The following is a 67,847-nucleotide window of genomic DNA, read 5'->3' on the forward strand; positions in this document are numbered from 1 at the left end:
GTGGGTTCTTGATTTTGTGTTGGAAAGATTTCACAAGTCCCGGTGGGTTTGAGAGTGTGTTTATTAATGCCGGGGACAGCGAAACAAAGGAAGAAATCAGAGTAGAAGAAACAACAGGCGAGAGCCTCGGCGGTGATCTACTTGGCTGTCTAGAAATGTTATAGGAAAGAAGTGAGCCAGGGCGGGGCTGCTGGTAGCTCAGTGGGAGGGAAGGTCACAGTGATAGAAGTGAGCGAAGGTGGGTCTGCTGGCTCACTGGGGAGTCAGAGAAAAAGGAGGCTTTAGAGACAGGATCAGGGGGTGAGTCCGGTTGGTGCTGCCCATTGCTCCCCTGGTTGTAAGTCTCATGGGGACCCTTAGAAATAAAAAGTTCATGCCCAGAAGGGGCATGGGTGTGCTCCAGAGCAAGCCACATTGAGACTGTGTGTGTGTGTGTGTGTTTTGCAGGTGAGAATCTGTGCATTTTTAATACGCTGATGCATTAAGATGAGTGTATAGGGGAGTTTCTTCATAATTCTTTGGTCTGTTTACTGTCCTACTTTTATCTCAGGTCTGGCTGGCTTTAATGAGGTTTTTGTTATTTGTTCCCCAACTTCATCTGTTTAGCTGGCACACATGGCATTAATTTAGTCTTTGTTCTCTATTTTCCCAGGCCAGGGTGATTTAAGCTATGCATTTTCTGGTTAGGGAGGAGGGTGAGAATCATTTGCTCTCCAGTATCCTTGGTTAGGAAAGATAGGATCTTGAGGTTGACAAGTTGGCTGTAAATTGCCCAAACTGTTTGGCCTTGCCTAATTTTCTTGTCTCAATTTCCCCATCCTACTTGCCCAGTAATTTTCCTAGTTTTTTACTATCCTGCCATATTCCCTCCTCAAATACTTCTATCCCTAAAATCTTTTAGGGTTGATGAGGGAGGATGATCTATTTTCAGTAACTGTTTCCTGCTGACATAGCCCTGCCTATGTAGGATATGGAAATCTCCTCCTGCCTGATCTAAGGGAGACAAGGGAATGGGATCTGAGACTGGAACAGAGAGACCATTATTTTATTTTAAAGTAGGGATGGGATGGAATTCCAAGTTAAAGAAGTTTTCAGTCATTATTTCTTCAAATAGTTTCTCAGTCCTTTGCTCTTTCTCTTTCCCTTCAATACCCCTATGAGGTGGATATTGTTATGGTTAATGTTGTCCCACAGATGCCTTAAACTAATTCTAATTTTTTTTTTTCTATTTGCTGTTCTGAATGAATGTTTTGTGCTACCTTGTCTTCCAAATTGCTGATTTGGTCCTCTGCTTTATCTAACCTGCTTTTGATTCCTTCTAGTGTACTCATCATTTCAAATATTATATTCTTCATTTCTGACTGCTTCTTTTTTATAGTTTGTGAGATTTTATGCTTACTCTCTTATTTTTAAGTTCTCAGTGAGTTTATCTACTCTTCCCCTAAGTTCCTTCAACATTCTTATAACGGTTGCTTTGGACTCTGTATTTGGTGGATTGCTTGCCCCAGTTTTATTTTGTTACTAGAAGCCCAGTGCATGATTTAATCATGCACGTGTAAGCTGTCTGTCCGCTGGTCGGCAGCTCCGAAGTCCCTGGGCCCCTAGGGCGAGGCGGGGCTGGGGCGTGGTCCTCCTGTGGCCGGAGCCCAGGCCAGGGTCTTGCCTTTGCCTCCCGCCCAGGAAGGCTGGGGCCGCCGCCAAGTGCTCCTGCGGCCCAACTGCCGCCAGACTCCTCCCCGGGGAGCCGCGCCGCCCGCCCACCGTCCGCCGCCTCCAAACCTCCAAAACGCCGGCTGGGCTCACTGCCCCAGAGGCCTGTCTGTGCCGCAGCACAGCCATGGCGCAGACGCTGAGCTCGCGTCGCCACTGGCAACGCGAGCTCAGCGTCCTGCCGGCCCAATCACCACCCCAGCCACCCCAAGTCCCGCCCCCTGTGTCACCCGCTGGCCCAATCATGGGCGTAGTGGAGTGATGGTAATTTAAATATTACCTTTTTATTATGTAAGATTTTTCCTGGAGATTTCTCTTGTTCTTCCATTTGGGTCATGTGTCTTTTTCTTCCCATTTTGGCTGCTTCTCTGTGTTTGTTTCTGTGTGTTAGGTAGAGCTGCTATGTTCCCATTCTTGGCAGAGTGGCCTTATGCTGTAGATGTGCAATGGTGCCCAGTGGCACAGTCTCCATGATTCCCTGAGCTGGGTGCTCCAGGATTATTCCTTGTGTGGGTTATGTAAGCCCTTTTATTATAGTTAAGTCTTGATTGCTGTTGGCACATCTGTGGGTGGAATTGACCCTCAGACTGGCTGACTGTGAGGATTGGCCCTGATCACAAGCTGCTGTGTGGAGGCTGATCCCAGGAGGCAGAATTTGCCCCAGCTGGGTCTGATCCTCGATGAGACCTCCCTTTGGGTTTACTGCTTTTGGAGCTAATCAGGCCATGCTCTGTTGTGGTCTGAAATCAGCCACCAAGTGTATTGTTTCTGAAATTTTTTTAATGGACTCTGGTGCTTGTTAATGTCGGACTGCCTGTGATCAGCCCTGGCTCCCTGTTAGGAGCTACAAAGCAATCCATGGTTGGTAGCTGCCTATGCTGCACCCACCTAGGTGAATGTGGGAGGGGCCATGCTACACTCCAAAGCTGGCTGCCATAAACGCCAGGCCGGGGACAAGTCAGTAAAAGGCCCAAGTCTACCTGAGACCCACCACAACCTGCTGGCTGCCCATTAGGCTCAGCCACTGAAAGCGCCTCGGGTGGTATGTGAGTTGTATGAGGCAGGGTCTCGGTGAGTCACCAGATAGGGGTGAGTGGTGTTCAACAGGGTAATATGGATTGAACTCAGCACCAGTCCTGGGTTTGGGGCTACTTAGCAAAAGTCTCAGGGTACACCAAGGAGAGCCACCACCTTCATGGGACCTGTGGACTTCTGCAGTGGGGCAGGATCTCAGGGAGTCATCAGGTGGAGCCAGTAGAGTTCATCAGGCTAAAGCAGATTAAGATTTGACTGTGTGTAAAGAAGGCTCTGCACAAGAACGCTGGCTCCTGTTGGGTGCATGAGAAAACGTCCCTCACCCTAAAGCCACACAACTCAGTCTGTTCCTGTCTGACCCCAGCACTCTCCGTAGCTGCCATCGCTCTGCCGGAGCCCAAGGTGAGCGCCTTCGAGCGAGATTTTGTGCGTGACCCTTTAAGAAGGTGCCTAAGTTTTCTGCGACCTACCATCTCACCCGGTTGGACCGAATCCCCGCTGATTTTCACAGTTAGATGTTTGGTGGGCTCCCTTTTCTAGCACTGGTACTGGGGGTTGGGGAGTCTGGCACCTAGCTGGGACCTCTTGCTCCTCATGAGGGACCTCTGCAGCTGAGATATCCCTCCAGATTCTCAACTGCTGCATGTGGGTGTGAGGCCAGCCCATTTCTGCCATCTCTGCCTTCCAATGGGTCTAGGCATGGATTCTTTGTGTCTTTCAGCTAGTCCCCAGATGGTTATCCAGTTTATTGTTCTATAAGTTGGTTGTAATTTTGATGTGGTCATGGGAAGAGGTTAATGTAACTTTCACCTCAGCTGCCATCTTGAATCTTCTACCCTTATTTCATCTTTGTTCATCAGTTGTTACGGTACCAACTGTTAAAAATAAGAGACATAGCACTTTTGAATGCACACAGATGCTCAAAGAAAATGTAGCTTTTTAACTTTTCATAAATGTGATTGTCATCCCCATGAGTCCCTACCTGGGGTAAAATTGGGGTGGAAGAATTTTTTTTGTTTCCATAAAACAACTTATTGGTTTCATTTGGGTAATAAACTTATCTAAGTTTGGCCTTGCAAACTCCCTCTTTCCCTGCTCCTCTCAGAATGAAATTGGGATATTTGGGGATATGAACTGTGGGAATGGGAAAGTGGGCCTCAGACCATCACCCCATGCACCCAACAGGAGCCAGCGTTCTTGTGCAGAGCCTTTACACACAGTCAAATCTTAATCTGCTTTAACCTGATGAACCCTACTGGCTCCACCTGATGACTCCCTGAGACCCTCCCCCACTGGGTCTTGCAGGCAATGTATTTTCCTTGCCTGGCTCTGCAGAGGGTCTTCAAGGGTCTGCTGTTGCATTCATGGTTCTATCAGGCCTGAGAGTTTCCCTTGCTAACCTGGGGCTTTCTAACTGGTATTGTGGGCTCTGGCCCACCCTCCACCCAACCTTGATGAGAGTGCATGTTCCCCTTAGCCCTCCTGTGCCATCCATGTGCAGGCTCAGAGGCTCCCCTCAGATCCTGTTATAGGCTGCATTGTGTCCCCCAACCCCCAAAATTTATATGTGGAAATTCTAACCTCCAGCACTTCAAAACATGCCTGTAATTGGAAACCAGGCTTCTAAAGTGCTAATTAACTTTAAATGAGAGCATATGGGTGAGTCCCAATTTAATATGACTGGTTTCCTTATGAGAAAAGGAGATTCAGACAGACAGGTACAGGGGGAAGACCATGTGAAGACACAGGGAGAACATGGCCATCTGGCAGCCAAGGAGAGAGGCCTCAGTAGGAACCAACCCTGCTGACACTTTGATCTTGGACTTCCAGCCTCCATATCTGTGAGAAAATTAATTTCTGCTGTTTAAGCCACCAGTCTATTGTACTTTGCTACAGCAGCCCTAGCAGACTAATACAGATCTAGTCTCCTTCCCCCGTAGGCCAGAAAAAGGGTGTTTGGGGGCTCAATTATAGTACAATAATTATGTTTCTGTCTCTACAATTAAATTATGAAATCATCTTGGGTAGAAACCATGATTTATTCACTTCTATACTCCTGGGGCCTAAGAGTTCTATACCTGGCATGGAGGTTTTGAATGAGTATCTGAACAAATAAATCATCTCCGCTTTGTACAACCACCCTCAAATTTAATAAGATGGAGAGTGCAGAGGTAATATCACTCTGTAAATAGTCCAATTAATTAATCAGTACCAGTTTCTTATGGCATAACAGGAAGGTCATGTGCACAATGATGTAAACTATTTGCAAGTCACTGAAATAGGGAAGGTCGAGCTTTCAGCAAATGTGGCCAGGACCATGGGACCACTGAAACCTCGCACAGCTGGCTGTAAGCCCAGTGCCTGCTTTTGGCACTTTACCTAAAGTCAATTCAACAAAACCAGAATACATTAAGACCTAGAATGTTCTGTTACTGCCATAAGTCCACGAAAATAGAGAAAACAGTAAAATATGTTTAAGGGATAGTCCACCAATACACCAATGTGTCCATAGAATGGGGACATCAGGGTGGGCCAAAGAAAGAGACAATGCAGGTAATAGGACAGATATCAGAAAGGTCGTAAGTCCAGGAAAAAAAATAGTAAAGTGTGCTTACAGAAAATCCACCTCTTCACATCATAGTGCAGCATCCATGACCAAGGTGGGGAAGAAATGAAACTTCAGAAAGTATCTCTTGGAATCCAATGACTGAGTCATTCAACAAATTAGCTCTTCTGCAATTGATCTGTGGCAAATCAGGCTGCTTCCATGACCTCTGCAGCTCAGAGAGCGCTGTTCTAAAAGTATGACTCTTAACAACATTGGCCAGCACAGTTGTTGGTTCATCATGTGCTTGGAATCATTCTCAGAGTCTCATCTGTATTTATTTCTGTAATCCTCGCAATTACCCCATGAAGTAGGTCAGGGGTGGGGAGCCTTTTTCCTGCCAAGGGCCATTTGGATATTTATAACATCATTCATGGGCCATACAAAAGTATCAACTTAAAAATTAGCCTGCTCACAATTTACAATAGCTAAGATCTGGAAACAGCCTAGGTGCCCATCAGCAGATGACTGGATCAGAAAACTATGGTACATCTACACAATGGAATATTATGCTGCCATAAAAAAGAAGGAATTCTTACCATTTGCAGCAACCTGGATGGAATTGGAGAACATTATGTTAAGTGAAATAAGCCAGTCAATGAAAGAAAAATACCACATGATCTCACTCATTTATTGCTAATAAAGAACATTATAAACTTGAACAAAAAGATACAGAGGCAGTAAAGCATCAAACAGTCTGTCAAATTACAGCAGGAAGGTTAGGGAGAGGTGGGGAAGATAAGAGATCAATCAAAGGACTTGTATGCATGCATATAAGCATAACCAATGGACGCAAAACTCTGGGGGGTGAGGGCATATATGGGAGTGGGTGGGGGGGCAATGGTAAGATATGTACACATATAATACCTTAATAAAAAAATTTAAAAAAATTAGCCTGCTATTGTCATAATGGCTATTATCAACAAATCAGTGAACAACAAGTTCGCTGGCAGGATGTGGAGGAAAAGGAACCCTCATGCACTGCTGGTGAGAATGCAGACTGGTACAGCCAATGTGGAAAAACAGTGTGGAGTTTCCTCAAAAAATTAAAAATGGAACTCCCATCTGACCCAGTAATTTCACTTCTAGGAATATATCCCAAGAAATCAGAATATATGCAACCCTATGTTCACAGCAGCACAATTTACAATAGCTAAGATTTGGAAACAGCCTAAGTGTCCATCAGCAGATGAATGGATTAAAAAACTGTGGTACATCTACACAATGGAATACTACGCTACTGTAAAAAGAAAGAAATCTTACCAAATGGATGGAACTGGAGAGCATTATGCTAAGAGAAATAAGTCATATGGAGAAAGATAAATATCACATGACCTCACTCATTTGTGAAATATAATGAACAATGTAAACTGATGAACAAAAATAGATCCAGAGACATAGAAGCATTGAATAGACTGTCAAACCTCAGAGGGAAGGCGGGGGAGGGGAGGGTGGGTAAGAGATCAACCAAAGGACTTGAATTCATGCATATGAAAAGGACCAATGGACACAGACAATAGTGGGGTAGGGGCATGTGCTGGCGGGCAGGGGCGGGCAGGGAGAGGTCAATGTGGGAAAAAGGAGACATATGTAAAACTTTCAACAATAAAAAAAATTTAAAAAATCAAAATGAACAGAATAGAGAACCCATAAATAAATAAAAAAATAGCCTGCTATATTTGGTCAAATATTTAAGTAACTCTCCCCTAATGCCTTGGCAGGCCCAGACCAAATGATTTTGCAGGCCTCATAGTGCCTGTGGGCCAGACGTGCCCCATCCCTGAGGTAGGTGCTATTATCATCCCTGCTTCACAGATGAGGATTCTGAGGTTCGTCAAGATTAAATAACTGGGTCACCCCACTTATAAGTGGCAGATCAGGTTAATGAATTCAGAAAGAGCCTTCCATCGCCACCATCACATACTACTGGCAGTGGTCATCTTCACCCTCCCATCAGGATAGCTGCTGGGACACTACCCCTTTACACGTGTGTGTATACAGTCACGTACATACACAAACATCTACCTACCTAGCCATCATCTATCTATATAGAAAAGCATGAATTTGCCCAGTACATTCCATTCCAATCTCTGTGTCCACTGGGCTCATTCTGGTTTTCTCTTTCAAAATCAGTGACAATCCTTCTTCGATAGTGAGAAACCTGATTTCCTTTTTTTAAACATATTTTTATTGATTTCAGAGAGGAAAGGAGAGGGAGAGAGAAATAGAAACATCAGTGATGAGAGAGAATCATTGATTGGCTGCCTCCTGCACGCCCCACACCACGGATCAAGCCCACAACCTGGGCATGTGCCCTGACTGGCAATGGAACCGTGAACCTCCTGGTTCATAGGTCAACACTCAACCACTGAGACATGCTGGCCACAGCTGGCTTTCATTATCCATAATACATTTACTTATTTGATCCATCTTCCTTTATGTAGCCAAACCTGTGCCATCCCTCTCCACTCACTTATCTTAATACATCAAATTGGAGTTTCAAAAAAGGTCCCATCCAACCAGTGATCGTGATGGTTAAAAACATTTAGTAGATGGCTCCCACTAATTTGGTTCTATATATTCCTCCTACTGTGCATGAAAGTATTAGATAATCCATTGTGAAAAGATGTTTATTGAGTTGCTCAATATAACATACAATAAATAATATTCAAAATAAAGTGTGATATTAATATCTCTACTGCCATTACCAAAATAATTCTTGTTTTCATTAATGTTTATTGATAAAATTATAGAGAAATTTGTATTCTTTTTTTAAAATAAATCTTTATTGTTCAGATTATTACAATTGTTCCCTCCCCCCCGTTGTCCTTATCCATAGGTGTATGATTTTTGTCCAGTCTCTTCCCATACCCCCCACAAAGACACCCCTTTCCTCCTGAGAATTATCAATCCACTCCCATTCTATGCCTCTGATTCTATTATGTACACCAGTTTATTCTGTTCCTCAGATTTTGAATTCACTTGATTTTTAAAATCACTTGTTGATAGATATTTGTTGTTCATAATTTTTATCTTTACTTTTTTCTTCTTTTTCCTCTTTTTAAAGCATTTCATATAATACTGGTTTGGTGGTGATGAACTCCTTTAGCTTTTTTTTATCTGTGAAGCTCTTTATCTGCCAAAGTTATTCTGAATGATAACTTTGCTGGGTAGAGTAGTCTTGGTTGTAGGTTCTTCTATTCATCACTTTGAATATTTCTTGCCATTCCCATCTGGCCTGCATAGTTTCTGTTGAGAAATCAGCTGACAGTCGTATGGGTGCTCCCTTGTAGGTAACTAACTGTTTTTCTCTTGCTGCTTTTAAGATTCTCTCTTTGTCTTTTGCCCTTGGCATTTTAATTATGATGTGTCTTGGTGTGGTCCTCTTTGGATTCCTCTTGTTTGGGGTTCTGTGCGCTTCCTGAACTTGTAAGTCTATTTCTTTCACCAGGTGGGGGAAGTTTTCTGTCATTATTTCTTCAAATAGGTTTTCAGTATCTTGCTCTCTCTCTTCTGGCACCCCAAAAATTCGGATATTTGTACACTTAAAGCCATCCCGGAGGCTCATTATGCTAGCCTCACACTTTTGGATTCTTCTTTCTTTCCGCCTCTCTGGTTGGGTGTTTTTTTTCTTCCTCATATTCCAGATCTTTGGTTTGACTCTTCGGGTGCGGTGGTCTACTCTGTATAGTCTTTATTTCAGACAGTGTATGCATAATTTCTGACTGGTCCTTTTCCATTTTTTTGGTATTCTCATTAAGGTCCTTGAAGGTCTCTTCAAGTTTCTCAGCGGTTTTTAGAAGATTCTTGAGTAACCTTATAAATATGGTTCTCAACACTGTGTCGTCCATTAGTTTGCTTTCATCTATCTCTCCTACTTGTGACATACTTCGATGTCTCCACATTTTGGCTGCCTCCCTGTGTTGATGGAGTGGCTTTGTGTGGTCGGTGACCTATAGGGGCTGGTAGCTCAGCTTCCCCAATCACCCTAGGTGGTCGCTCTTGGTACTCCCCTTTGTGGGCTGAGTGGAAAGTCTTGGTGTAGTTAAAAGCCCTGATTGCTGTTGGTACACTGGGAGGAATTGACCTCCGCTCCAATTGGTTGTGAGGGCCTGCTGTGTCTATAATGGAAGAATTGCTGTGCTGGAGACACAGTAGGGCTTTGGTGCTCACTGAGTCTGCCTCTTGAATGTGTCCCTTATGAGAGTGGTTGAAATCTGGTGTCGTCCACACCGACAGAAAAGTCACTCTCACTCTCCGACCGATGGCCTAGAGTCCCGTAGGCGTCTGGGTCCCCCGCGTGTCCCCAGAAACTGGAGTTCAGAGTGGTTGGGATTGTTGGTATCACTGGAGGGAATTGATCTCCAAGCCAGTTGGCTGTGAGGATCAGCAGTGTCTCCGCTGGGAGAGCTTCTGTGCTCAGCTTGGATGGGGCGGAGTCTCAGGGTGGTGCAGACAAGCTTTGGTTTCCCGTCTGCTCCGCCCTAAGAGGGGCAGTTTCTCCGTGCCTGAATTAATGGCTGCGCGCCTCTGAGAGAAGGCAGCTTTCGAGCCTCTCCCGCTGCCTAACAGACCAGTTTCTCCCCAGCTGGGGCTGGATTTCAGTACAGACTGGAGGTTTTGTTTTTCTCCCGAACGAGAAATCCAGTCACTGGGAGGGCTGTGCTCAGCTTGGATGGGGCAGAGTCTCAGGGTGGCATAGACAAGCTTTGGTTTCCCGTCTGCTCCGCCCTAAGAGGGTCGGTTTCTCCGTGCCCTAATCAATGGCTGCGTGCCTCTGAGAGAAGGCAGCTTTCGAGCCTCGTCCGCTGCCAAACAGACCAGTTTCTCCCCGACCGCAGCTGGATTTCAGTGCAGTCGGGAGGTTTTATTTTTCTCCCAAACGAGAAAGCTAGCCACACAGCGTCTGCTGCCCTCCCTCTCCGCGCGCTGCGAGCAAGCCTGCCGTGTATTCAGCCGCCTGCCCTTTCTGCGCTCACGGATCTCCCCACCTCCACAGCTCCTGAGGCTCAGCGTCCCCCTCTCTTTTTTTCTCTAGTTGTAGGTTTTCCACTCTGCCAGCTTTCCGGTGGTTCTGGACGGTGTGCGCTCTGTTTTCCAGTTGTAGTTTCAAAATTGTTGTGGTAGGCAACAGTTAGGTGTTTACCTTATGCCGCCATCTTGGTTTCTCCCTTGAGAAATTTGTATTCTTGATTAGTGTTAAGGAACAGCAGACAGTACCAAGTGGGAATGGATGGAGCCAGTATTATAAGAACCCAATAAACTGGGTCTACATATTTGGCACTTTAGTCACCTCCCTTATATTACACAATATATAATACTCTGTATAGACACTGAGAAAGCTAAATGAATGTACAGAATTGCTAGTCATTTATCAAGTGCAATAGGTTAAGTTCATCTTCATTTTTGGGTTTTATTCACAAAGTACATAGAGATCTCTGGGGTTGGGGGATACAACTTCCTTGAAGAACAATGTATAAGTCCTTAAGGAATGTCAGGCTCCACTTACAGTCCCATCTCTCAACTCCGCCATTAGAACAATGGGTTTTTGTGGTTGAGTAAGTCCTTGAGACTCTATTTTCAGAGGGATCTGCAAATGTTAAACAGCATATGAGAACCAGTTCATGAAACACTGTTAACAACAGAAGCAAAGTAGATGAGATACATTAAGGACAATAAAGTTTTACAAACATATAAAAATTACTTTTAGCATAATATATCTTTACTTCTTTATAATTATTTAGTAATCTGTCTCATCCTGATCAGTTAAAGCATTCATCAATACATTCATTCAAGAAAAAAAATTTTTTTTAAATGTATGTGTGTGTGTGTGTCTGTGTATATATATATATATATATATATATATATATATATATATATATATATATATATATACATACTAGAGGCCCAGTGCATGATTGAATCATGCACGTGTAGGGTCCCCTACACGCTTTTGCTTTTCGTGGTGGGGCTGGGTGCCTGTCCGCTGGTGCACCAGGCCTTTCAGAAGTCTCCAGCTCGGCGGAGGCTTCTGAAAGGCCTGGTGCCGGAGCAGACAGGCACCCAGCTCCCACGCTTTTGATGGTCCGCAGCCGCTGAGGGGGGCTACCCTGCTGTTGAGAGGCGCAGGGGGCGGGACTCCCGCCCCCTGCGCCTCTCAACGGCTGCTGAGGGGGGCTGCCGCGGACACCTGGTTACCCTGCCGTTGAGAGGCACAGGGGGCGGGAGTCCCGCCCCCTGCGCCTCTCAACAGCAGGGTAGCCCCCCTCAGTGGCAGCGGATCCGGATCCGTGCCTCTCAATGGCCGGATAGGCCACCCCGAATCCCGCCCCCCAGCCTCCCGCCGCGCAATCGTGGGCGTAGCGGAGTGATGGTAATTTCCATGTTACTCTATTATTAGATAGGATATATATATCACCTATTCTGTACCAGGCCAAAGACAAAACTATGTTTGTTTGGTTTTGGTTTAAATTTTAAATAAAAAGGATGTGTTTTTTAAATTTAAACCAGATTGTTAGGCATTATGGGAAAATATTTGGAAAAGCCAGGTAGAGTTCATTTCGTGCATGTTGAAACTTGCAAATTAATCCTGAGTACATATTACATGTTTTAATTATATGGACCATCCTCGACTTCCAAAGCCCAGCCACCTCTACCAGTGGAAACCTTCCAGTTTCATGATGGAAGAAATCTTTGTGAAGTATTGTGCCTGTTTTCTAACACCTCCTAGGTCCCATGTGTAGTGTAAATAGTGAACATCTGAAGACCTATACATTCCTTTGACAAATTTTTTAGCTCAGTTTTCACCCAGTCACTTCTTCAGTATTGGGGGAGCCTCCAACACAGTAACCTTCTGATCTCAGTTCACTGAAGGGCAAGAAAATTGTCATGGAGGGTGAGAAGCACCAGCAATAGAAGACTGGAAGTTTTCGGGGAGTGTCTGCCCCACCCCAGGTGTGCCAGAGACCCATTTCCTCTCAGGGCTGAGTCCCTCATGTGTATATACTTACAGGACTCCTACACAGCTGCCTAAAGCCACAAATAAGGTGGAAATTATCTCTATCTTCCTCTTCCCTGAGAAAAAAAAGCTTACTTAAAGAAAGGAGCTGCATAATAAACACACGAGTCCTAGAAATAAGCCTTATTATAGGGCCTTGCTTGATATGAATCAATGGCAACTATTCTGCATGTTCTTCAAAGAAGAGACTCCAGATCTACCTATTAATGTAAAACCTTCCTATTTTGTAATTTCACCTCAAGGCATGTGTATGTAATGCTCATTGTTAAATTTTTCAAATTAAATTGATTAAAATTTGTATCCAAGAGCTCCAAATCAACTGCAAATCACTCTTTAAGCATTTTCTGCATGACTACAAGGCACCATTGTGAATTTATGAAAAGAATAAAATGAGGTGCTAGAGTTAAAGACATTCTTATGTACATAAAGAACCAAACTGGATAGTTTAATGAAAAAGTATTAGGTTAGGTGGTACGAGTGATGATACCAGCCTGCAGTAACAATAACATGGCAGAGGAAAAATGGGCTCTGGACTAGATGGGGAAGACTTCTGGAAGGGTTTTGGGAATGAACTCAGACTTGAAGGATGAGAGGAGAATGAGAAAAACATCATAGAGTTCTTATTAGATGTAAAAGGAGCCCAGTTTGATCACAGCAGGGCTGCCAGAAGGAGGGGTCAAGTAGCCAGGATGGCCCTGGAAATCAGGCAGAAATGCTTTCATCAGTGATTCTCAACCTTGACTGCACATGAGAGTCAAAGGTGGAGCTTTTAAAGCCACAAAAAATTAATTATTTTAGTATCTGAGATGACTTAGGCATCAAGATTTTTCATAACTCTCCACTTATTTTGTTGTATAGCCAGTGGTTGAGAACCACAACTAACACAAGAAATTCTGTAAGTTCTAGTGGAAAAGAACAGTGTTCAAAAGTCATTATTCAGTTATCACTATACTTCAGGACTGTGCACAGCACTTTCTCTTCCTTCTGGTGGACTTGAAACCAAATTTAAACTTTTCTCAAAGGACTCTACATCATCATGTCACACTAACTATGTTGACTCTAGATTGCCTTTATAGTTGGATATTTATAAAAACACAGGCTTAGCACTCCAGACTAATGGGATCATAAAGGTCACAGATGACTCCAAATAAAACCTCTAGCTTAGAGAATAAATTATTAAACAATAAGTGAGCACATTCATACATACACATGCATATAGTATACACACACACACACATATATATTTTTACAAATTTCCCAATAAAACATTATTTTGGCAGAGTGGTAACATGCTAAGTATCTGACCTGTGTTTCTTTGCAAGGTTTGAAGGAGAAGTTCTGTAAAACTCTGACGATAGCAAGTTTCATGTTCATGATAGCGAACCTCATTCCAATGCAGTTTCGGGGTCCACTTCCAAAAGGCATATATGTGTACGGCTTTATACTGTCCTGGTTCTTCTTACTGAACCTGGTTCCACAACAGTAGATTAAAACAATTAGTAAAACATATACACCATAATAGCCACATGTTTGGGGTTGTAGTATACAGGATACTCCAGTGGGCTAGTCAGTGAGATCCTGCTCTGGTTATTTTGCTGTGAGAAATATAAGCTAGAGATCATTTCCACTCCCCTTACTCTTTAGGAGCTTTCAGTTTCATTGAAGAAAAAAGATGAATGCTGTTTAAAAGAAAATTTGTTTTTAAACACTAAATTACATTCAGGATGTTGAAATATTCACACTCTAAAGGCAAGAAAGAAATGAAGGAAAAGAAGGTTTCTCCCTCCATCAAACTCAAGCTTGTCACATGTTCATGGAGGAAGGAAGCAGGAATAATATAGTATATTTTTCCTTCCCTTCCCTTTTTCCCCCTCCCCTCCTCTGACCTCTCCCCTTCTGTCTCTGTCTCTGTCTCTCTCTCTCTCTCTCTCTCTCTTTCTCTCTCTCATTGAACAGCTTAAATCAGATGACTCACATTGGCATATGATGCTCCTCTACTCTAGTATGATCACTGGTTTCCTTAGTATCTGTTTCACTAGCCTATAAATCTCTGAATGGTAGATCTATAATTTATTCAAATTTGACTCCTCAATATTTTATTATTTTAAGGAAAAATATGTATTTGGGAAAAGTGATCATGGCATCGTGGTTATATATTTTTTAAGAGTTCTTATATTTTGGGAAACATTGAAAATATTTACAGATGCTGTGCCTTAAGATAATGTGGAAATTAGGAGGGGGATATCGATGGCATATGGATAGGGCAGTGGATATGGGTTGATGGCTGTAAGGCAGGTGATGAACACATATAGAGGCGTTATAAGTATTTCATAGATGTGTATGTAGGAAATGCTTCTATATATACATATACTTTTGTATATGTTAAAAAAAATTTAAAACATGGATTTTTCATGGACTGGCCCACTTTCTGACACATGGTCAGCACTTACTCTTTGATGACTGATGAAGCAAAGTACAAGATGACTAACGGATATGTGAAAAAATACTCACCACCACTATAAGGGAAATGCAAATAAAAATTACAGTGAGATACCAGCTCACTCCAGTTAGGACAAGAAATAAATATTGTAGAGGATGTGGAAAAAGAAAGCTCTCATACACTGCTGGTGCAAATATAAACTGGTGTAGCCACTATGGAAAACAGTATGGAAGTTCCACAAAAACATTAAGAAAAGAGTTACCATAAGACCCAACAATCTCTCTTCTGGATATATGCGTGAAAATTTTGAAATTTGAACATACTTATTCATAAAGATACACATACCCCTGTATTCATTAACATATTATTTATAATAGTCAAGACATGAAAACAAAACAAGTGTTTTGCAACAGATAATTAGATAAAGAAGATATGGTACATATATACAATGGAATAATACTCAGCCATAAAAAAATGAATTATTGCCAATTGTAACAACATGGATGGATCTTGAATGTATTATGTTAAGTGAAATAAATTAAACAGAAAATGATAAGAACTACATGATTTCAGGCATATGTGGGATATAAAACAAAAAGCAACAAATAAAAAATAAAATCATAGATATACACAACAGAATGGTGGTTACCAGAGGGGAAGAAAGGTATGAGGAAGATGAAGTGGGTACAGGAGGTTAAATACAAGGTGATTGGAGAAATCTAGACTTTGATAGTAATCCCATAATAAAGTTTACAGAGGTTGTATTATAAAGTTGTACAACTGAAATTATTATAATATTAGTGTTACCCAATAAATAGAATTAAAAATGAAGTACAGGAAAGGTCTCCGATTTTACGTTCATGAAGCTACAAGGAGGGGAACTGCTGAGTTTGGAGAGGTTTCTTTGCAAGGTTTGAAGGAGAAGTTCTGTAAAACTCTGACAATAGCAAGTTGCTAGAATGAAATTGTATGCCCTGGTAGCTAGCATCCCATAGAGGCCCCTGTTCCAGAAAACAGAGGACTTGTTCAACTAACTTTCTTCAACAAGTACTATGTGTAGACGCTATGCTAGAATAAGGACACCATGGCAAATGAGACAAGGTCCATGCCATTAGGGATCGTATAGTTGTGCTAATCAAAGTCTAGATCCAGGTAGTGCCCTCAATAGTTCTTTCCAATTTTGCTCACCAATACACTAAATGGGAAGCATCAGCTCTTCCCAGAGTCCAAGCTGTGTCCAAAGCCAAACTTGGCTCTGAATTCCCAGAAGAACATGCTAACGACCCCTAAAGAGGAGGTCTTAGAATGTCTAGAGAGCAGATGACTTCCCTTTGGAAGAGTCACCAAATACTGAGAGTAGGAGGAAGCTGGTCCAGGACTGCAGCCAAGACAGACCAGGGAACCTGTGTTCACCTCTACCCTTAAGGGACTGCTTAAACCATCAAAGGTGAGGACCTCTCAGGTTGTCAGCCTGCACTCTCCCAATAATGCTAAAGGAACAGCAGCCAATGTTTTTAAAAATGGAATGTGGGAACATTGGTGGTAAATTCACAGATTAAAGAAAACAACACAGAAAAACTTAAAGAAAAAAAGCCTATATTTCTAAAATCATTAGTGATTAAGTAAATTATGGCATATGTATACAATCACAGACAGATAAATATATACTTATATAAGGTGGTGTTTTATACATAGGATGTAGTTTATGGTTTACTGTTAAATAAAGTAGTATAAAATATAATTATCATTCAAATTTTTAAAAATCTCCATATGCATGGAAAATGTCAATAATGACATACATCACATTATTAATGAGGCCTATATTAAAGTATTTGGACTATAGACAAATACAACTTTCTTTAATCTAGAGATTATAAAATAATCACTCTTGTAATAAGAAAAACTTCTAAAAATAAATAGGTATGCATATAAATGATTGTACAACCACACATTAATCATCTATACTAAAAGATATCAGAATATGTCCAACCAGACTGGATTAGGTGGGTTCCCTTTCTCAGTACCTTTCAGGACGAAACTCCTCAGGTTCTGACCAATACGCTGCGTCTCGGTGAAGAATAAAACTTGGCACCATCACCACCGTCCCTTTGGGAATGAACACCCCATTGATTTCCACATCCTTCTTACAGACCCTCTCAAGTCTACCAGCAATTGGGAATAATCTGAGGGATTCATTCAACGCCATGTCAAGATACTCCATCTGTGCCAGGGCATCATAGGTGGGAGTTTCCTGGGAAGAAAGAAACAGATTTTGATAAACTGAGATTTGAGATCAACTTTCAACTCAGTCTATGTAGTTCTATAGAAATGTTAGGAACTCCAAAGAATAAGTTATTTGGGTAAAGGACCTTAAGATTTACAGACATTTTAATATCTGTCATGTCCTTTAACCTGCTTAATGGCACATCGAGATGTGTGGAGTAGTTATAACTATGGGAGACGTTGGGGACAATACCCTAAACGGGACCGGAAATCCCTCACCTTACCATATAGTGATTTTTTTAATCTCATGTGACTAATAGACTATGGCCCCTACTCTTAATCTTAATTTCTTAAATGAAATATGTTAAGGTCACTTAATTTCTTAAATGAAATATGTTTGTTTTCAAAAGAGAGGCCACACTTCTGCACCAAGGAAAGAGAATGTGTAAAAGAGCAAAATCCCAACTTGACATAAAGATTTTTAGTTGAAAAATCCTATTATTTTTATATACATATATATTTTTATTGATTTCAAAAAGGAAGGAAGAGGGAGAGAGAGATAGAAATATCAATGATGAGAGAGAATTATTGATTGGCTGTCTCTTCCACACCTATACTGGGGATCAAGCCCACAACCTGGGCATGTGCCCTTGACTGGAATTGAACTTGGGACCCTCAGTCTGCAGGCTGATGCTCTATCCACTAAGCCAAACCGGCTAGGGCCAACCCTTTAGATTATATATATAATTTGGAGAGAAAAACTATATAATATAGAATTTATAAATAACTTGACAAGAAACAGGTTTCTTTCTAAACCAAATAGGGTACATGAAGAGTATGATGAGATGCTAGCTACCAGGGCATACAATTTCATCCTATCTAATAATAGACAAATATGCAAATTGACCATACCTCAGACACACCCACAAGCCAGCGCCCACCATCCAATCAGAGCGAGTATGCAAATTAACCCAAACCAAGATGGCTACAGCCACAGAGAGCAAGGTTTCCCAGGTAACAGAGGAAGCCAAGCCTTCCGCCTGCCCTTGCCAGGCCTAAGCCTCCAATCAAGCTACAAAGTTTCAATTATAGAAGGTAAACAAATTCAAACAAATGGCGGCAGAATGGAGCTTGAGAGAGCAGGCCAGGGTTGCCGCCGGCAACAGGGGAAGCAAAGCTTTCCACACACCCTGGCCGGGCCCACCCGCTTAAGGCAACAAAGTTTCAATTATAACCCCAACACAAATGGCTGCTGGCCTCGGAGGGAGCCCCAGGCTTGGCTCTGCTCCAGGCTACAAAGTTTCAATTGTAGAAGGAAAATAAATTCCAGATACCAGGGCCTCCACTTGGGTTGCCAGGGGGCGTGGCCGGCCTGCAAACCACCACAGGCCCCTCGCTCAGGCCGCCCCACGCCCCAAGGAAACCCCCACCTGATCCGGGACACCCTTCAGGGCAAACCAGCTGGCCCCCACCCCTGTACCAGGCCTCTATCCTATCTAATAAAAGTAATGTGCAGATTGATCATCACTGCAACACACAATATAGCTGCCCCCATGTGGTCAAAGATCCTGCCCCCATGTGGACACAAGATAGCCACCACAAGATGGCCAGCAGGAGAGGGCAGTTGGGAGGCACCCGGCCTGCAAGGGAGGGCAGTTGAGAGGGACCAAGCCTGCAAGGGAGGGCAGTTGGAGGTGATCAACCCTGCAGGAGAGGGCAGTTAGGGGTGACTAGGCCGGCAGAGGAGGGAAGTTGGGGGCAAACAGGCTGGCAGCAGAGTGGTTAGGGGGTGATCAGGCTGGCAGGCAGAAGCGGTTAGGGGCAATCAGGAAGGCAGGCAGGCAAGCAGTTGGGAGCCAGTAGTCCTGGATTGTGAGAGGGATGTCCGACTGTCCGTTTAACGGACAGTCATACTCTTTCCTGTATGTCAGGCTTCTTCTAGTCTAAACGGGCAGTCGGACATCCCTCAAGGGGTCCCATATTGGAGAGGGTACAGGCTGGGCTGAGGGACAACCCCCCTCCATGCACCAATTTCGTGCACCGGGCCTCTAGTTCTAGCAAAAGTTATAAAGAGGTGGCATCCCACTCAGCCTCATGCTGCCTTGCTGGAACAGTCTCCTAGTTGTTGCTTCAGGGTTTGACTGTAAGCTGTGAAGATCTCATACAAGCCTCTCCATCCCCAGAGGCCAGTCTCTTCATACCACAAAGAGTTCCAATTTTGTCAGGTATCTGAAAACAGTGTGGACAATACAGTATTGGTCACCAATTGGTGTTATATTGAAGAGGCAATATTGTAGAGGTTAAGGGTTTGGCTAGTGGTTTCTTCACCACTAGCTATATGACTAGTATATGAAAATTATTTCACCTCTCGGTACCTCAGTTTTCTGATATGTTACGTGGAGATATTTAGAGTTGGCACTTCATAGGGTTGTATGGCAGAGACATCACTGCTCACCTAATATCCATGTGGTCTCCACATCTCCCAGCCCACTTAAAGCTAGGGGAAACCAGCTTTGAGAATGGGCTGTGAGCTGAGGTGATATATGTTAATTGGAAGCCAAAACACTTGAAAATCCAGTGAACAACACTCTACTTCTTTATTCCCCAACCAAGATGAAGGCCTTGTGTTCCAGAAAGTGCAGCTACAAGAAAGTGGGGTCTTGCCCTAGCCAGTATGGCTCAGTGGATAGAGCATCAGCCTGCGGACTGAAAGAGCCGGGTTCGATTCCAGTCAAGGGCACATGCCCAAGTTGCAGGCTTGATTCCCAGTAGGGGGCATGCAGGAGGCAGCAAATCAGTGATTCTCTCTCATCATTGATGTTTCTCTCTCTCCCTCTCCCTTCCACCTGAGATCAATAAAAAAAATATTTTTAAAAAAAGAGAAAGTGGGGCCTTTTTAGCTTATATTTCTGAGTAACTATGTAGAGCCAAGATTCCCACTCCTAGCCTCCTCTAACAATCCATGTTGTATATATAAATAGGAGAAGTAAATTTTTGCTATGCAAAGCCATTTAGATTTCAGGACCAATCTGTTACCAAGGCATAACCTAGCCTATCCTGGTTAATACAGAATTTGTTAAGATTAAATTCATTTATAAATACAAGGTATTTAGAATAGACATATATAGTAAGGAGCAAATGTTTACTTATAGTGTTGTAATTGTTACTAAAAAATAAAAAAGCTAGTCTCTGTCTCTTAGTGACCTTAGCTAGTCTCTGTCTCTTAGTGGCCTTTCCATCTTATTGCTATCAAAAGAATGCCAATGTGAGTTTTCCCTGAGAAGAAAGATAATCTCCAATTAAATAGGTTCTAAAATCTTTTCCTTATATCTGAAAGACCTATGACTCAGAAAGGTCATACGACCTGTCCAAAACCATAGTCTATCTTCTATTCCCCACCCTATACTCTTTCCTGTATGTCAGGCTTCTTCTAGTCTGGAATGTTTACCCAGGGTGGTATATTACACTATTTGTGCCTGTTCTCCACCATTGTGTGTGTCCATGCCCTTAGTCATCTAACTTGGTGCCCTCCTATTATGATGCTGGGGTTGGCCATGGTGCATGCTTTAAATTAATGGAATGTTGGCTAAGTGTGATGCAAGCAGAGTTCTGAAAGGCACCCATATGATTGGGCTTATTGCTCTTTCCCTCTGACATTGCCTGAGAAGAACATACCCAGGCTAGTTGTCTGGAGTATGGGAGATGTATGGATCATGTGTGAAGCTGATTCACCTAGCCGCTTAGCCAAGGCCAGCCTAGATCAGCCAAGAGCCAGACTAAAGCAAGTCCAGGCAATATCAACACAGATAATTATCCAGACACTTGAGCAATCAATGTTTATTTGTTTATCGTTAATTGCCACTGAGGGTGTGTGTTTTTTCCATTCGACATTATTGTGATAACAGATAACTGCTATGCCAGGAAAAGCACTTTGTCCAAAATCTTATTATCTGTGAAAAGTACACATTACCTATATTTCTTTGTTTGTTTTCATCACTTTACATCCTTCCTAAATAGCACAGATGAACAACTGATGCTTATGCTCTTTGCAAAAATTATCCTATGAAATGGTGAGTAAGCATTCTTGGTTAGGTTTAACTTTCTCCCTCCCTCTGCAGGTATCATCCACTTACCTTATTGGGAAATGTCACCTCAATCTCCTCTTGCAGTTTCTGTTGCACATCAGGGTGAATGGCCATAAGATACATAAAGAAGGAAAGAGAAGTGCTAGTGGTTTCATAGCCAGCAAAAATAAAGATAATAGATTGGGCGACAAGCTCCAGATCGGACATAGCTAAAAGGAAAAGAAAGGTCAATGTAAATCATCATAGTTTAGATTATGATAAATTCATATGAAACTCCAAACTTCTAGAAGAAAAAAATGGAAATTCAGATCAAACTAGGGGGAGTTGTACTCTGATGTGTATATTGCAGATCCAGAAAAAGGCAAAAAAATGTCTTAATCCAGTTTTTCCAAAGGTCTACACTATTCTTGGTCACCTGCTCCTGGATACATCACTCTCATCACTATCTCAGCTGTGTAATTCCACAGCATGTTATTAGAGAATCTTAAAAGTAGTTTAGCTACAAGTAATATGGGATAGCATTCTCCCCCAGGAAAATTTTAAATTATTCTTTAAAATTTTGAGACAGTTTACAATACTAAAGTTTATGTAAAGAAAAATTAAAGTATCTTTCTTCTAAACATGTTTCCAGGAACTTAAAAGAACAGTAATTGGCTACAGATAAACTCTTGTACTCAATGTATTTATTGTCTATGGACCAGCAGCATCAGCAGTATCTGGGAGTTTATTAGAAATGCAGAATACCGAAGACGGCAGTATCAGGAGCTTCCTTCAGCCAGGAGGAATGGAGAACAGTGGCTCTCCACTGTTGGGCCGGATGGTGGTGTTTCAGAGAAAGAAATGGAACCACAGAGTCCTGCCAATGCTCAGACTCCCAAAACTTGCATCCTGTTGCCTTGGGAGTATGGCCAAGGAGCATCCTATATAATAAAAGGCTAATATGCAAATCGACCAAACGGCCGAACAACCAATCACTATAATGCGCACTGACCACCAGGGGGCAGACGCTCAATGCAGGAGCTGCCCCCTGGTGGTCAGTGCACTCCCACAAGAGAAGCACTGCTCAGCCAGAAGCCAGGCTCACGACTGGCGAGCGCAGCAGTGGTGGCAGGAGCCTCTCCCGCCTCCCTGGCAGTCAGACATCCCTTGAGGGATCCTGGACTGTGAGAGGGCACAGACTGGGCTTAGGGAAACCCCCCCCCCCCCTGAGAGCACGAATTTCATGCACTGGGCCTCTAGAATTATCTAAAAACCAAGAGTTATTGCAGTAGAACCACTGTTTCCCTCTGTGACTGATCCCCAGGTTGGGTGCTTGGAGGGAACCCCATGGAGATCAGGGGTCACCATTACAGTGAGGGAAAACAAACCCCACCTCCAAGCAGCAAGGCTTTACTGTCTTATAAAAGCCCTGGAGGTCAAATCTGGATCACAGAGGTAAAAAATCTTGTGATTCAGTGCCATCTACTGGAAAGTAGTAGAAAGACCTCTTCAGAGGAAGCTGTTATAGGCCATTAATATCGACAGATATAAATGTGTAGGCAAAGGAGAACAGCAAATACCACGAATAACTATGGAAACGAGGATGATTGAAAGAAAATGAAAAATCCCCCAAAAGCAAGTTGGAACTCATGGAAATATGTGATATAAATGACAGAGATTTGATGATTGCAATTCTGTAAATACTCAACAAAATGCAAGAAAATGCAGACAGGCAATTCAATACACTCAGAAAACAAATCAATGAACAAAATGAATACTTTACCAAAGAGATTGAAAGTTTTAAAAAGAACCAATCAGAAATCCTGAAAATGAAGCATGCAATTAAGGGGATTAAGAATAAACTACTAAGCATAGAAAACAGAGCCAAGAAGATGGAGGAAAGAATTATGCCATCAGAAAAAGCAATCCTATATAATAAGAGAGGAATATGCTAATTATCCATTATGCCATGAGGCGTAACGACCGACCACGTAATGACCAGATCACGGATCTGCAGGAGGGTGGGGCTGCGAACTACAAGTGGGCAGCGGAGAGCTACAGGAGGGGGCAGGGCAGCAAGCTATGAGAGGGGTAGTAGGGAGGAGGACTGGGGGAGCTACAAGAGGGTGGGGCAGTGGGCAGAGAGCTACAGGAGGGCGGCAGCGAGCTACTGGCTACAAGAGGGTGGCAGAGAGCTACAGGAGGGGGCAGGGCAGCAAGCTATGGGGGGGGGTGAGGGGAGCTACAGGAGGGCAGCAGCGAGCTACTGGCGCATGTATTCGTGCGCAGGGCTACTAGAAGAGGAATAAAGGGAGAAGAGAAGGGAGAGTCTATTCAAACTAATAGTGGCCTCCTTTTTTATTTTCTCTTGAGAGAATGAACATGGTTAAGATCTAATCTATTTGTGTGGGAATGGATTAGGACCTTTTGATACTTAGAGCACTGAAATAAACACGGTACTTCCCACAAAGTTGTAATTCACAACTAAAAACAAGAAGGGTCTACCAAGTTCTGATTTTTCAAACATTATTTTTATGATGCTGTTGGGGGTAAATTCAACTATCAAATTCCTTTCCCCAGTTAGGATATACCCCATGATATCCAAAATTTAGAGCTGTGCTGCCCAATAGGTAGCCACTAGCTACATTTAATTAATTATTTACATTTTAATTAATTAAAATTAAGATTCAGTTTTCAGTTTCATTGCTTACATGTCAAGTGTGTAATAGCCACATGTGCCTAGTAGTAAATCTATTGATATATAATATGTTCTCTTTCATCACAGAAGGTTGTATTAGACTAGATACTAATAGATAGGGAGAAAGAAAGACATGTATACATAGATATGGATATATTTATAGTGCTGTGCTGGAGTCAACTCATCCCTGTTCTTTAGAACCAATTATTAAATATTCTGAAATTGTGTGAGATAGTTGTCAAGCCATTAGTAGTTTGAAATTAACTATGATGGAAGTATTTATATCATAGGAATAAACAATAATACTTGGATTTTCCTTTTTTGAGAGAAAATACGTTTACATCACTAATTATGGGTGGATATAGAAATATTTATGTTTATGAGACCTGTGTAAATATATTTGATGTTCTTAGACTTGTCCACTGAGACAATCTAGAAGTAAGGAAACCCTAGGAGCAATGAACACTCCTAGATCTAATTTTGGTTTCTAAATACCATTTCTCACTAAAATAAACCAGAATTCCTTGGTGAAATGGCAGGCTCTAGGGCTGATCAGGGGAAATAGAGAGAAATTTGGAATGCCTTACATCAGAAAGCAAGAAAGTACTCAGAAAATGATAGGTGAAAAGGATACACGATACTCTCTATACTCTAATGGTGAACATATCTATATATGTAAAAGCCTAAGCAATTGAACAACCGAATGACCAATTGCTATGACGTGCACTGACCACCAGGGAGCAAACGCTCAACGCGGAGCTGCCCCCTGGTGGTCAGTGCGCTTCCACAGCGGGAGTGCTGCTCAGCTGACCAAACCATCCCGGTGGCCCAACAGCCAGAGGCAGCCACTCACTCCCTCGATAGCCCTGCAGGTCCAATCTTTGGAGAATGGGCCAGGCACTGATGGTCTGGCGCCACCAGCATGATCCCAGCAGCACCACTGACCTCCTGGAAGTTGGCCTTGGGCATGTCAGCGGGATGGATCCGGATTCCAGGCCATGGGCGGCCTACCACCCGCCCAGAGGGCTGATCGTGTCCTGCTCCCCCCACCCCCCTTGGGACGGGCGCCAGACGCAGGGCTCACAGCTGGTGAGCACTGCTGTGGCTGCAAGCCTCTCCTAATTGGGACTGACTGGGCGCAAGCCCGCGGCAGGCACAGCGGGGCCAGGATGAGCAGGAGCGGCAGGTGGTGTTGGACTGTGGGTGTCAGCCCGATCCCCACAGGCCACCCCGAGGGACCCCACCCATACATGAATTCATGCACTGGGCCTCTAGTGTCATTATAAATTTACTAGGGGTCCAGTGCACAAATTCACGCACCTTGAAAGGAACTGTGGGCCACGAGGCTGTGGTGGGCACAGGAGCAGTTCCCGGCCCATTCGCTGTGGCCCCTGGTCCCGTCTGCCAGCAGCCCTACTCCCACCACCGCTGTTCCCATGCACTGACGGCACCAGCCGCACATGCACCCGCTGACAGCGTGGAGCAATTGGGGCCAGTGCCAGCAGCAGGTGCAAGCAGGGCCGGCGCTGTCAGCGGGTGAGAGCAGTGGCTGCTGCCCCAATCACCCCTCAGGAGCAGAGGGAGATGGAGAAGCCCTCAGGGTGATCAGGGCCCGCAGCCGCTGCTCACACCCACTGACAATGCCAAGTGATTGGGACCAGCACTGGGCACCGGCAGTGGGTGCAAGCAGCGGCTCCAGTGCCAGCTGTGGGTGCAAGCAGGGCCGGCACTGGCAGTAGGTGCAAGAGGCGGCTGCCAGCCCCAATCACCCCTCAGGAGCAGGGGAAGGTGGAGAAGCCCTGAGGGGTGATTGGGGCCAGCAGCCGCCCCTCACACCCGCTGACAGCGCTGGCCCCACTCACACCCCTGCTGGCACTGGCCCCAATTGCTCCACGCCAACAGCAGGTGCGAGTGCCCGGCAGTACCGTGGCGCACGGGAGCAAAGTATTTCCACTAACCACCAGAGCCTTGCCCCAATGACAGAGACTGATGCCCCATCTTGGTCTGGTACCCCCGCTCACCTGCTCCACTATCACACCACAGCCGATGCCTGCCATGGTCCCCGCTCTTCCGCCTGCTGCTGACGCCCACCATGTTCTGTGCACACCCCCTGGTGGTCAGCACACATCATAGCAGTCTATTTGCATATTAGGGTTTTATATATATAGATTAAAACCCATAGAACATACAACACCAAGTGTGAATCCTAATTTAAACTATGCACTTTGGGTGATAATCATGTCAATGTAGATTCACTGACTGTAACAAATGGTACACTGCTGTTAGGGATTCTGATAGTCAGGGAGGCTGAATATAGGTGAGGGGAGAAGGTTATGGGAAATCTCTATCCCTTTCACACAATTTTGCTGTGAACATAAAACTGCTCTAAAAAATAAAGTTTATTGAAAAAATAGGAAGAAAATAGGACCCCAGAGCCTTCTGAAAGGGCTCCAGTGGACAAACCTGAGAGAATTTGACCATCAAACTAGTAAATATAAAACAAAACTTTACAGTAAATTAAGCTAGTGAACACAATTTAACCAAGGGTTCCAAGTTAAGGTCACCAATCCTGGGGTGATGTGCTTCCTAAAGTGATGGATTCTCAATGCAAATTTCCATGCAGCTGGATGAGGCCAGAGAATAGATATTGGAAACAAGCTCCCAGAGATTCTGATGTAGGTGATCCACAGATCACTGACTGACTTCAGGGCATAAAATTCTTGTTTATGATGCCCTTCAAGCTTTGAATAAAACTGTGCCCACATGTTTGTAGAAAGTGCCTCTGGCTACTTTTATTCTGAGCATGTGTCTTTTTCAATTTGATAGAAATTCTCGTCTGCATGAAAATCTTCCTATACATTTTCAGAATCACCACTACCTCTGAGCCTCCCCATTAGTGGCCCTCTGAAGTACACCTTGTTTACCTTTATGGGAGTCCATTTCTTTGGAATTCTGAGAGTTAATCATCAGCTGAAGAAAATCCACTCGGTGCTGGAAGCAGAAGGAGAAATTTCAATGACAAAGAGTCAACTTGTGAAACCAGAAATAAATCAGGAGTGCAGTACTAAACTTCTTTCCTATTAATATGGCCACTTCATATCTTTTTTTTAATTTTATTTTTCTATTACAGTTTACATTCAATATAATTTTGTTTTAATTTCAAGCATACAGCATAGTGGTTAGACAATCATATACTTTGCAAGGTGTTCCCCCCAATATTTCCAGTACCCATCTGTCACCATAGAGAATTATTACAATACTAGAGGCCCAGTGCACGAATTCCTGCATGGGTGGGGCCCCTCGAGGTGGCCTGCGGGGATTGGGCTGAAACCCACAGTCCAATGCCACCTGCCATTCTTGCTCATCCCAGCCCCACTGCACCTGCCGTGGGCTTGCGCCCAGTCAGTCCCAATTGGGAGAGGCTCGCACCACTGCAGCGGCGCTCGCCAGCCATAAGCCCTGCATCTGGCACCCATCCTGAGGGGGGTGGGGGGCCCAGGACACAATAGGATCTCCGGGCGGGTGGTGAAACCACCCTTGCCAGCCCAGAATCTGCAGCCATCCCACTGACATTCACGCCGGTTGTTGGGAGCCACCTGGCAGTCACTTTTATATCATTTCTTCCTTGCGGAGCATCTAGGGAGGGAAAGCAGCCATGGTGCCCAAGGCTGACTTCCAGGAGGCCAGCGGCGCTGTCAGGATTGTGCTGGCAGTTCCGGTCCGTCGGTGCCTGGCCCATTTTCTGGAGATTGGACCTGCAGGACTACTGAGGGCGTGAGTGGCTGCTGCCGGGCTGGTGGGCCACCGGGACAGGTAGGTCAGCTGATCAGTGCTCCCGCTGTGGGAGTGCACTGACCACCAGGGGGCAGCTCCTGTGTTGAGCGTCTGCCCCCTGGTGGTCAGTGTGCATCAGAGCAACCGGTCATTCGATCGTTCAGTCACTTAGGCTTTTATATATATAGACCAGTGACCCGGTGCATGAAATTCATGCATGGGGGGGGTGTCCCTCAGCCCAGCCTGCACCTTCTCCAATCTGGGACCCCTCTGGGGATGTCTGATTGTGGGATCGAGCCTAAACCAGCAGTTGGACATCCCTCTCACAATACAGCACCTCTGGCTCCTAACCACTCCTGCCTGCCTGCCTGATCGCCCCCAACTGTCCCCCCTGCTGACCTGCTCACCACCAACTGTCCCCCCTGCTGACCTGCTCACCACCAACTGTCCCCCCCTGCTGACCTGCTCACCCCCAACTGTACCCCCTGCTGACCTGCTCACCCCCAACTGCCCTCCCCCCACTGCCAACCTGATCGCCCCTAACCGCCTCTGCCTTGGCCCCGCCACCATGGTTTTGCCCAGAAGGTCTCCCAGTCTAATTAGCATATTACCCTTTTATTAGTATAGATTATTGGCTACATTCACTATGCTGTATAATATGGCCCCAGAAGTCTCACTAGTGTTGCCTGAGTTATCAGTGAACTCATCCAGCTACAAATCTTAGAGAACAGGATGTTTCCCTGAGAGAAATTCAGCCATCTTGTCCAACGGCTTTTTGGCCCTCATTTTCTCTGCTCTTTGGCTTCTCTCACTTTTGAACACAGCTTCCTGGCCAAAGAGTTGCCTGTTCTCCTCTTGTCATACAGTTTGCTCAGAAAAAAAGTCCCTGACTTCAATACTTTTTTCTCCAGCCTTAATCCTTAATGAAAGGCCACATAACTGAATCCCCTGACATTTGCAGAGTTCATCAGATGCTTTCTTGGGAGCAGCTTCAAATACTCCACCGTCCCAGAACTCTCCACAAGGTTCAGTGTGATTCTGGGGTGCCCAGCCCTATCCCCATGGCCTGCAGATATTCTTGTGCTGGCCTCCAGGCCCATGGAGGCAAAGCTGGGTTAGCCAGCTTGCAACCTCAATGCCCGGAGAAGACTACTGCCCTCTCCAGTCTCTGAGCAGGCTCCAGTTTAACAGAGAGCACACTCCACCAGGGGCCTGATGGGAACTTCCACTGCAGGATATGTAAAATAAGAGGCTTGGAATTGATGAGTGTTTGCCAATTTAAAACCTGGGGAAGTATGATACCTGGAAAATAATTTTCAAACAGTAATTTTTTATACTTTGACAATTTATTGAAAGGAAGTGGAAAACTTTTCATCTCTATAATATTTATGCAGTGATATACTGACCTTTGTGCCCATTACTATATTACATTTCAGACAGTGTCTCTCTGACTCATCTTTTCTTTCCTAACCTCCACCTTCTTCATTCCCCATAAAATGTTAGAACTTTCCTCCTGTAAACCTACAGTCCTTTATCTGTCTAAAAAAAAAAAAAGAAAAGTGCACAAATCATATGTATCCAGCTCAATAAATTATCAAAAGCGTGAACACACTCATGTAACCACCACCAGATTTTACCTTTTGTTTATCTTGGAGGCGATTTTCTTTCATTCTTTTTACAGATTTTTTGAAAAAATCAGTCACACTTCTTGGAAACAGAGTAATATTAAATGCTTCAAAAACTGGGCCAAGGAATGGAAAGAGTGCTGTAAGAAAAAAAGAAAGCACAATGAAAATACAAAACGTACCGGGAGCAATTATAATTTTCTCTACCAATGAGAAGAGTAAAAGACACCAGGCTTCTCGGCCAGGAGCCAGTCCCTCTATGCCCTTTGCTCAGACTTCCAAGCCCCTGGCTGAGCAAGGGCAAGGCCACACATAGGGGCCATCACTACAGCAGTGAGATCAGTGGCCCCTCCCCATCTTTTGGGTGACTAAAGAGACAGGATTACATCCCTGAACAGCTTTGCCTTTATCTATTAAGTAGACTGTCTTTGAATAAACCAGAGCAGCGTCTGATACTTTAATTAATCGCACTGTTCAAGAAATAGTAGTCAAAAAAAAAAAAAAAAAGAAATAGTAGTCAGATGCACGTGCATGGACACAGTGGAACACTAGACACTAAAATGTAAACAATGATTGCATGTGAGAGTTTAATCATAGGTGAGTCTTATTTTTTCTTTGTCTTTTAAAATAATTCTGAAAATTTTATAAGAACTGTGCATTGTTGAAGAAAAAGGAACCATTGTGCACTGCTGGCGGGAATGCACACTGGTGCAGCCACTGTGGAAAACAGTATGGAGTTTCCTCAAAAAATTAAAAATGGAACTCCCATTTGACCCAGTAATCCCACTTCTAGGAATATGTCCCAAGAAACCAGAAACACCAATCAGAAAGGATATATGCACCCCTATGTTCATAGCAGCACAATTTACCATAGCTAAGATTTGGAAACAGCCTAAGTGCCCATCAGCAGATGAGTGGATTAAAAAACTGTGGTACGTCTACACAATGGAATACTACGCCGCTATAAAAAAGAAGGAACTTTTACCATTTGCAACAACCTGGATGAAACTGGACAGCATTATGCTAAGCGAAATAAGCCAGTCGGAGAAAGATAAATATCACATGATCTCACTCATATGTGAGATATAATGATCAACATAAACTGATGAACAAAATTAAATCCAGAGACAAATGGCAGGGGAGGGGGTGGTTAGAGACCAACCAAAGGACTTGTATGCATGCATGTTAGCAAAATCAATGGACACAGACACTGGGGCGATGGGGGCTTGCCCTCGGGGGTGGGAGTGGCAGGGGCAGGGTCAATCAGGGGAAAAAGGAGACATATGTAATACTTAGAACTGTGCATTGTATAATAATATTAATATATACCAAAATATATATTGTAAAAGAATTCGTACACCGGATAGAAATAATACAAAGTATGTCTTTCAACCATAATGAATGAAATTAGAAATCAATAACAAAGAAAATTGGGAAACTCACTACTATGTGGAAATTAAAAAATACTCTCCTAAATAATCCATGGGTCCTACAAGAAATCAAAAGGGCAATTAGGAAATACTTTGAGATAAATAAAAATGAAGAGAAAGCATATCAAAATTTATGGATGTAGCAAAAGCAGCACTCAGAAAGAAATTTATGACTATAAATGTCTACATTTAAAAAGAACAAAGATCTCAAATCAATAACCAAACTTTCCCCCTTAACACACTGAGAAGAAAGAGCAAACAAAATCAAAAGCAAAAAGGAGGAAGCATATACTACATATGAGGGAAGAAATTAATAAAATAATAAATAAAAACAATAGAGATCGATGAAATCAAAAGACAATAATTTTAGGACATTTAAATAAATTAACCAAGACAAAAGAAGATTCAAACTACTAGCATCAGAAATGAAAAATGGGAGATTACTACTGACATTAATAAAAAACTTTAAAGTAGTGGTATGAACAACTGTATGCCAACAAACTAGATAACTTAGATGAAATGGACAATTTTCTAGAAAGACACAACTATAGAAACTGACTCAAAAATAAATAGACAATCTGAATAAACCTATAGCAAAAAAGAGATCAAATTAGTAATCAAGAAACTACCCACATGCCCAGACAGCATTGAACCAAGAGGTCACGGTTCAATCCCTGGTCAAGGCACATGCCTGAGTTTCAGTCTCAATCCCCAGTGGGGGATGTAGAGGAGGCAGCCGATCAATGATTCTCTCTCATTATTGATGTTTCTGATTCGCTCTCCCTCTCCCTTTCTCTCTGAAATCAATACAAATATTTTTTAAAGAAACTACCAACAAAGAAAAGCCCAGGTCCAGATGACTTCAGTGATGAATACTACCAAATATTTAAAGAACACCAACTTTTCACAAACTAGAAAAGGAGGGAACACTTCCAAACTTATGGCATAGGCCAGCATTACCCAGATACTAAAACCAGACAAAGATATCACAGGGAAAGAAAGCTACAGACCAATATATCTTATGAACATGGATGCACTAATCCTTAACAAAATACTAGCCAAACTCAATTCAGAAATACATAAAAGGAATTATATACCACAAATTCTGGGGTTAGCCCAAAAATGTAAGGTTGTGTAATACAACTATACCAATAGAATAAAAAACACAAATCATATGATCATCTCAATAGATGCAACAAAAGCATTTGACAAAATGCAACACCTTTTTTGTGATAGAAACACTCAATACCTTAAGAATAGAGGGGAATTTCCTCCCTTGTTAAAGGATGTCTATGAAAAATCCATAGCTAACACCATACTTAATAGTGAAAGCCTGGAAAAAATGTCTATTCAGGTTAAGGCAAGCTGAATTTTGTTCTAAGTTCATTAATTTGAGAAAAACAGGCTTTTTAAAATAGTTCTGGGACAACTGAGTAGCCATATGCAAAAGAATGAAGTAGGACTCAGACATTATACCATATATTAAAACAAAATAAAAATGGATCAAAGAATAAAAGTTAAAACATAAAAATTAAAACTTTATACTCTTAGAAGAAAATTAAGGGGTAACTATTTATGACATATTTGGCAATGGATCTTAGACATGACACCAAAAACACAGACAATAAAATATAAAAGACATAAATTATAGTTCATCAAAATAAAAATTTTATGCTTCAAAGGACTCTATCAAGAAAAAGAAAAGACCCCTACAGAATGGGAGAAAAATTCTCAATTCATATATCTGATAAGGAATTTTTACCTAGAATATATAAAGAATTCTTACAACTCAACAAGAAAAACATCCCAAATGTAAATGGTCAAAGGATTTGAATAGAAATTTATCTAAAGAAGATACCACCCTAGTTGGTTTGGCTCAGTGGATAGAGTGTTGATCTGCAGACTGAAGGGTCCTGGGTTCGATTTCAGTCAAGGGCACATGCCCACGTTGCAGGTTCGATCCTCAGTAGGGGGCACTCAGGAGGCAACCGATCAATGATTCTCTCTCATCGTTGATGTTTCTATCTCTCCCTTTTCTCTGAAATCAATTTTTAAAAAAGATACAAAGATGCAACAAATATATCAAAAGTTGCTCAACATCATTAGTCATTAGAGAAATGCAAATAAAAACCACAATGAGATACCACTTCATATCCACTACAATGGCTATAATACAAAAGATAGAAAAATGTCAACCAAGTGTTGGTGAGGATGTGGAGAAATTGGAACCTTCATACATTACTGATGGGAATGTAAAATGGTGTCACTACTGTAGAATAAAGCTTAGCAGTTCATTGATAATGTAAACAGGGGTTAATATAGGGTTTAGCAATTCCACCCCTGTGTAGAAGTAAAACTAAAAGAAACACCAAAAAATTAAAACAGGTAATCACACACACACACACACACACAAAAAAAAAAACACAAAAAAACTTGTACAGAAATGTTAATAGTAGCATTATTCACAAGAGCCAAAAGGTAGAAACAATCCAAATGTCCATCAACTGATGAATGAATAAACATAATTACATGGTCCATAAAATGGAATATTATTGAGCCATAATAAAATAAAAAGTACTGATATATGCTACAACATGGATATACCTTAAAAACTAAATTTTAAAAAGCCATCCACAAAAGCCCACATATGTGATTCTATTTATATGAAGTGTCCAGCATAGGCAAATCTATAGAGACAGAAATAGATTTAGAGGTTGCTTTTGGCTAAGGGGATTTTAAAGTCAAAAATACCATAGATCAGCCAGAATTAGTGGAGTGGGGTCCTATACATGAAAAAGGTTGCTGGTTCAATTCCCAGTCAGGGCACATGCCTGGGTTGCAAGTTCAATCCTGGGGGTGGGCACATACAGAAGGCAACCGGTGGATGTTTCCTCACATAATTGTTCTCTCTCTCTCAATCTCTCTCTCTCTCTCCCCCTCTCTCCCTCATTTTAAGCATGTGCTCCAGTGGAGATTTAAAAAAGTATGGGGGGCGGGGTAGGGGCCGGGAGGAGGGGGACAAAGGGTGGGTGGAATGGGAGATATATATAATACTATCAACAATAACATATATGCCGAAGCTGGTTTGGCTCAGTGGATGGAGCGTCAGCCTGCGGACTCAGGGGTCCCAGGTTCGATTCCGGTCAAGGGCATGTACCTTGGTTGCGGGCACATCCCCAGTAGGGGGTGTGCAAGAGGCAGCTGATCGATGTTTCTCTCTCATCGATGTTTCTAACTCTCTATCCCTCTCTCTTCCTCTCTGTAAAAAATCAATAAAATATAAAAAAAATAACATATGTATATGTATATGTATATGTATATGTATATGTATATGTATATGTATATGTATATACACACACACACACACAAAATAAAGGCTAAAAAAATTTTAAAGTACCATATATCTAAGTTGACAAAAATGTTCTAATGATTAATATAATGATGGCTGTATATATCTCTGAATGACATATACATATTACAAAATAATTACCATATTAAGTTTAGTTAACATAAATCACCTCACATAGTTTAAAATTTTTTTCTATTCATGTAATGAGAACTTTAAGAATCTACACTCTTGTTTATCTTATAACTGAAATTTTATACCTTTTGAGCACCTTCATCTAATTCCCCCATCCTCAAATTCTGCCTCTGATAACCACAAGTCATTTCTTATTTTTCTATGAGTATGGGTATTTTTTTAGATTCCATATATAAGTAAGATGATACAGTATTTGTCTTTCTCTGACTTATTTCACTTAGCATAATGTCCCCAAGGTCCATTGATGTTGTTGCAAAAGGTAGGATTTCCTTCCTTTTTATGGCTGAATAGTATCCATTCTATCTATCTATGCCACATAGTTTAACCATTTACCTGTCAACAGGCACTAGTTTGTAAAAATGATGGAATTGATATTTTAAAAGGATGAATTTTATAGTATGTGAATTATATCTCAAATGAGCTTTTATAAAAAAGACAGAGAAGAGAGGGTGGGAGAGAGGGGGAGAGAGAGAGAGAGAGAGAAAGAGAGAGAGAGACAGAGACAGAGAGAGAGGGGGGGGTGGGGAAAGGAGTTAGGAAATGAAGGAGAAAGAAAAATAGTACTCCACGTACTTATGCAGAGAATGAATGGATCAAAGAAATTAAATTTTAAGAGCTTCTTGATATTTTCCACAAAGGGATCTTGTGGGTTGTTGAGGGAATCGATGTTTACTCCAAATGATGTGCCAGTAATCACATCCATGCTGTAGGCCCCAAAGATGCTGAGTAGAGAAATAAAGACATAGAAAATTAAAATCAGCACCTCCTTACTACCCTTATCCAACACATACAATAGGAAGGACATGTAAATTCATATACCCAGACAAAGACAGATAAAGAGCCACACAACTGTGAAAACCATCTGCTGGATCATGTAAAGAATCTATGCTCCTGTCACAGTCAATCATGAGGTGTTGCCAAAACCGGTTTGGCTCAGTGGATAGAGCGTCGGCCTGCGGACTGAGGGGTCCCAGGTTCGATTCCGGTCAAGGGCATGTACATTGGTTGCGGGCACATCCCCAGTAGGGGGTGTGCAAGAGGCAGCTGGTCGATGTTTCTCTCTCGTCGATGTTTCTAGCTCTCTGTCCCTCTCCTTTCCTCTCTGTAAAAAATCAATAAAATATATTTTAAAAAATATCATGAGGTGTTTATCAGATGCCAGTCATGCAACTGGCCCTGTGGTGGGTTATGGGGACACCAAGGCAAGTTAGACCCACCTGTGAGCAATAGGAGATCAGTCAGAGGGATGGAGACTCAAAATCAGACAAATTACAGTAGTGTGTTTTGAGTCTGGACAATAGTAGCCATACTGTGCTTGAGCAGGACAAAGGGTAGGTAATGACTCCTTCTAGTGGAGTCAAGAAAAGTGACATTGACCTGGGTCTTGCCTCACCACAGTGTCTATACTTAGAGCTGATTCTGCTTCAGCACATTACAGAACAGCAGCATCCTGGTCTGAGTTGCCAGGAATGCCATCGCTCCTTCTCTGCACTCCTGCTAAAGCTCCTGAAAGACCCACTCTCCTCAAGTCCAGTGATCTCAAGTTGCCTTGAAGGCAGACTCATTTCTGTAAAATGTAAGAAATAAGAATGCTCCTAGTTTAAGAAATAACAATTAAAAAATCATTCCAGAATCGATTTGGGGGAATCCCATAGGTAAGTGTCTCCAGTTTTCCCAGATCAGTCCCACTTTACCTCCGTTGTTCCTACATAGTTAAAAGTATCTTACTTTAGACAATAAATGACATGCTTGCCCTATCCATAGTCTATACAGGACTTTCTTTATTTTGAGACTAAAGACAGGAGAAGTGGTGGTAAGGTTTAATATTTCATATTTTGCTGGTATACTCACCAAGAACATGATGTTTAAATTGTTCCAAGTTCCACACTGTAACTTCCCAGCCTCACCCACTGCCCACCAATATGTACCAGTGCCTTCCCATGCTACTGTTTCATACTCTCTACACTGAAAACTTTGGTACAATCATGTTTCTACTCTCTAAACTATGTATTTTTGTCTTCAAGAATATCCAAGGTGACAACTAAGCAGACAGATTAATCCTGGTTCATGTGCACAGGAGAAGATCTTTCTCTCCTGGCTGCCCTGCCTTTTTGGGTGAGCCACATCCTCTTGGGTAGCCCATTGGAGTTCTAACACCACACACCCACTTCTGTCTGGTCATTATAGTAATTCAGTGGGAATTCGGCTCTGGCAGGCGGCTGGGGGGTCTTGGAGCAGAGCTCAGAATCCCAGCAGCTGGCCTCCTACTTACTCTTTCAAGGTGATGGGCTTGCCTTTCTCTGCTTCCTTCCTCAGGTTGCTCACCAACACATCTCCATACTGGCCAATGATGGGGAACATCTAGACACAAAATACAACACCATCCAAAGTTAGATATGAAGACTCAAGACCTAGCTTTCTCAAGCATGGAGTAGTAAGTGATATCTTATAATGATTCTTATAATGTCACTTCTAGGACATAAAGATAAAAGACCATTATTAGGAAGCTCAAATTCAGCAGGCTACCCTTGGAAAGAAACTATCTTACTTTCTACCTGTCCCCAGATGTATTATTTAAGTTTCAAATTAAGTATCCTCTTATACTCTTACCTCCTTGAGCTTTCCACTGGTGAAGGTTGGAGACAGCAATGTTCGAATTCTCTTCCAAGTTTCATCCTCAGCTATAGAGATGGCACTTTTCATAAATCCCAATGGACCAATGGACTAGAGTTAAAAGCAAAGGGCAGAAATGAAATTAAAGATGGCAGCATAGGTAAACACCTAAACTGCTGCCTCACACAACAATATCAAAACTACAACTAAAAGACAAAACGAACACCATCCAGAACCATAGGAAAGCTGGCTGAGTGGAAATTCTACAACTAGAAGGAAAGAGGAAAGCACATTGAGACTCAGAGGAGCTGCAAAAGGCTGAGGTACGGATACACGCAGAGAGGACGGGCAGCTGTGTGCACGGGTTGGCTGAGTGCGCGGCTGGCTTTCTAAAGCGGGAGGGAAATGGAAGCTCCTGATGGTGCTGAACTCCAGTCCCAGGCAAGACTCTGGGAACCCAAACTCATTCAGGGGGAATATGGACTGTCAGGAAAAGAGAAAGCACACTGAGACTCAGGGGAGCTGCGGAAGGCAGAGGTCCGGAAGTGCGCACCCACAGAGAGGACTGACTGCTGAGTGCATGGGCGGCTGAGTGCGCGGCTGGCTTTCTAAAGCGGGAGGGAGACGGAAGCTCCAGACTGTGCTGAACTCCAGTTCCAGGCGAGTTTCTGGGAAACCAGACTCATTCGGGGAGAGACTGGACTGTCTGGCAGCGGGCGAAACTTGAGGGCGGCTTTCTCTCAGAGGGGCTTGCAGCAATTACTGAAGGACACTGAGACCCAGGGTCCTCATAGGGCAGGGCTGATGGGAAGCCAACTCTGTCTGCTCCACCCTGAAACTCGGCCCCATCCAAGCTGAGCACAGAGGCTTTTGCAAGTCTTCTCCCATAAGGGTGTCTCCAGCACAGAAGTTCTCCCAGCATATACATACCTGATCCTCACAGCCAATTGGCCTGGAGGTCAATTCCTCCCAGTGATACCAACAATCAAGACTTAACTACAACAAGGCTGTGCACACAGTCCACAAAGGGGTGCACCAAAAGTGTCCACCTCAGGTAACTGGAGGAGGCTGAGCCACTGGGCCCTATAGGACACCTAGCACACAAAGCCACTCTACCAACTCAGGGAAGCAGTGAAAATGTGGAGACAAAGAAACAGATCACAAATGAAAGAAATGGAGGAAAGCAAATGACTAGATATAAAGTTCAAAACCACGGTTATAAGGTTTTTCAAGAATTTCCTAGAAAAGGCCGATAAATTTAGCGAGACCCTCGAGGATATGAAAAAGGACCAACTAGAAATTAAACATACACTGACTGAAATAAAAAATATTATACAGAGACCTAACAGCAGACTAGAGGACCGCAAGAATCAAGTCAAAGATTTGAAATACAAAGAAGCAAAAAACACTCAATTGGAAAAGCAAAAAGAAAAAAGAATCCAAAAATTTGAATATAGTGTAAGGAGCCTCTGGGACAACCCCAAGTGTACCAACATCAGAATTATGGGGGTGCCAGAAGAAGAGAGAGAGCAAGATACTGAAAACCTATTTGAAGAAATAATGACCGAAAACTTCCCCCACCTGGTGAAAGAAATAGACTTACAAGTCCAGGAAGCACACAGAACCCCAAACAAAAGGAATCCAAAGAGGACCACACAAAGACACATCATAATTAAAATGCCAAGGGCAAAAGACAAAGAGGGAATATTAAAAGCAGCAAGAGAAAAACAGTTAATTACCTACAAGGGAGCACCCATACGATTTCCAGCTGATTTCTCAACAGAAACTATGCAAGCCAGAAGGGAGTAGCAAGAAATATTCAAAGTGATGAATAGCAAGAACCTACAACCAAGATTACTCTACCCAGCAAAGCTATCATTCAGAATTGAAGGTCAGATAAAGAGCTTCACAGACAAGAAAAAGCTACAGGAGTTCATCACCACCAAACCAGTATTATATGAAATGCTGAAATGTATTCTTTAAGAAGAGGAAGAAGAAGAAAAAGGTAAAGATAAAAATTATGAACAACAAATACATGTCTATCAACAAGTGAATAAAAAATCTGATGAACAGAATAAGCTGGTGAATATAATAGAATCAGGGGCATAGAAAGGGAGTGGACTGACAATTCTCAGGGGGAAAGGAGTGTGGGGTTGCGTGAAGAGACTGAACAAAAATCGTACAACTATGGATGAGGACAGTGCGGGGGAGGTAAGGGCAGAGGGTGGGGTGGAAACCGGGTGGAAGGGAGCTATGGGGGAAAAAAGAGGAACAATAAAGATTTATTAAATTTAAATAAATAAATAAAATGGGGGTGGGGAAAGCAAAGGACATTTTGCCCCGTGTAAGTTTTGGAGTTCTCAACAGTTGTTAAACAGTCATTAATTATTCAACAAATATTTAGTGACTGTCTACTTAGTAGCAGGCCCTATGCTAGATACTCAATAAATACTTATCCCCAATGCCTAGCATCTCATGAAGGTGCAGGAGACATCCAGCCACCTGATGTGGTTTCCAGCCTTTATATTCCAATCTCTTTCTCAAGGCAAATGACCCATATGTTGAGGAAACTGCTCCTCCAGGAGAATAGATAGGAATAAGACCTAGTACATCCTCCAGAGCTGTGCAGGATAGAAAGGAATTCTTGACAGATAGAAAGATAGCTTTAGCAAACTGTTTGCTGCCTCAGACCAGTTCTATCTTTACTTATATCTACAGCATGAGAAACTTGAAAAGGGGATGTTTAATATGGTAGCTTTTAAATAAAACAGTAGTTAATACTTAAAGGATAAGAAATCTATTCGCTATTCTTAAACATGGAAATCCCTTTCCCTTACATTTTCTCACCAGTGATAGAAGATATACGTTTTGTTCTAAAATGTATATCTCCAATACACATTCATGATATTTAAAACAAAAAACTCACCAACTAGAAAAGAAGGGAAACTTCCTCAACTTGATAAAGTGCATCTACAAAACCTACAGGTAGCATCACATCAATGAGATAAGCCTGGAGTAACATCACCTGTTGGAGTAGGAGACTCCTGCCTCCACTCCCTCCACCCCCTCAAAAAAACAACAATTAGACAACTATCCACAGACAAAAATAGGTCTAAGAGAGCTCAGGAATTCACTCAAGAAAATCAGCAACAGAGTAGAGCAAAAAATCCCTGAGAATAACTGTAAAATAGTCTTATTTTGTCTGCATCATCTCATCCCCCAGGCCAGGGCTGCTCAGTGCCAGGAGGGAAGTTCCCAGCCTGGGAGACTTCCCCTTGCTGAGAAAAGAGAAATAGGGTGATTGATAATTTTCCCCAGCCTTTCAGGGCATTGTACAAATTACCTGATTTGGAATAGATGATAAGTCTAGAGATAGTTAAGAACAAAGAAGAATAAGAACTACCAATATTGGCCATGTGGCATGAGTGACCATGATTTTTTGTGTCCAACTCTGCAGAAGACCCCCGTAGCCTTTGAGGCTGAGGAAACCAACTGGGCACAGATGCTGTGAAACCCCTGAAAATGTTACTGTTGACAGCCCCACAGGTTTTCACACTCACAAATTCCAGGAGCCTGAGTCCTGCCCAACCACACTCCACCCCCACTAGTGCTGCCCCAACTCGTGCCAACACTGAGTAGGATCTGTGCCAGCAGACAGCCCTGGCCTCTGTGGCTGGGGATGTGTATAACACTAGCCCAGTCCCCTGCAGATTCTCAGGTGCCTAGAGCCAGCTCTGACTATTAGTGGACTACACTGTCACATATGCCCACAGCTAATCCCTGCAGCCACACACCTGCACACTTTTAGCCTCAACTCCATCACCAGCTCCCACTGCCCTGCATGTCTTCGTAGGTAGCTGCTATAACTACATGAGTATACATTGACAGCCCAGGCACTCTAATCTATTTGTGTGCCCACAGCTGGCCCCAACCCCTGCCACTGGAACCGTATCTCACCATTGTACTTGTGTGCCTGCAATTAGCCCCAAGAATTTGCATACCACTAAATTTGGCTGCCACTGCTGCCTGCCCCAGTCCCTCACCACTGGACCTCTTGATGCTGTTGAAAACCCCACCGCCCTTGCAGCCACAATGGAACAAACACAGCTCTTGCTGTCAAGGATCATATAGTTGGTTATGTTGTGAACCCCTGCTATCTGGCCAATGTTGCCCATCAGACCTGGAGCCACTACACACCTGCACCACTAGACCAAGGGTCACTCCAGTGTGCCCCAACACATAAGTAAAGGTCTTTCCTTATTAAAGTTACTTTATAAAGTCTGCCAGAAGTAACTGCTTCTTCAAATGCACAGACACCATTGCAAAACTACAGTAACCACAAAGAATCAGAGAAACATGATTCCACCAAAGGAACCCAATAAACTTCTAGTAGCAGACCCCAAAGAAAGATCACAAATGGCCTTAACAAAGTATCAAAAATACTTGTCCTACCAAGAGAGATATCTTGGCTGTGGAGATCCCCATAAGGAGTAGGGGGTCCCAGAACTACATCAGGTCCCCCAGCCCAGGGTTCCAATACTGGGAAGAGAATCCTCATAATTTCTGGCTGTAAAACCCAGCAGGAATTGAGGATGAGAGGGATGGAGGCTGCTGGAGTCTCAGGCAGTTCCTCTTAAATGATCTGTGCAGGAACTAACTCAAACTCATTCCCTCTGGCATTGGGGCAGGAACTCAGGGGAGGCTTTCTTCCAGACGAAGGTGCTCGCAGAGGTTGTTGTTCCTGTGCAGGAACCTCCCCTGTGCAGGGCTTACTGGCAGCCATTTCTGTTTGCTCCACCCTGGTGATTCCCTGAGACCCCACCCCATCCAGTTTTATAATCCCACCCAAGCTGTGCACAGGGGCTTTTGCATATGAATGATCTGTCCTTTCTCAGGGTAAAAATTTGTCAAACAAACTGCAGCTGGGTCAGGGAACCCCAAACCTTTCAATAAAAGGCCCAAGACCTGGCACCAGCACCAGCTTGCCTTGCTTCACAGCTGGGCCTCATCTGGGCACTTCCAAACCCGATACAAAGAGGAGGGATCTGCAGCTCTGTCTGTAGCTCCTGCTGGATGGCCCAGGCAGTGGCTGACTTTGCACCTCACTGGAGACCCAAGAATCAGTGTACCCAGTGGGCAGTGTCAGACAATACCAGATTACAACTCTTCACATCCATAATTGACACACTCAAGGGGCAGATTCAGTGAGCATCAAAACCCCACTGAAGCAAGTCCTGCCCCATAAGGGTGTCTCTGCACAGCAGCTCTCCCACTATAGTTGCAGCTGGTCCCCACAGCCAATTGGCCTGGAGGTCAATTCCTCCCAGTGATACCAACAGCAATAAAGGCTCAACTACAAAAAAATTGTGCACACAGCCCACAAAGGGGAACACCAAGAGTATCTACCTCAGGTGATTGGCGAGGCTGAGCCACTGGGCCCTATAGGACACCTATCACACAAGGCCACTCTATCAACTCAAGGAGATTTAGCAGCTACCCAGTACATAGAAACAAACACAGGGGAGCAGCCAAAATGCAGAGACAAAGAAACAAGTCACAAATGAAAGAAATGGATAAAAGCAAAATACTGAATATAGAGTTCAAAACCATGGTTATAAGATTACTCAAGAATCCCCTAGAAACCTCCAAGAAACTTAGTGAGACCCTCAAGGATATGAAAACGGACCAATCAGAAATTAAGCATACACTGACTAAAATAGAGAATAATATACAGAGATTCAACAGCAGACTAGAGGATCCCAAGAATCAAGTCAAAGATTTGAAATACAAAGAAGCAAAAAACACCCAATCAGAAAAGCAAAAAGAAAAAAAGAATCCAAAAATATGAAGATAGTGTAAGGAGCCTCTGGGACAACCCCAAGTGTACCAACATCAGAATTATGGGGGTGCCAGAAGAAGAGAGAGAGCAAGATATTGAAAACCTATTTGAAGAAATAATGACCGAAAACTTCCCCTACCTGGTGAAAGAAATAGACTTACAAGTTCAGGAAGCGCAGAGAACCCCAAACAAGAAAAATCCAAAGAGGACCACACAAAGACACATCATAATTAAAATGCCAAGGGCAAAAGACAAAGAGAGAATCTTAAAAGCAGCAAGAGAAAAACAGTTAGTTATCTACAAGGGAGTACCCATACGATTGTCAGCTGATTTCTCAACAGAAACTATGCAGGCCAGAAGGGAGTGGCAAGAAATATTCAAAGTGATGAATAGCAAAAAAAAAAAAAAAAAAGTGATGAATAGCAAGAACCTACAACCAAGATTACCCAGCAAAGCTATCATTTACAATCAAAGGTTAGATAAAGAGCTTCACAGATAAGAAAAAGCAAAAGGAGTTCATCACCACCAAACCAGTATTACATGAAATGCTGAAGGGTATTCTCTAAGAAGAGGAAGAAGAACAAAAAGGTAAAGATAAAAAATTATGAACAACAAAGTGACAAAAAATACATATCTATCAACAAGTGAACCTAAAAATCAAATGAATAAAAAAATCTGATGAACAGAACAGACTGGTGAATGTAATAGAATCAGGGGAATGGAAAGGGAGCAGACTGACAATTCTCAGGGGGAAGGGATTGTGGGGGGTGCAGGAAGAGATTGGACAAAGAGCTTACACCTATGGATGAGGTTAGTGGGGTGGGGAAGGCCTGGAGTGGGGTGGGAACTGGGTGGAGGGGAGCTATAGGGGGAAAGAAGAGGAACATCTGTAATAATCTGAACAATAAAGGTTTTAAAAATATATATGAACAATAAAGTGACAACAAATACATATCTATCAACAATTGAATCTAAAAATCAAATGAATAAAAAAATCTGATGAACAGAATAAACTGGTGACTGGAATAGAATCAGGGGCATGGAAATGGAACAGACTGATGGTTCTCAGAGGGAAGGGGGTGTGCGGGGTGCGAGAAGAGATTAGACAAAGATCTTATATGCATGTATGCATTACCTATGAATACAGTCAATAGGGTGGTGAGGGCCTGGGGTGGGGTGGGAACTGGGTGGAGAGGAGCTATGGGGGGGGGGGGGAGAAGAGGAACATCTGTAATAATCTCAACAATAAAGATTTTTTTTAAAGAATATAACAAAAAGACAAGCTACACACTATGACTATAAAAGAATAGTAAGAGGGAGCCTTATGGAGATGGAACAGTTCTATATATTCATTTATGGCAGTAGTTACACAAATCTACACAAATTATAAATTTTATAAGAAATGCACAAATGAGTGCATATAAAAATTATGAAATCTGAATAACCTCTATAGATAAAGTACTGATGTCAATTTCCTGCTTTGATATTGTACTATAGTTATACTAGAGGCCCAGTGCACGAAATTTGTGCACGGGGGCGGGGGGGGGGGTGTCCCTCAGCCCAGCTTGCACCCTCTCCAATCTGGGACCCCCCAAGGGATGTCCAACTGCCCGTTTAGGCCAGATCCCACCGGACATCCCTCTGACAATCCAGGACTGCTGGCTCCCAACTGCTTGCCTGCCTGCCTTCCTGATTGCCCCTAACCGCTTCTGCCTGCCAGCCTGATCACCCCCTAACCACTCCCATGACAGCCTGATTGATGTCTAACTGCTCCCTTGCCAGCCTGTTTGCCCCCAACTTCCTTCCTCTGCCGGCCTGGTCACCCCTAACTGCCCTCCTCTGCAGGGTTGATTGCCTCCAACTGCCCTCCCTTGCAGGCCTGGTCCCTCTCAACTGCCTTCCCTTGCAGGCCTGGTCCCTCCCAACTGCCCTCCCCTGCTGGCCATCTTGTGGTGGCCATCTTGTGTCCACATGGGGGCATGATCTTTCACCACATAGGGGCAGCTATCTTGATCTTGTGTGTTGGAGTGATGGTCAATCTGTATATTACTCTTTTATTAGATAGGATAGAGGCCTGGTGCACGGGTGGGGACCAGCTGGTTTGCCCTGAAGGGTGTCCTGGATCAGGGTGGGGTTCCCTTGGGGCATGGAGAGGCCTGGGCGAGGGGCCTGTGGTGGTTTGCAGGCCAGCCATGCCCCTGGCGACCCAAGCAGAGGCCCTGGTATCTGGAATTTATTTACCTTCTACAATTGAAACTTTGTAGCCTGGAGCGGAGCCAAGCCTCCTGCTCAAGCCTTGGCTGCCGCCATTTCTGTTTGGATTTGTTTACCTTCTATAATTGAAACTTTGTATCCTTGAGTGGAGGCCTGGGCCCACCAGAGTGTGTGGAAAGCTTGGCTTCTTCTGTTGCCAGGGAAACCCAAGCCTCCCTTCTGGTAACCATCTTAGTTGGGGTTAATTTGCATACTCGCCCTGATTGGTTGATGGGCGTGGCTTGGATGGTGGGCGTGGTTTATGTAGCGGAGTGATGGTTAATTTGCATATTACTCTTTTATTAGAGAGGATGGGATACTAGAGGCCCAGTGCACGAAAATTCGTGCACGCAGGGGGTGTCCCTCAGCCCAGCCTGTGCCCTCTTGCAGTCTGGGAGCCCTCAGGAGATATCTGACCAGGCCGAACAATCAGAGGACAGCGCGGCCGGCAAGCGGCCGGCCCCGCCCCCTATTGCCCCACTGCTGCCACCACTTGTGGACTCCCTCTGTGGTAGGCAACTGGGCAGGCTGATCAGGGGATGGCACCAGCTGGAGAGCAACTGGCCCCACACCCCCCAATCTCCCCACTGCCGCTGCTGGTTGCTGCCACCACCCCCCACCGCCATCCCCTCCTTCTGCCTGCTGGCACACACCCTGGCTGGCCTGGTGCCACCTGCTCACCGGCTCCACCCCCTGCTGACCAGTCATTCTGCTGATCAGTTGGTTTGCATATTACACTTTTATTATATAGGACTAGAGGCCCAGTGCACAAAATTCATGCACAGGGGGTCCCTCAGCCTGGCCTGCACCCTCTCCAATCCGGGACCCCTTGGGGGATGTCCGACTGCCGGATCCCTGTGGGATGGGGCCTAAACCGGCAGTCAGACATCCCTCTCACAATCTGGGACGACTGGCTCCTAACCGCTTCACCTGCCTGATTGCCCCTAACCCCTCTGCCTGCCTGATCACCCCAACTGCCCTCCCCTGATCATCCCAACTGCTCTCCCCTGCCATCCTGATTGCCCCTAACTGCCCTCCCCTGCCAGTCTGATCACCCCTAACTGCCCTCCTCTGTCGGCCTGATTGCCCCTAACTGCTCCCCTGTGCTGGCCTGATCACCCCTTAATGCTCCCCCTGGTAACCTGATTGCCCCTAACTGCTCTCCCCTGCCAGCCTGATCGCCCCTAACCGCCTCTGCCTTGGCCCCCACCACCGTGGCTTTGTCCGGAAGGAAGGCAGGACGACCGGAAGATGTCCAGTTGACCTGGTCTAATTAGCATATTACCCTTTTATTAGTATAAATTACTATTGGGGGAAACAGAGTGAAAATGGGATATTCCTGCATTTTTATAACTTCCTGTCAATTTATTATTATTTCAATATTAAACATTATAAATAAATAACAATTTAATTTTTAAAAGAATGGATGCCTACCCGCCGATTTGTGAAGACAGAATAACATTCTTTCACTAGGACTGTTTTGATCACTTCTAGATCGGTGATCGCCAACACAGGCTGCCGACCATCATAGAACCTATGTCAGGAAAAAAGAGCTGATTAAATTGAACAAGCCCGTTTCTGCAGCTGGTGCCACAACTGGAAGTCTAGACTTCCATTCTGATGCTACATAATCCACATTCCTAGAGATCATTGTTAGAAATAACATTAGAACATTTAAATCCAAGTGGTGTGTACATGGGAATTTCTTATATCATTCTTTAAAATTTTTGTATATTTAAAATATTTCATTATCAAAAAGGAAGTTAAGTTAGTAAATAGATGAAGGCAAATAAAATAAATTACCTGACAACAGAAAAAAAATACATAGAGCCCACCTACTCAGTTACTTAAAAATATACTTTGGAAGTTATATAAAAACTAGGGGCCCAGTGCATGAATTCATGCACCTTTAACCCTTTGCACTCGCTTGCTTTTTTCTCGATTCCTTTATTCTACTCGGGATTTAATTTTTTAAATACCCCAGATTTTACAAAGCGCGGCAGTAGAATAAAAAACTGAAGTTTCTTTTCATACAAACTTATTTATTTGGATTTTTTATATTTCAAATTATTGATACATTCAAAGAGTATAAAAAGAGCTGCTACCGATGCTAACCGTGTCGAGTCACACTCGACATCCGAGTGCAAAAGGTTAAAGGAACTTTGGGCCGTGAGGCTGCGGTGGGCATAGGGGTGAGTCTCGGCCCATCCACCGTGCCCCTGCCTGGCCCCCCTTTCTGCAGCCCCTGGTCCTCTCTCTGCTGGCAGTCCTGCTCCCACACACTGATGACCCAACCCCACTAGCACCCACTGATGGCGCGGAGTGATTAGGGCCAGCGCCAGCAGCAGGTGCAAGTGGCTGCTGCTACCCCAATTGCCACTCAGGAGCAGGGAGAGGTGGAGAAGCCCTCAGGGGCGATCATGGCCTGCAGCTGCCACTCACACCCACTGACAGCACCAAGCAATTGGGACCAGTGCCAGGCACTGGCAGCAGGTGCGAACGGTGGCTCCAGCACCAGCTGTGGGTGCAAGCAGGGCCATCACTGGCAGTGGGTGCACCTCAGGAGCAGGAGGAAGTGGAGAAGCCCTGAGGGGCAATCGGGGCTGGCAGCTGCCGCTCGCACTTGCTGATAGTGCCAAGCGATCAGGGCCAGCTCTGGTGCCGGCAGCAGGTGCAAGTGCCTGGTGGGACTGTGGCACATGGGAGCAAAGAATTTTCAGTAACCACCAGAGGCTTGCCCTGATAACAGCAACCAGCCTTGGTCTGGCGCCCCCGCTCACCTGCTCCACTATCCACCACGGCCAATGCCTGCCATGTTCCGTACATGGCCCCTGATGGTCAGCGTACACCATAGCAACCAGTTGTTTGTTCAGTTGTTCAGCCGTCTGGTCTATTTGCATATTAGGGTTTTATATATATACTAGTGACCCAGTGCACAAAATTCATGCACAGAGGGGGGGTTCCCTCAGCCCAGCCTGCACCCTCTCCAATCAGGTCCCCTTGGGGGATCGGGTCTAAACTGGCAGTCGGACATCCCTCTCGCAATCTGGGACCGCTGGCTCCTAACCACTCACCTGCCTGCCTGCCTGATTGCCCCTAACCTCTATGCCTGCCTGCCTGCCTGATCGCCCCTAACTGCCCTCCCCTGCTGACCTGATCTCACCCCCAACAGCCCTCCCCTGCCAGTCGGGTTGCCCCCAACTGCCCTCCCCTGACGGCCTGATCTCGCCCCCAATTGCCCTCCCCTGCTGGCCTAATTGCCCCTAACTACCTCTGCCTCAGCCCCCACCACCATGGCTTTGTCCGGAAGGAAGTTGGATGTCCAGAAGATGGCCAGTCGACCTGGTCTAATCAGCATATTACCCTTTTATTAGTATAGATAGATTATATAGGATAGGATTGCTTAAATGAAGGGAAAAACCTTTTTCAGCAGGAGGAGATGCTCTTGGCAGACAAAAATACATAATCCCTATATCTGGACTGATAGCCAGCCATATGCACTGTACTGCCTAGCTGGTCATTAACCTTTTGCACTCGGATGTCGAGTGTGACTCGACACGGTTAGCATTAGAATAAAGGAATCGAGAAAAAGCAAGCGAGTGCAAAGGGTTAAAAAATTGAACCGCTTTCTTACACCTTCCACCAAACAGCTGTTGCCCTTAAAACCCCTCCTCAGGCCCCACCTTAGGTTCTGCCTTCACAGTTCACTCAGATTAGGTTCTGATTGGTCAGTTTCTATGCCAGTCAGCATCAGAAGCTCTGCCTACTAGGCAGCCATTGGCTCCTCACAGTTTACCCAGATTTGGTTCTGATTGGTCAGTTTCTATGCCAGTCAGCATCTCTGGGCCTATCTCTGGGCCTGATCAGAGAGGCAGGGCTGATCAGCAGCCCCCGGAGGCCCGGAGAGAAAGAGAGGCATGACTGCTAACAAAGCCCAGAGAGAAAGAGAGAGGCAATGGCTGATCAACAGCTGCCATGGAGACTGCGAATCAGACCCTGCCTATCTCTCCAGGCCTCTCTCCAGGCCTGATCCACCGCCCCCTCGGCAGTCAGTTCTGGGTCACCATGCCTGCCGCAGCGGCAGTCAGTGCTGGGGCGCCACAGCAACCCAGCAATGACTGCAGGACTGACTTCCAGTGTTCGGTTGAGCCTTTGGTCGGTCATTACGGACCCTGGGTTTTTATATATTAGGATACTAGAGGCCCAGTGCACAAATTCGTGCACAGGTGGGGTCCCTCTGTCTGGCCAGCAATTGAGGCCAATCGGGGCTGGCCAGCCTGGGGGAGGGACTGCGGGAGGTTGGCTGTGGGAACACACTGACCACCAGGAGGAAGCTCCTGCATTAAGCATTGCCCCCTGGTGGTCAGTGCAATTCATAGTGACCAGTCAACCAGTTGTTCAGTCGACCGGTGATCATGGTCTCTTAGGCTTTTATATAGAGAGATAGATATAAAAATGCATTCGACATACTATTAGATGAAAAGTGTAGACATAGCCCTAGATGGTTTGGCTCAGTGGATAGAGCTTTGGCCCATGGAGTGAGCAGTCCTGAGTTCGTTTCTGCCCAGTGGCACATACCTAGGTTGCAGGCTCAATCCCTGGCCCTAGTCAGGGTGCATGTGGAAGGCAACCAATTGATGTCTCTCTCTCACATCAATGTTTCCCCCTTTCTGTCTCCCTCCCTTCCAATCTCTAAAAATCAATGGAAAAATTCCTCAGAAAAAGAAAAGTGTAAACATACTGATCACAAATATGTAAAAATGTGTCCCCAAATAATAATGACTTGGAATGCTCAAAAAGATATAGTAGGAATATGAATGATTTCTTTGCCTTATTTTCTAAAATTTGTTTACAATTGCTTAAAGGAACTATTTTAACTATTAAAGAGAAGTCCTTGGTAGATTCAAGTTTAGAAATATTTAAAACAAAGGACAAAGAGAGTAAAACATACAAAGGAGCATGTACAATTTAGTTAAAAGTATTTTCTTTTCATTACTTATATTTATTGTATATGTGGGTCCATGTAGGAGACATCACCCAGCAGCAGGACAAGCCACTTTTAACATACATACTACACAAAGCTGACTCTTTCTGTGATACATCCCAACCTGGCCATCTCCTGACTGGTTTACTATAAGTCGAATTACATGAAGTTTACTATAAGTTTAGTAACACTGTCCTCTAGCATTTTTTTTTTTTACTATAAATCATTTTCATTAACTAGAATATAATGGGAGATTTTCCACAAGTCTTACCTATTCTTTCTTTGACTCCTCAGAGGACTTTCAGTTTTCCCATATAAAAATGGATGAGGACCACTGCACTTAATGTTGCCCATTTCCAAAAAAATCTTCTGAATCTCAGAAGGTGTAAGTGGGTGTCAAGTACATTTAGTGTTGAAGCAGTGATATAAAGAATTGTGGTGGCACTTAGATTGGTCAGATTGACTATATTTCTTGGATGATTCCCTTCTCCCCATCGTGTTTTTCAAAAACACCTGGGTGGAGAGACACAAGGTTTGGGGCAGGCGTCCTCAAACTACGGCCCGCGGGCCACATGCAGGTGTTTTTGCCGTTTTGTTGTGTTTTTTTTTTTTATTTCAAAATAAGATATGTGCAGTGTGCATAGGAATTTGTTCATAGTTTTTTTAAAACTATAGTCCGGCCCTCCAACGGTCTGAGGGACAGTGAACTGGTCCCCTGTTTAAAAAGTTTGAGGACCCCTGGTTTGGGGTAACCCTTTACATATATGACCTCACACCAGCCTTAGAGTTTGTTACAATACCAGGCAACATTCAGATTCCTGGGATTTGGTATTGCTGGGCCCTGAGGTGTATTTTTAACACCCTCTCCAAGGTGGTTCTTATACACACCCAAGCATGAGAACCACTTTCTTTCTTTAGAGGACTCCATGCAGAGCTCACAAGTAGTCAATGTTGGGAGGGCAGTTGGAACTGGGCCAGGGTGACCCAGTGTCGTGTGCTCTTTCTTCTCCATCACATAGCCTTTCTGGACTATGCCAACTCAGTAGGACCTTATGGGTTCTGAGGATGTGAAAAGGGATGAAACAGTACTGAGAAGCAAAGCCTTCTCCCCCTTGCTTCTAGGACACAAACACCACGTTACACCTCTCCTGCTGCTCTCAGCACACCTCCAGCAGCTCCGAATGGGACAGTCGCTGCAACTGGCTGAGACCACTTTGCAAAATCCTTAAGTCCATCAGCCTACCAGGAAGCAGTATGGTTTGGAAATATTCTATCTCTTCAAAGTCAGTAGAATAGGGAGATACAGCAATACTTGTATAAACTAAACTTCTATTGAGAAGTCTTGGCTTAAACATTTTTTAAAACCCAAACTCGAAACTTGTGGAGGAAATAAAAACAAAGCCACACAGATATGGTTTCCCATCTGTTTACCTAGACCCACAGCCCTTTTTCAAAAGGATATAACAAATCCAAATTTAAAATGAAAGAGTTGGGCTTTTAATTAATAGTCAATTATGGTCCAGCTGGTGTGGCTCAGTGGCTGAGCTTCAACCCATGCACCAAGAGCTGGTTTGTTCAATTCCCAGTCAGGGCACATGCCCGGTTATGGCCTGATCCCCAGTAAGAGGTGTGCAGAAGGCAGCCAACTGATGATTCTCTCTCATCAATGTTTCTATCTCTGTATTCCTCTCCTTTCTTTTCTCTCTCTAAAATCAATAAAAACAAATTTTTAAGAAATAACATTGTAAAACTATGGTTTATAATGTTTTTAATGTCAATTATGTAGGAAATCGGTTATGATCGGAATATATTAGAAGGGTCTGAAGTTATGCATTTCATCCAATTAAAGGAGACCAAATGGAGGAAAAATAGAGAAGAGGGAAATAATGAGATACTGGACAGAAAGTGATGCCAGGAGTCCCTAGGCCATCAAAGTCAGGAGAGTGATAACCTGCAACTCCCCATCTTGACTCAGAATGCAGACCTGGACACCTGGTGACATCTGGGGTCCTGGTAGGACAAACCTCCAAAAGCTTTACAGTAGGCTTTGAGCTGAGATTGTCCTCCACACCAGGGGGGCCCTTATCATAACAGCAAGTCTATCCAATAGGAGTTTCCCCAATACTCACCCCCACATGTTTCCATACTTTTTAAAACAGTCCATGTCAAAATCCCATAACCCCTGCAAGGAGAAACAAAAGTAGATTATTAAATTAAATGTACTGAACTCTACCTCTAAAATCTCATAACCCCAGAATTATTACCTCCATAGACACTCCAGAAGTGAAGCTGAGGGAGAGTAAGAGTGACTTGCACACTTTGACCTCCTGGTCAAGCATCCTTTTCATTTATCTCATGAGTCCTCTCTAGAATCCTAGCAGAACTAAGAAGTTTAAGACACCAGGGACCTCTTTTAGTCTAGCAGATTTAAACACATCTAAGGCATGTTTGCTGAGTGAGAAGAAAGTGACTGAATGAAGGACAAAGTGACTCACTCTCCAATTTTCCAGCTCAACTCGGAAAAGATGGAGAGATGTCACCACTCCAGAAGGAGAGAGCAAATTAAAATACCTTCTCTGTGTTTTCACTTCTATAATTAAAAAACACATCTTCTTGTGGCTAAGTTTCAGTTGTGATATTTTATGTTTTAACTATGCAAAGGAAGTTCCAGAAATGTGGGTCTTAGGGTGCACCTTCCAGGAGTTGATCTGGGAAAGGTGGAAGGGAAATTGCCTTTTCAGAGGCAAAAAGAATGGGATTTCCTGAACTAAATGACGCCCTGAAGAATTCAGCTTGGAAAATTAGAATCTGAGAATCTGCTCTACAGGAAACAAAATCTGATGCAGAACGCAGTTTGCATGTAAAGCTCTGCCTGCTGGCTTTATGGACATGAGCTCGTAACCTTCCATGTAGGGATCAAGCCCTGGGCAAAGCATCAGGGCTAGATCAACCACAAACACTTTGCCAAAATTCACAATCCTTGTGTCACTGAGGTCATTCATTTCAGATAAAATAAATGTTCCATAATTTTGTCCAAACATCTCCTTTCTAGTGATTTTGTGTGAGCAAATATTTGAAGTCCATGGATAAACACTATCTTACCTCAGTTATACCCACTCCCTCTCAGACTCAGCCACAGGGTGCCTCCTTTGAGGGCAGACAAGTAGAGCAGACAGCTCTTGTTCCATCTCTCAAATCCCCCAAAGACGTCATGGGGAGCAAATGGTGACTTAGGGCCATGGGAATAACTGCAGGGATTTATCAGTTCTTTAGAGAATTCAAGTGTTTACGTGCAAATTACCCGATGGTGACTACTTGGGCTGCCTAATACACTGAAGTTTCAAAGCTACCCAAGAGGAATCTAGAGAAGTGTATCCTGTGTGTATCCTGTGAACAGGGAAGTCTGACTCTAGCACATCCGACTTCTAGAGAAGTGTACCCTGAGTGTATCCTGTGAACAGGGAAGTCTGACTCTAGCACATCCGACTTCCTGGGGCACGACCAGGCATCCCTTCATGCTTTTCTCCTAATCCTAAGTATGATTATGTCTTCCTGGGAACCTGCACCTCCCAGAAAGAAAATGCTCCTCGCGATGCTCACAAGTTGGGACAAGGCGTGTGCTGCATCAGCTGAGAGCTCTGCTGCCCCACTGGGCCAACCCCGGAGGCTCCTGACGCTGACACTGAGCCTGGGGAAGCCTGGCCCTGCGCAGGACAGGGCCTATGGTGCCCTTTCTGGAAACTTCCTCCTGAGCAAGGCCCTTTTACTAGGGAACTCAGCTGCGATTTCGGAACCATAAGAAGCAAAAGAGGAAGCCCAAACAGCACTCACCTTACGGTAGGCCAGAACAGTTCCCACAAAAGGTAGGGGTGTCGGCCCAGGAATTCCCAGCTTCTTAAAAAGTCCATGTGTATAAGTCCCATATCTGTAAAGTGAAAGAGAAAGCCAGGTTACAGGGATTATGGATTAGGTCCTGGGGCTGGAACAGTCAAGCTAGAGAATGAACATGTAGGTGATAAGTAGTAACAAATCCCACAGCAATAATTACATTCACTCATCACCTCTCTTCCCACTTCCGCTGTGAGATTCAGAGAAAGCGATAGTGATTAGATAAAATCAGTTGAACTTTTCACGGACCCAATCCCAGAATGAATACTTGATAAATGTTTCCAAATGAGAGTGCTCCTAAGAGGCTGAGGCTGGAATGTTTTCCAGGAGATTCACTCATGGCTATTTAGTAAGTTTGTTTGTTCATAATATTGGAGATTCTAATTCTAGGTAGAAAAAGGGAAAATAATTTCTGCTCCAATGATGATATTTTGTTTAACTTCATCCCCTCAGTAACTGCAAGTTACTGCAAGCCTACCGAGACATTGTTCTTACAGTTTGCTCAGTCACATTTATGCTTTTTCTTCCCCCTATGCCCTGACCCTGTATTAAGTTCTGATTCTTCTTAAATATATCATCATAAAGAGGCCTTAGAATAGCCACAGTGTACTTATTTCTATAGAAATAAAACTGTGTTCAGGGATTTCACTGGCATCACAGAAATGTGAGTGCCTTTCAGCTACACCCAAGTCTCTGTTGTCAGGCAATTTGGTTGACTTGAGCTCTAGAGAAGGGTGATTGACCCATACGTTTCCTGAATGAAACTGTATAAAGGAACCTATGAGTAAAGACGCAATTTCCAGGCCATTCTTCCCCTCACTGCATTTGTTTCTTCACCCTGTGATGCTCACCTGCTAAGCACAGTGCCAGGATCACTCATTTTATTAAGATGGCCAGTCAGAAAGCAGTTAGTTTACTGATTCTGTGTCAGCTACCTCAAAATCCCATTGAGGCCGGTGCTTACTATGGTAGGCCTGCCTGCATTTGATCTTTCATGTGTCATGTGTGGAGTTTCACAACTGAGAATTCTGAATCCTTGCAAGCCTTCCCACTCCAGTATTACTGAGAGATGCAAGAGTGGAGGATGAAGAGAGGCTGAGGAAAGAGGAAAAATTCATCCATTTTAAGGATTAATTTGCTAGGCCTATAAGTCTCACCTTATAAAGGCAAATCAGAAAAGTATGGCTGAAAAGTAGGCTCTGTATAATGAATGGTTCAACATGCCCTATAAGCACTTTCAGCTAAAAGGGGGCCTTCCAAACTTTAGTACCTCCCTGTTGACAGTAAAAGATGTGCTATACAACACAAAATAAGTATCCATGAAATGTCCCAGAAAGTCAAATTAAAACCTTGTTGCCTCTTCTTTGGAGGTTAACCTTTAAGAAAGTATAGGTTTCTAACATTGTATATGATTTTAAGAATCTAATAGAGGCCCGATGCATGAAAATTCATGCACTGGAGGGGGGGTCCCTCAGCCTGGCCTGCCCCCTCTCAGGGGTGGGAGGCAACCTGTCGATCAGGGGAAGGTGATGCCCCCATCACACCTCTGCTGCTGCCACTGCCGGCAGCACAAGCCTCAGCCGGCCTTGGTTACCTGAGCCTCAGGCAGCCCTGGGCGGCTGGGCAGCTGCCATCCAAGGCTGGCCTGCGCCTCGGGGCAGCTCTGGGCGGCTGGGGGGCTGAGGGAACTGGGGGACTTCAGAGGCAGGCACACGGAGCGGCCAGACCCACCTGAGGGCGGGCTTGGCCGTGCCGCACGCCTGCCGCCCGAGCAGGGCCAAGGGGACTGGGCACTGCCATCCTGTGGCTGTCAATATTTGAGGGCGTGGCAGTCAATTAGCATATTCCCTCCTTATTGGCTGTGGGTGCCACCATCTTTGTGAGGGTGTGACAGTCGATTAGCATATTCCCTCTTTATTAGATTGGATGAAAAAATAAATAAAAACATTGCATAAAAGGACCTGTGATGAAGGACAGCAGAGGTACTTTGGTCAAACCCAAATAGGTATTTGGATACCTTCCTCCAGAAAGTTGGTGCAATTATGTGCACTTACTTCAAAACCTGGGCTACCCTTGAGGGTTAGTCCCACCCGAGTCCCTTCCTTTGCCATGATAGTCATGGCAAATCAATTAAACCCATTTCTGCTTCTGAACTTTCAGCATGTTACATGAACTCTCAAGTGAGGCCAAGCAATTGAATGAATGTGTCAGCAACATTGATCCCACTGAGTGATCTGGTCTAGAGTCTAGACTCACATGGTTCCATAACAAGGCATTGGGTGGGCTGGGTGAATTCCTTGGTTTCTTTCCAACTTCCCTCTTTTTGGTAGAGAAATGCTGCTTTAGGTGCAAAGGGGCTAACAATAAAACCAATCATTTTTATTGCATTTACATCGTGTTGCCATAAGAGAGCACTGTCTACTCTATAGCTACTGACTCATGGCTGTACCAGTGTCTTCTAAGGCTAGTGTTGTTTAACCAGTGGTGCCAGTATCTAGTGACGGACCCATTGCCACACAGATCACACAGTGTGACTTCGATGGTGTCCTATCCCCAGATTTCAAGCAGATGAGATGCCTACACTGTTGTCCTCTTAATGACCTCTTGCAAGACCAGGACCTGGAGTATCTGGGAAAAATATTCTCCCAATCCATCCAGAATGCCTCTCTTATCATCACTGGCTCACAATCTCGCTTACTCACCTGAACTGTGAGATTAAAATAACTGGCTAGGCAAGTATATTTTTAAACATATATATAATCTATGTTATAGAAGTATGTATTTGTACAATGGACTCATATTCCTGACATTATTCTAGTAGGGTGAAGTTATTTACACACTTTTGTGGACATAAATCCTGAACCAACAGCCTCTTTTATCCTACAGAAAAAACATGCTGGAAATAATCTTATCTCAGTAAAAAAAAAAAAAAAAACTAACTAATATTAAATAGAATTAAACATTATCAATTAATTTTAAAATGTTATCAGAGAGAAAATATGTTGCCACAATAAACTGTATTTATAATATTTCTTTCATAGAATTGAAACAAAGTATATATTTTCTATGTTCATGTCATCATGATTTCCTACTCTTTATGAAAGTGAAATTGAGATAGAGAACAAATGGGACATAGAGGGGGCCTTCTCCACCCATGTGACCAAAATGACTCCTCCCCCAACCTGTTTCATGATGCCAGGAATCTCATGCTTGAAAGGAATTCCTCTGCTAAGATGGTTTGATTCATCCTCCTGCACTGCAACTTAGTGGGGGGAAAAATTTAAACCCAAATTTGCTTTTGGGCTCGTGCCTATGCAGGCAGTTAGCAGATTTCATATTGGGAGAAATAAATCTCTATAATGATGCCAACCCTCCCCAAAGACTAGAAGAAAAAGGTGAAAGAAAAAAAAATAGTTTCAAGATTTCTGCTAAATTCCTTCTGCTCTAAAGTTTTCTCACTTAGGGGTAATAGTTCTGCCAATTACAAGGTGTGGGAATTGAGTATTAGGAGGGGAATTTTAGGGGAGAGACAGAATAGAGGAAAGAGCTAGTCTGAAGAGAAGGGGGGAAATCTCCAGCCCCCCTGAAGTCCGGGGTGCACCATCGTACATGGTGTAGATTATCCCAGGCAGTGGAAGGGAGGAAGCAGGAACAAACCTAGCGACACAAGGGCCATTCCTTGCACACATCTCTAGCAGCAGACACAGAACTGGAAAGGTGAAGATAATGAGACAAAACCCCAGGCCACTCCCTCCTGCCTCCAGGGTCCCTGGAGCTGGGAAAGGGATAAGGACAGAAGCCAGTTGTTTTTAATCTGCCTCAGCTGAATTCTGATTAATTAATCTAGGTTTACCCACACTGTCAATCAATTAGAAAATCACCGCCAGGAGCAAGTAATGTCCCCAAACACTCAGAAATTGAGAGTTGGAGGCAAATGGGACATTACTCTTTCAACAGATCAGGGTAAGAGCAATAATAATCCCTTTGGTGTTTGTAGCCCCCACCGTTTAAGCAACTTCCCCTGTTGGATCTTTGAAACAGATAAGGCAGAGGGGGGCCTGATGAGCTCCCAAGGCCATGATTACAGAGACCACGAGCCTGGACAGTAACTACTCACAGATAGAGGAGCACCAGGCTGGTAGCCAGGAGAACCCAGGTTTCTGTGGAAAAGCTTGGGATCAGGTCCATGGCCACTTTTGTTGGAGGTTCTCTCGAGTTTTCCTGTCAGCAAGCCTTGTTTGTTACGTATGCTTTGCCAGCCAGCCTGTGCGTGCGAAGCTTCCTTCCCCTCCCCGCTGTGAATCAGCCTGACTGGAACGTTTACAGCTGAGAAAGTGGGCGAGGCTAGAGCAGCAAGCACTTAAAGGGCCCTCTGTGCTCCAACTGCAGATGCCCACTCCACCTTGAAAGTTGGCAAAGCATCATGGAAACTCCCACTTTGACCACCCTTGAGTTCATATTCTGTGGGAAATCAATAAACAACTCACTCCGTTTTATTGGTAAACCCAAAGGTTACAGAAACTCAAGTAAAGCCACTGGCATTATATCTTTCAACTGCCCTTGACTCCATGGCTGCCTGCACTAAAAAATACTTGAAATCCTTCAAACAATCTAGGTCTACAGATCTTTACCCATGCAGTTTTCTTCCCCGGTGCCCCCTTGATGACTCCTACTCATCCTTCAAAACCTAGCTCAGAGAAATTCTGCTCTGTTATGTCTTCATAGCCAATGTCCCTGAACAGATACAACCACTTTTTCCTCTTGGTAACTTCTAGTCTCTATTATTGTCCTCGATCCTCTGGCACCATTGTTGGTCTCCACACCAAGTTCCCTTATCAAATTGAGGTCTTATGAAGGACACAGTCTGATATTAATCGCCATTATGTCACTAGTCCCTAGCAAAACACTTTACGCATAGTTTGTATTAAGAAATGTTGGCAGAGTTGAGTTGGTAAAAGTGGTATTGCTGGGTCTTCTGCATGTCCTTTCCCTGTGGCTCTTTGGTGACCACTCCATCTTCCTGGATTGTTAATGCAACAAGAGGGCCTGGCTGTGCCTCGGTAATCATTATTGCACGTTCAGGCTGATCCATCAGAATTTTGTTGACGAGGTGCTCCCAAAGGAGAGGCAGGACATGGATGAGATGGTAATGGTTACACCAAGCTTATCAATTCATCCTGCTTCCTGTCTACCCCCTTCCCCCAGAGGTCCTGCAGTAGACAGGGAGTTAGACAAATTTATGGCCAAAGAATGGCTCCCTATCTCTGAAAAGACCACAAGTCCAAGACCAATGGGTGTGAAGAGGAGAACAGCAGCCAGATGGCCTCCACTGACATGACAAATGTCATAACTTAGACAACAATGACATGACTATGGTCAGCACACATAGCATGCAAGACTTCAAAGAGGTGAATGAGCTTTTTGTCCTGGGACAAAGAGGGTCAGAGCAGATGGCTTCCTGCTTTGAGCAGTGGGGGATTTTTTTTTTTTTTTATGGGTGCTGAGAAGCTGATAGGAGACAACCTGTAATACTACTCCGTGTCACCTGATGGGAGAGATCCAAGTACCGTGCATCTGTAAATTCCACTTGTTCCTTATCATCATTTAGACCCATGTTCTGTGTCTGCTTGGCCTGAGAAACCATGAAGTATGTCAACAACAAAACCTTAAAGGTTCCCAAAAATCAAAGAAGCAGGAGACATTTAAGCTGTGTTTGTGCACTTCCCTTCTCTCTTTATCCTTTCTCAGTTTCAGCCCTTCTGAAGAAAGTGATACTCGTCTGTCACCAATTCTTTAGGTCCCTCTGGCCAAAAATTCTCCAGGGTTGCATAAAACTGGATTGAGTAAGTGGATGTCTCATTGGTAAAATGTGGAAAGTCCCAACTATCTCACCTACTTCCTCCTTTTATTTATTTGGAAGCTTGTCATGCAGCCTGAAATTTCTACCATCACAGTTTGTCAACTTTGAGTTACGTTTTGCTCCAGGAGGCACCTGTTAAATTCCATAACTCCCACTGGAAAGTGTACTGTATGAATACATTTATCCATCTGTGTATTAATTCAAGGCCAAGTGTGTGAATGTGATGTGTAGTTATATCACCAGGCTGTGGGCTACAAGTCATATAGTCCCCATCCTTGAGAGGATCCTCCCAGTGGAGGGAGAAAGACAAATAACTGTGTTCAGAATGTGGCATACCCCTGGAATCTCTGAGATAATAGAGCCGTACAGACAGGAAAGAAGAAGGGGCTGCAAGCTGGAATATTTATAAAGGACAAACATGAGAGGTTGGAAGATGATCCGGAGGAAAAGTAGAATTAATATATTACCTCAATGTACAGTTTAAGAAGTTCTTTCATGTCTCTCTTAATTGACCCTCACGACAACCCTGTGAGATACGTAATGTTGTATTATTTTAATTCCCACTTTACAGATGTGGAAACAAAAGCTCAGGATGGAGGAGAGTCTTTCCCAAGAAATTAAACTATGAATCCAGGGCATGGAGCCAGGTCTTGTTATTCCAAATTGGACAGTGGCATGCTGGCTCCAATTCCAGGGGCCTCCTGAAATAACTTAGCAGATTACATGGGATGACCTTTCCTTCCACACTGCCCAGCACACTTCTACTGTAGTTGCAAAAATAGTACAGAGCTGGTTGTGACCCAAAAATGACATGCACGTCCTTGTATCTATTACTAAGTTGTGTTTTCACTGAACTAGTCTCAGCAGAAGAAAGATGTTGCAAACAATTCTGACATATCACAATCAAAATTTTTTAGGTTTCCAGGAAAGCAGAAAGTAAAAGATGACAAAAACTAATGAATGAAAGGTAGGCAAATTTCAGAAGACCACGTAGAAGGGAATTAATAAATAGGAAGTGTTAAAAGAAACAAAAGATAAGCATCTCAGAATATGTTGCAAAAGGGGATAAAGCCTGTACGGTCTAACCTAATGGTTGATATAACCTCCTAAAGTGTTTTGTCTGACACTTGGCCGGTCTCATCAGGAAATCCTCTACGAGGCCACCAGCAGAGCCTTGTCAAACTTGGAGCTTGCAACATTTCTCTCTTGCTCAAATCTACCAACAGCTCCCATCATCCACAAGATAAAATTTAAATGTTTCAAGAAATAAAAAATATAATAAAAATATAGCATTCCATAGAAATGTAGGAAAGTAGAGTTAACTAATTCACTCCAAAAGAGCAATAAAGAGATGGAAAATGAAAGACAAAAAATAAAAAAAAACCTAATCATTCTAGAAGTTTTATCATCTGTCCAGTAGGGGTATCAGAACAAAATAATATAAAATATAAAACAAATAATTCAAGAAAATTTCTCAGAGTCAAAGGGTGGGAATCTCCAGATTACAAGGCCAATATACAGCATTGTCCAAAATAGTAGCCCCTAGTCACATGGCTGGTCAAATTTAAGTATAAATTAATTAAAATTAAATGAAATCAGAAACATAGTTCCTCAGTGTTCAATAGCCTCATGTGGCTGGTGGCTACCATATTGGACAAAAGAGACAGAGAACATTTGCATCATTGCAGAAAGGTCCATTGAACAGCTCTGTCCTTGAATAATGGATGGAATCAGGGTACCAAGTCACATCATAATAAAATGTCAGAACAACAGGGACAAAAAGAAGATTCCCAAAAGCTTGCAGAAAGAGTAGGGGAGCAGAAAATAGGTCCCATACAAAGGCTTAAAATTTAGAAAGGCATTAAACTTCTCAACAGCAAAACTAGAAATAAGATTCTGTTTCTAAACTCAGAGAGAGTAATCTGGCCAGCCTAGACTCTATGCCCAAACTATCAACCTAGCATGAGGATACATATATTAGATGTAGTCAGACATGCAAGCTGTTTTTAAAAAAATTTTACTCCTATATATCATTTCTCTGAAAGTTACAAGATAAGTCTCTCTACTAAATGGATGGAGAAAAACAAGAAAGATGGGCAAGGGATTCTGGGAACAGCTCATTCATCCCAGCTGAGAGGCCATGAAATGTCTGGGACAAGGCTGTGCAGAAGCTACCAGGAGGAAGCAGCCTAGACCAAAAGCAAAGAGGGAGCCCCTGAAGGGTCTGAACATGTGGAGAGAGTCGAGTCATGCTTCTGGTGGGTAATAAGGACAGAGAAAACTCGTCAAATTACAAAAAGATACTATTCATTTCAAGAAAAATGAAAAGTTGTCAAGAACACAAATGGAAGCATAGAAATGTACATGGCTCAACTGTTAATAGTAAGTACTTAAGTCATATTGATGATGCAAACACCAAATAGAAATCAGATTCCTATTCCTGTTTTGAAAAGATGAGAAATGAGAATGAGGCAAGGAGGATATTAGGAACCTAAGTTCCCATCTTCCAGAGTAATCTAGAAATAGGAGTCTAAGAATGTCATTGAATGACATGGCAGTAAACATCAGAAGAAACTAATAAACAGTGAAGTTTAAAGTGAACTCTGGAGGGAAAAACTGAGTGGGGATCAGGTAGGGCAAAGTGCCACTACTTTTGTTATATATCTTATAGAACTGTTTTACATTTTAAAGCATGTATGTCTCTAAATCTGATTTTTTTTAAAAAATGTAAAAGCTTCAAATAAATGTCAGCTCCTTCCAGCTTCCTCTGGAGCAAAATGCTCCTTCTCTTCACTCCCAAAGCACCAGGCTAACCTCCCACCATGTTGAATTAGTCTGTTCTGCCCGCTAAACTGGGAATGTCTCATCCCTGACACGGAGTTAGGAGCAGAAAATGTTTGTGGATCTAAACAGAAGCCTGGACAAGAGCCTCCCTGCTGATCTTGACTAGCCATGTGTTTGAGTTCCAAATGAACCTCCTAATAACAGGTGTTAGAAATTCCCCAAAATGTTTGGTGGTATGACCTATGGGAATGGAAAAGTGGGCTTAGGATCCTCACCTCACCCTAGAACTTGCAGGCGACGGCTCCCTTCCCTGGTTCTACAGAGGGTCCTCAAGGGTCTGCTGCTGCATTTGTGGTTCTGTCAGGCCTGGGAGTCTTCCCTGCTGACCTGGGCCTTTCTCACTGGCACTCAGGCCCCAGCCCCACCCTCTACCCAGCCTTGATGAGAGTACATGCTCACTGCTGTGGGAGGTCCCCTTAGTTTTCCTGTGACTGCCACATGCAGGTCTACAGGCTGTCTCTTCAGATCCTATTACAGGCAGAATTGTGTCTCTTTCCCCGCCCCCTCCAAAATCCTACTCCCAACTCCTACTACCTCAGAATATGACTGCAGTTGGAGAAAGAACCTTTAAAGCAGGAATTAAGATTAAGTGGGGTCATATGGGTGGGAACTAACACAATAGGACTGGCATCCTTATAAGAAGAGGCAATTAGTACACAGACAGATACAGAGGGGAGACCATGTGAAGAAACTGGAAGACAGCCATCTGCAAGCCAATCAGAGATCTCAGAAGGAATCAACCTTCCGACACCTTGATCTTGACTTCAATCCTCTGAACTAACTTGAATAGCCTGCATGCATGCCTCTCCCACACCACACAAATATAAAGATATGTAGTTGGTTTCTTTCAAGGTACTTAGTTTCTTTCGAATTGCCAAGAGCAGATATATGCTTAGGTGACCTTAGATGACCTTAGGCAATAAAAGTTTATTTCAAGGATACATGAAAATATGAAGAGGCAGAGATGATCAATTATATTAGAAAAGATGTCTCTGGTTCAAGTAATAGATAAATGGTGAATTAAGTAGCAACAAAAACATTTAATTATTTCCCAAAATAAGGATTCTGTAGGTAGTGCCAGGATTGGTGCAATGATGTCATAAAAAACAAAACTCTTTTACTCTTTCAACTCTGTTATCCTCAGAGTAGCTCCCCTATGGCTGCAAGATGACTGCTGCAGCTCTGAGTATCACATCTTCATAAGAAAATGGGAAAACACAGGAAGGGGAGGTGGGGGTACAAGGAGTTCTCTCCCCACACACTTCTCATCATGGTTTTCACAGAGCACTTCAAAGATTTTTCTTTATGTCCATTGGCTAGAACTGGGTCACATGTCTACTCCTGGACAAATCACTGGCAAAGGGGACGATGGTAACACTTGGCTTTGACCCCTATTGACCTTGTCACTCAAATGAAATTTCTGTTGTTTTAAGCCACCCAGCTTGTGGTAAGTTGCTATGGCAGCCCTAGGACACTAACATCTGTGACATTCAAACATGCTGTGGCAAAAAAAAGGGGGGTGGCGCTCAAGCAGGAAGCACTTCTAGTGGGCATCTTCTGAAATTCCTCCTCGAGTTAAGTCATCAGAGAGCCACAGCACTTAAGTGAGAGGCATGCTTGTCATCTCAGAAAGTGCCAGCTCATTACAAAAGAGCTCCAAATAATGGGAGCAACTGCAGGTGAGGTAAGCAGCATGATTCACAAATCATATTAGCAAAACAGGAAAAGAAGAAAGAAGGCAGGGAAAGCCCTGGGGGATCACGAGGGGAGTGGGACATACAAGAAGAAGTCATGCATTCAACAAGCGTTTCTCAGACACCTGCTCTTGCCTCACACAGCCTTGAGAACTTTCAAGTGGAATAATCAAAAAAAGTCTTTCCCTGTAAGAACTCAAAATCTAGTTAAAAAGATACGAATTGATTAATTTGATTAATTGTAATTTAAAACTAGAAAAGATATTATAAGTCAGTACATTTTTATCCAGATTCCTTCATTCATAAAAAAATATTAATTAACTGCCTATTCTTTACCATTCTCTGCTTTTAGCATTTGAGGTACAACATGATCAACAAAGTTTCTACTCTTAAAGAACCTGCATTCTGAAGCATAGTAATCTCTCCTTTGGAAAACTGCTGTTTGAACTACTCTGTTATTCTTAGTCTCTTATTCTGTAGGTCAACTCTGTTATTTTTAAACTGTAAAATAACTTTGTTGTTTGCTTGAATAGAAAAGATAAATTTAATTGTCTGACCTTGCAAGCTAGCCTTCTAACTGATACGCTGATATTGATGCCAGGTGTCTGTATAGATATGATACTCAAGGTTACAGGTGTTTGTTAGATATGATATGTACTCAAGGTTACAAATTGTCTGTAAAAATAACTTATACAAGGACCTAAAAAAGATATAAAAAGAGAATGCTTCCTCCTTTGGGTGTTCAGAATTTGACAGAGGTAATCTGCTCTGAACCTGCACGCAATAAAGATGACTCCTAACTAATTGGCTCATTAAGGCATCTTGTCCAGCTCGCTGATTTGCGATATAACAATTCTAGAAGGAAGAGGTAGATCATAAACAAACAAGAAAATATATGTCACAGCAAAATGATAGGAAGTGAGGGAGGGTAGCTCAGAATAGTTGGTTGGCAAAAGTCTCCTAAGGAGGTCATATTTGTGCTGAGTCTTGAATGACAAGAAAGTGTTCTGAGAGGGTGTAGTAAAGGGTTAACTCAACATGCCTGAATTGTCCAATCGCTGCACATTCCATAGAAAGGATTGATCCTGACCAGCTCTAGGAAGATAACCTTTAAGTCTTTGGAATATGTTGCTTAATAAGAGTTTCTTTGAATACCTGGGGGCAATGGGACAAACCAGATAGTTTATGCCAACAATGTGAACTATGGTGGGGTCTTGGGCTATGCTGTATCAATCTGACCTTTGGGGGATAGAGACTGAATAACCAAGGACAGTCACATGGGCACTCAATAAAAACCCTGGACAGCAAGGCTCCAGTGAGCTTCCCTGATTGGCAAAGTATCACACATACTGTTACACATCATTGATGAGAGATTAGGGCTGTCTGTACAACGCCATTGGGAGGGGAACACTGGAAGTTTTGGTCCTAGGTGCCTTTTACCTTTGCTGATTTTAATCTGTATCTTTTTGCTATGATAAATCAAAAGCTTTACTGAATTCAGCGAGTCCTAGCAAATCACTAAACCTGAGTATGGTCTTCAGTACATCTGACACAGAGAGAAACTGGAGGGAGAACATCCCATGCAAAGAGAATAGCTTTTGCAAAACCCTGAGGTGATCATGCAAATAGGATTTAGACCAAGAATAACCAAGGGGTCTGCCCAGTCACACAATGATGTGGAGGAAGAACTAAATCTAGAACTTAGGTCTCCAGACCCACAACCAGAGATTTTCCCCTGAAACTGCTTAAAATTTTAGAAATGGGGCAGGCTTAGGAGTCATACATACATATTTCTAATCTATCATATGAGGATAGATTTTTTTATTGATTTTAGAAAGAGAAAGGGAAAGGGGGGGGGGAGAGAAAGGAGGAAAGAGAGAGAAACATCAATGTGAGAGAGAAACATCAATTGGTTGCCTCCCATAAGGGCCCCAAACAGGGATTGAACCCACAACCTGGGTATGTGCCCTGGCTGGGAATCAAACCCACAACCTTTTGGTGTGTGGGACAACACTCCAACCAACTGAGCCACACGGGTCAGGGCTGTTTTTTATTTCTCCGTCAAGCACCACGCCTGGCAAGAGCTAGAGAGGTTAGGAAGACATGCTTATCCAACTGAATGATGGTGAGGGTCTTTTGTGTTCAGTGCTTGCCTCCTGGCCTGCCAACTGCTGATGCTGCCTTCACCTCCCATTCCAGAGCCTTCTTTGAGCCACTTCCAAGAGCCCAAAGCTCTCTCCATAGAATGCAGCACAGCTCTGGAGGTCCAAGTCCTTGCATGGAGATAACACAGAATTAATTGCTAGGTTGGAACAGAGGGTACGGCTAGAGGATGAAAGACGGAACAGTAATAAATAGGGCAGCAGGTGAGTCAGCACTCCAAGATATGCCAAAGGGTGAAGTCTGACCTTCTGGATCAGCTCTTTTCAAACAGAGGTGGAAAACAGAGGTCAGAATATTACAGTACCAAAGGACAAGGCCTCCCATCAGTTTCAACCAGAACAGCTTTATAAATTGAGGTTAAGCATTCCTTCTAAGAATGTAGTCAAGGGCCACAGAGAGTCTCTGAGTCACAGAGTGAGCTATGAACCTCCTATGCATTGAAGTCAGGGATTGGAGAGAAGGAAATGGTAATTCAGATCAGAAGTAAGATTATAGAGGAAATAAAGGCACAACTGGAATTGTATTATATTGGGAGGAAGTAATCTTAGGAGTTCAGACCCATGATCCCACTCCAATCTGCCATTCACTTATTTGACCATGGGCAAGACCCTTCCACTCTTAACTTCCTGTCTGTAACATAGGGATGTTCCCAGTGCCCAGGTATGAGGTTTCTCTGAGCTAAGTTCAGAATTTCCAAAGTAGCAGACCTAGAAAATAGAGATAGAAGGCAGGGTAGTGGCTAAAATCAGTAGCTGATGGGATATGTTAGAACTCAAATCAACTCACCAAAGACAACACTATTTGATATTTTCCTACAGCACTGCCTCCACTGGTATCATCCTTGTTGAATATTTAAAACAATGACCTCAAAAAATAAATAAATAAAATAAAATAAAATAAAATAAAACAATGACCTCAACTTGGCATGTTAATAGAATAAAAAATGGAGTCACAAACCAAAATTATAATAGATATATGATTTTATATTTGTTTATATATTCACATTTACTGGAGAACTTTATTTTTGTATGGTTTTGAGTTACAGTGTAGAGGGGTGGAGAAGGAGAATCCATTTCTACCTGCCTATTACAGTACTAAGGGAATGTTACATAGCCCCTGCCTTCTTCCTGAGAGGTATTTGAAAATTTCTGGCTTCTGTTATTGCTAAAGTAACTTCATAAGCATTAGGTTTTATTGATTAAAGTCCTCAGATAATTTAATGGGTATGAACTTATTATGCTTCACTCAACTATCACAGGCCTTTTACTTTGGTGAATATAATTTTGGGGCATGCAAATAACAACCTTTTAAGTTCAACTTCATTGTATATATTCTGAGGGAATTGAAACTGCCAAAGAAATCTTGACTTTTAGTGGCAATAATATATATATATATATATATATATATATATATATATATATATATCCTACCTTATAATAGACAAATATGCAAATTGACCACACCTTCGCTACACCCAAGCCACGCCCACCAACCAAGCCATGCCCACCAACCAATCAGGACAAGCATGCAAATTACCCCAACAAAG

The 67,847-nt window shown here is 43.4% G+C and overlaps 1 protein-coding gene across 1 annotated transcript; it reads right to left on the reverse strand.

Annotated features, from left to right (window-relative positions):
• Positions 1-6,042: 6,042 nt before the first annotated feature.
• Positions 6,043-58,046, reverse strand: LOC307109087 (cytochrome P450 3A12-like). Its single transcript, XM_079787636.1, has 13 exons — positions 57,858-58,046; positions 53,684-53,777; positions 51,982-52,034; positions 46,303-46,402; positions 36,774-36,887; positions 36,436-36,524; positions 34,737-34,885; positions 29,205-29,332; positions 26,718-26,784; positions 21,165-21,325; positions 16,833-17,059; positions 13,674-13,836; positions 6,043-10,940 (listed from the first exon to the last, which is right to left on the reverse strand). Exons 1-13 carry the CDS (start codon positions 57,926-57,928, stop codon positions 10,845-10,847), a joined length of 1,512 nt encoding a protein of 503 aa, XP_079643762.1. The 5' UTR covers positions 57,929-58,046; the 3' UTR covers positions 6,043-10,844.
• Between the last annotated feature and the right edge of the window lie 9,801 nt (positions 58,047-67,847).

Source organism: Cnephaeus nilssonii, assembly GCF_951640355.1.
Source record: "Cnephaeus nilssonii genome assembly, chromosome: 2".
Taxonomy (NCBI): domain Eukaryota; kingdom Metazoa; phylum Chordata; class Mammalia; order Chiroptera; family Vespertilionidae; genus Cnephaeus; species Cnephaeus nilssonii.

What these genes read in the sequence shown, in the direction of transcription:
- LOC307109087 (XM_079787636.1), bottom strand. Translation starts at nt 57,928, where the DNA reads ATGGACCTGATCCCAAGCTTTTCCACAGAAACCTGGGTTCTCCTGGCT. An exon ending in CTGTCTTCACAAATCGGCGG is followed by an intron (nt 36,888 to 46,302) that starts GTAGGCATCCAT and finishes TTTTAACTCTAG; the next exon opens with TCCATTGGTCCATTGGGATT. An exon ending in GCCTCCAAGATAAACAAAAG is followed by an intron (nt 26,785 to 29,204) that starts GTAAAATCTGGT and finishes TTCTGCTTCCAG; the next exon opens with CACCGAGTGGATTTTCTTCA.